This window comes from Nymphaea colorata, chromosome 10 (assembly GCF_008831285.2).
Source record: "Nymphaea colorata isolate Beijing-Zhang1983 chromosome 10, ASM883128v2, whole genome shotgun sequence".
NCBI lineage: Eukaryota > Viridiplantae > Streptophyta > Magnoliopsida > Nymphaeales > Nymphaeaceae > Nymphaea > Nymphaea colorata.
This window is the reverse complement of record NC_045147.1, coordinates 2934920-2997297: the sequence shown is the minus strand read 5'-3', so window position 1 is coordinate 2997297 and position 62378 is coordinate 2934920. Positions and strand designations below refer to the sequence as shown.

The following is a 62378-nucleotide window of genomic DNA, read 5'->3' as shown; positions in this document are numbered from 1 at the left end:
TGGGAATCCTGTAGATTTGAGTAACTTGTACCATACATTTGCGGTTGCCAAGGTCTCCCTTAGCCATTTTTGGGATGTCCAGGAGGTACCTGCGGATTCGATGCCTTGGAAGCTGCAACTCATCTGTGAGAGCTCTCTTCTTTCAAGGTCCTTATCAATTTCTTTAGAAAAAGGCTTCTAGGGGTCCTTTGATTGGGTGCTGCTGCTGGTGCTATTCTTCCAGTTGCTTTTTCTCTAGAGAAAGATGGGCTGGTTATGCGGTTAGGGGCGGAACTAAGGGGAGTCGTATGGGCGCTGACCCCACCTCATTTTTTTTTTTTTTTACATTACATGTAAGTTTTATCTTATATAAAAATTTTGAAAAATAATATTTCGGCTCGTATCAAAATTTTAAAACTTTAATTTTGCTCCCTCGTAAAATTTTTTTGGCTCTGCTCCTAAGCGAACCCTTTTCTTTTTACCACCACCCGATAGGTCAGCGTCTCTCTCTCTCTCTCCTTATTGCAATAAGTAAACAAGCAGAATAATAGACTCCAATAATATGAGGGTTCTTAGAAGTATTAGAAGCTTAAGAGAAATCAATCCTTATCAATAAAATTGCCTGCATACTGTTAGCAGCTGAAACAGTCGAGCTAGGGACTGCTTAAATTAGTTGGCACAGAAAAAAACGCCAATATTTAATTGAAGATCTTTTCCTTTTCATTGTTTCTGGAGAGTTTCTGATTAAATCATAGCTTTTGGTCAGGAGAAAGTTTAACTTTTTTTTTTTTTTTCAATGTCCATGTGCCTTGGACTGTAATTGCCCTGTCATTGATGGGTAAAAGATTTATTTTGTTTCAAAATTTTACGCTCTTCGACCAGTAAAGGTAAAGGATGTTAACGCTTGAGCGACTATGCCAGTGGCGCTAAAAGTTTTCAAGGGGCAAGAATTCAAGACTTTTCAGGCCGTGCAATTATACCCTGAAATAATTTAGGGGGCAATAAGCAAATGGATAAAGGGGCATCAATATATGAATAATCAAATGATTGGAGGCAACCAATATGCAAATGAATAAATTTTTGGAATAACTGTATGCCTGTATGCACAAGCATACTGCAAACTAGTTTGATAGACACTATTCTCAAGTTGAAGGAGCAATCATAAATTCACCCATGTCTCAAAGCAGCCTTAAACTCTGGGAGATGAGTTTCAGCTCTTTTGAGTATCTCCCCCGGCAGCTCCACAGGACAATTTCTTACTTATAAGTAAATGGCAGAGCCAGAAATTGAAGGTTAAGAACAAAACCAATTACCAAATTGCTTGAGAAAACGATTGGAGCAACAATCAATAGTTTCACTCTTCTTTCTTTGTGGCAACCGACTGCGATCGATGACGTGAATCTCATTAAGTGGTACGATCAAAGCCATGAATGGCCTTAGTGGGCAGTGTGGCGCCTTTGGGAAAAGGAGTCTGATGCACGTCCCCAGGCCATCATATATGAGAATAGTCGCATCATTCTAGTGGGGAACCATAAAGGCATCAGGAGGGAGACGAATCTCCTGCATGTGAAGTCCATCTTCTTTGTGATTTCGTAATATTTCATCGTTTAAAAGCTAGTTTTTATGGTCAATATTCTATTCAGATATCGGCTGATATGGAGCTGAACTGTCCAATAAAGACCGACACGGCTCATGTCAGCTGATATCCGCGTTGCCATTAGCAGTAACATTGCTGTCTAGCTACCTAGCAAGGAAGTGGAGTGCTTTAGAACTTTAGATTAATGAAGAAGGACCAGAGTTGTGAAGCACCTGCTAAAGGAAAAGGGCATTCATAAAAGAATAGTTGTGAAGATCAAATCTGATAATGAAAGACAAGTGGGAACATATGTCTTTCGATCATTTACTTGAAAAGCTTACGGCAATGGCAAGGTGCCCATGAACGTTACCTGAATAGATTTGGCAAATTCATCATCTAGTGTGTAAGTGAAGGAAAGAACAAATGGGTGGCCAGGGAATTAACTGTGCTGGCCTAAGCAAATGTTGATTTGTTGGGTACTAATGTACTAAATAAGGTCATAGCCTTTTACAGCATGCACCAAATCAAATTGAAATTGGCTGTGCCTTTCGTATGATAACTTTGAGGGAGAATCATTTGGGGCTCCCACAGGCTTATCTCTCATTAGGTTTGCTGTTAAGTGTACATGTTCTGGTCTTTTAAAGGCTCCCTCCTAATAAAGAGAAATCGAACTCTCCGCAGAGGTAAGGATGCTATTAGAGAACGTGGATGAAGCTCTGGTGTAGAGGTTCTTTTAGAATAGAGTTTCCTTTTTAGGAAAGCCTATTAAGCAGGGATCAAGCTTCACACTCATACATTTTTTATTGTTAGATTTGGATTCAACATTCATGATTATCAATCCACATTCCCTGAAACAGGAGCATAATGTCATTAACTTGAACATGTATTTTAAGATCATATGTTCTTAAAAAGGACAATGCAACACACTCAAGGGGATTTATCATTGTTCTGACAGGGCTTTATGTGCTGATTTTTCTTTGCTTGTCGAGAAAATGAGAACTTACCAAAATCACTTGTATTGTCCTATTTAATCGATCGGTTGTTTTTAAATGAAAAAAGGGGAAAAGTTGTACACAGTATCAACGATCTCTCAACTCATCATTGTACGTGATAGCTTTTTTTATATTAAAAAGCAAACTTGGTTCTAATGTAAACCATCAGATAAATCAATCCATACCGGATCGAATATAATTGAAAGAATCAGATCGTAAAGAATCCTATCAAAGTGGTTCCTGTAGATTAGAAACACATGTTATTCTTTGATCTTCATAGCTTTGTGAATGCTGGTTAAAAATTAGAGGCCATGCCTTACACAAAAGAGGAATGCATATCAAGAGTTCAAAATTGGTAGTTTCTTGCTGCTGATCAGCAGCAAGAAGATTGAAAATGATCACCCAAAATGCCGAAAAATCCTTGCAAAAAAAAAAAAAAAATCTCAAGAAGCACACGATAGATCTCCGATCAAATTTGAAAAGGAGTGAGCTTTTTATTTTTATATCTTGCTTGTACATTATGCCATATAATAATTATGGCATGTACAGTTTTGGTTGGCCAATGTTAATCTTCATCCAGCTCATGGAAAGGCAGTGGCACAGTCTTAACAGCCCTGAACTTGCCAGCATTATTCAAATGCTCATTTTCCAACCTGCACAATTATATATAAGTTAGACCATAATGGAGAGAGGGAGATACACACACACACACACTATATATATATATATATATATATATATATATATACTCCAAACAGGCCTAAGCCCGAGCCGTCTTCCTCTGCTCTCGAGGTCTAGGGCTGCTCCAGAACTTGGGTAGGGAATGGTACACTCATCAACTAAAGTATCGCACATCCACCATTCACAGTACAGATGAGTGATTCTGATGGGAGTCAAAGTGATGACCGGACTTTGACCATGCACCGACCAGTTCTGTTGCACCGGACAGGGCAGAAAAGAGAAAGAAAGAGATATATGAATTGATAGTTATATATGAAGTACCTGTAAAAGTTCCATTGACCCCTTCGAATCACTTCAAGGGCTGCCAAAAAGAATCCAGTCACCCTATAGTCCACACTGCCAAAGTTGGAATGGAGGGCAGTCTGCAACCAGGCCAACCTAAAAACAAGGTTCACGCCCTGGAAAGGCCAAGGCATTGTCATTGAAACAGTCACAAAAAAACAAGTAAATAAATGAATAGTTTTCTACTCAAATAGATATAAAAGAATGTACCAGACATAGTTCAATATGTCAGATAAGAAAAATTTAATTACCATGGAAAAATAGTATATGACTTTGTGTCTGAGCATCAGCTCATCCCTTAGCCAAGGGTTGCGGGAACGGGGCTGCAGCAAGCCCCAGTCCTTGACAAAGTCCCAGTACAACTGGTAGATTGTGGCGGTGCTGGAGGTTATAATAAGCAAGGCCAGCCAGCCAACGCCCTTGTCTCTTTCATATGCAACCTTTGCCCCCGCTGCAATCATGGCAGACACATACTTGCCAAGATTAACAAGATGGCTGCCCTCCCCTTCATCAAACCATCGCCTCGCACACTGAAATTTATGAACCATATACTCATGTTTAATTTCTAATCAAGTGAACAGTAGTATCAGGTTTGCAACATGAATCATCTCATTCCTTTGGCCTTTCCATGATCACATCTTGTAAGATATTGCATGCAAATGAGGTCACATCATAGTTGGCGAACCCATGAATTGGAGTCAGTTCAGCCAACTATTGGGTCATCGGTCCGCGAGTTGACTCGGGCACTTGTTTAGGTCAACTGATAAATTTTAATAGTGTTTTCACCACAAGTTGGTGAAGGGGCATATCTGTAATTACTTTCAAGCAAAAAGTAGTTCAGAAAAAATAAATACTACTTGAATAACTATAGCTTTATGAATACAACTGCAAAAATAATAACAGTTCTACTAACATGCGTTTGATTAGTTGATTTCTAATAAAAATTACAGCTTGTTAATTCTTATTAATATTGATTAATACTGGTACTAATTGACAGTCTAGAATCTTTCGATCCAAGTTTCTTTCATCGATTCAGCCAAATCATGAGCTGATCTAGCCAGAGTTGAGTCCTCTAAGAATCGGTTGCTTTTGGGATAATACTTGACTCTTGACCCAGTCCCTTAGCTACTTGGGCTATTTGCGCCGAGTCAACCTTCTGGACTTGATATATATATATATATATATACAGGCAACGAGCAATGCCAAAACTTAGTCTACGATTGGTAGCCTAACTTAATTTCAGCAAATTATAGAACCTTCAATTAGGTTTTGGGTATCGTCCAAAAAAGAGTTTACTAGTAATATCTTTTCATAATGCATAATCATGTACCTGCATTGCTCTCCAGTAGTAAGGTAAGAAGGAAACAGCAAAGACAAGATCTCTGTAGTGCTTGGACTGGTGGCAGAAATTGTAGTCATGTATCTTGTAGCTTCCGGTTATGTAGTAGCAGGCCACATACTCTAAGCTCCTTAGCATGGGAACCTGCCAAATTAACGTATTGTAAGTTGCTGATTGGAGAATTAATTTGCAATGTTTTTCTCATAATTGGTAATGCGTTTTTAAGAAAACTTCATCAGGAAATCCAATTTAGTTTGGGATTTGAGAGAGGTTAGACCCTTACATATGCGATCTACCTCTCCGTAGTTAAAGCTCCTGCCCTTGGTAAGGATGCTCATTTTTCGAACTTTCAGCGCATCAATTTCACCCATTAATCTTGTGGGCTTTTATTGTTGCCAATAGCTGTTTTGTCTTTATATCTTCCATAAAGATATATGGGAAGGTAGCTAGGAAATATTCATTAAATTATGCCCTGTACTGAATTTGTCCCAAAAAATATTGGTGTTGTTCTCAATGCCCTTGAATATTTTCAAATATTATTTTGTTCGAACTAGTCTTCTCTCTCTCTCTCTCTCTCTCTCTCTCTCTCTCTCTCTTACACATGATAGGATAGATTGGTCAATTTACATTGCCAAAACTCTTTCTATAGTTGTATTGCCCCCATAAATAAAGTGATCGACCATCACAATCATGATTTTGTAAAGAAATATTCTTTTCTTCAAATAGTGAAGTACGATTTCACACACTTTCTCTCTCCTCATCAGCAGATCATATGATTGGCCAATTTATATTGTTAAAATTCTCCCGTATCTCCCCATCAATAAAGTGATCAAAAGTCACCATCAAAGCGCTTAGCAATTACTTCCATGTAAGTCCCCACTAGTTCCTTTGGGGAATATCCAGATTGGACGAGATCTTAACGTCATTTGAGACTGCTAAATAACGTTCAATACGTAAATTGAAGTTCATAAGTTCCTAAATACGCATTCATAAACTTTTTTTTGTTCATTTTTTCTGCTACAATTCCACATTAATTAATGGCTATTGACGCATGGAGAACTTGTGAATATATACCTGACTGCAAAGCTGATCAGCCATGAAAAAGTCTACCATGACAACCTGCAGGCGAAAATTCAAAAGCAAATTAAATCATACGGCAATCTCACAAGACAATCAGATGCAGAGGGAAACTAAGTGATGAAAGCCTAGATGCCAGAACTTCGTGATTCAATCATCACTTTTCCGGCGCAATTATGTACCTTGTAAAGTGGTGCCAAGACAATATTCCGTAGGATTCTGAGGAAACAGTAACGGGTTGATCTGTAGAGTATGTTAAAGGGACAGACCAGCAGCACTAAAAAGATCTGACAAAAGGCAAATCAAAGGAATCAGCAAGGGAAAAGAGAGAGAGAGAGAGAGAGCAGAAGGAAGCAGCACTAACAGTAAGAATACTAATTAACAGCAGTAATAGATCTAGTAATTAGGAGGAGTAGTGAATATCGTTTACTACCAGGAGGAGGAGACCGGGGATGGCGTCCACTTGTGGGGAGGAGTGGCCCTTTGCGACGATATAGAGATGAGCCAGCATGACGCCGACGACGGCGGTCATGCAGGTGGCGCACGCCAGGAAGACGTCCCTGTACTTCAGCTCCTGTGTGGGCGCGAACTCGAAGATGAAGCAGTAGTTGATGCGAGCTCTCTTCCAGGTGAGGATGTTGCATCCATACAGGAACAGGTGAAGGAACAGCAGGCTCAGCATGCTACCCAATGACATGAGAAACACTTACTATTATTCACCCGGCCCTCATGAAGATGCACACACAGGCACACCCGTAGATTCTTCTTTGGATATCAATCCGTTTAAAACTTGTTTGAATATGCAATGAAAAGTGACCTTTGATCAATATTAGTGTTTTAAGTTATTCTTTCAATGTTTGTTTGTTTTTCAATTGTAAACATTTTGACAGGTTCAAAACTGTTGATGTAAAAAATGGTATAAAATCAATCACGTGCATCATATCTACATAATCTAGTTTACTAAACAAATTACTAAAATGTGAAGAGTTTCGTTGTGTTACCATAAGGGAGTAAGTCACAGCTGGTGTGATTTTAAACCGTTGAACTTTATGGGCATCCTAGAGTTAATTGGCTTTAGATGGGGCTTAAACTTTTGCTAGCTGAATCAGACCACGAACATGCTTACTGATGAGCTTGACTCCATCACCATGATGCAAAATCAGACTTGGTAGATCTTATTCGCTTGGAAACTGTTTTGAGTGCCCCATTTAGGCTATGTCACGGATGTTCTAATTAGACTTGCCTAAGCAACTAGTTATGGTTAATCCCACACCTGAATCCAGTTCCAGGTGTTTGAAGTTTGAGAGAACTGATTTAGCGCCGCCAAAAAAACTATTGTCATCGACGTAAATGAGTACATTTTCGCTCTCTCTCGAAGCACACTGCCTAATGCAATGCATCGTATGTTTAATCACACCCGCTCGACGCATAAGATTCTAGAACACATCATGGCGCATGGGAATGGTGCCTGATTGGACCCATTTGAGCATAAAAGGTTCCAAATTTTTAAAGTTTATGGCCCACCGGCCGGCTTATGAGATTCGATGCTAATATAGTGCGTGGCTAGCACATTGTGTCCCTTTAATTGGGAAGGAACGTACATTGTAAGACCACAATATATGGGACAGGGCAATTCTGGTGTAGGGCACCTACCAAAATACAGGATACACTGTTTCCATGTACACGGGGTTGGTCTGCCTTGTGTAGAGTCCCGCCATGTGGGCCAACCCGATGTAACCAGCAAATAAAGCAGTAAAGCATCCTGCAAAGAGACCTGTTCAAGAAAGTGAACCACTTGAGAAATATTGCAATCTTCTAACTGCGTCACATGCACCATAAGAAAGTGTGGTTTATAGCTAAACTAATCAATTGTCTTAGATGGCCCTAGCATACCACATTATTCTATTTTATCTTATCTTTCATTACGTGCATCTAATCACATCTAATTGAAGGTCATATCCTTCATTTTTCAAATGAAACTGTAAAGAGCCGCGCGCTTTCCGAACTGGGAAGGTTAAATTTGATGTCTTTTTTCTTATCTCCACAAAACAAAAGGAGATTTTCATTTTGTCTTTGGATTTTAATATGTGCATGAAGAACCCACTCTTTGAGTCTGGAGAAGTGGCTAAAGTAGTCTTTGGTTTTTGCTGGTGTACATCTCTATCCTTCTATCCAATCTCTAAAGAGATATTATTCCTCCTTTGCTTTCTAGAAGGCACTCACATGAAAGTGGTTTTGATCGTAATTAAATTTCGAAGAAAAAAGATTACCAGAATAATCTTTCATTATATATGACATATATACCAGGCCCAGCCCCATGAGAAAATTAATAGATCGTGTTTGTATGTCGATTTCTCATGGTAAAGCCACACCTTATAAGTTGCAAGCATGAATGCTATACAAATCAGTCCTTTATTTTTCAATGAGAAAGGATTTGTAAATCAAAAAAACAATTATATAATGACAAGAATACCCCTGGTCAGTAAAAAGGGGAGCCCCTATAAGGACAAGAAAAATATAGTGAAAAAAATTAAAAGTTCAAAAAAGACAATTTTTTTTTTAAAGTTCTCTAACATACCCCAAATTCCTTTTTCTTTTTTTTTCTTTCCTTGTGCATATCTGTTGCATGCACCACCCTGGTGCACGCAACTCCATCTCACTTGGTATACTTGGCTGGTCCTACCTGCTAGCTCCGATGATGTCGATTTCATTCACAGTCAGAAATGCTACTGAATGAGGATACTAGGTATAAAATGAAGCGCAAGCACCTAAGTTCTTCAAGGTTATTTCCAGAATCTTCAATAAATATGTTTAAATCGCTCTTTACGCATGTAAAGCTTCTTATATTTTCTTTTTATGCATTAGACTCCATGGCCGGGTATTGAACTTTAGTTGCTTTGGTAACCTATTATAATTATTCAACTACCTCTATCATAAGTAACTCCAGTTTGCACTGAAAAAGACTATATATAAATCAGAACACTAATATGTGTGTGTGTGTTACAATTTAATTCGGCACTTCAAAATTGGCTACCTTTCACAGGTAAAGTATTTCATTTGTTGGAAGCGTATTGCACCAGGTATCCACTGTGTGGGACGCTTGGTAAAGAGGGAATGCAATAATATTCGCATACATGCTAAACCATCTATATGCACCAACAAAGGAGCAACTTGTTCCCTCTTACTTTGCAAATTTAACTGTCAATAAAATAATTTCCATATCTGACTGCCCCAATATAATATACAGAACGATCTTTGACGCTACACAGATAACAAGCCACTAACCAAGTTCATGAGACACCAAGATGAACTAGGAATGGAGGAAATAAAGGTTAGGTAGCAATGATTGTTGATCTGTCCATTGTTTCAACTAAAGAATAAGGACTGTTTATCATCCCCACTTTTCGAACTTTTCATTTTCTTTTCTTCCCTACTACAAAAAGCGCACGCATGAAATGCTGAAAAATAATATAGCTAAGTGGAAGCAAGATGTGGAACTAAAAGAGAATACCAGTAAAGAAGGTCACTGCATGGGATTCTTTGCGTTGGTGGGGTTTCAGGTACTTCATGGCTTTTCCTTGGTCATTGTCCATGAAGTGCTCAGCAAAGGCCTCCTCAACCTCGTCAGCTTTCTTCAGTGCCTGATAAGCAGAAAAAAGAGAAAGAAAATGGGAGATGTAACTCACTCCATCTTCCTATTACATTATGTGACATTCCAATTAAGTTTGATCAAAATGAACACTTGCCTTGTCTGAGATATTGAAGTATGAGCTCTCAACAACCCTAAGATAAATTGGCAGTATTTGTTGGTTTGTCACCTGCAAAACTTAGCCTTTTCTTTTAACAAAATTATTCAATCACTTCTATATTTACTTAGGCAAAAGTGGAGCAGTGAGCCTCTTTGCTACCTTATCAAACTTCTTCAGGATCTTCATAAAGGCCGACATATTCAGAGTCCTGCATAGAATTCCATCTGTTATCAACTTGATTAAGGATACGACACAGATGACAGAACTTATATATTGGTAGACGTATTATATCATGCTGTCATAAAAGAAATTTGATTACAACAATGCAATTATACCTAAAAGTCCTTAGGTAATCCAGTCCTTTGTAGAGTTCAATAAATGCTCTCTTTATCATCTTCTCTGCATGCTGCAGCGTCGCTTTGTTTACCTTGAGCTTGGTACCATCTGAGCCACATTTCTTATACTGGCTCACCAAGTCTTCCCATGCTAAACTGAGAGCAGAGAGCGCTCTCGAGGGCGTCGTCAGTGGTATCTCCATCCTCAAGTTCCTCCCTTGACAACTGAACGTCCTTGCTGAGAAACTCTTGGAAATTCCCAGCTTCTTCTCATCCCTCTTCACACCGGTGCTCTGATCCAACTGAGTCCATTCACCGAGTGAGGCACCATCAAACTTCTCCAAATCTGATTTGGTGAGACTTAGCGGTTGATCTTGAAGATCTACGGCCTCTGTTCTCGTTGACTCTTCTTCCTCTGTGCTAAATCCTGTTCATTATAAAAGATGAAACAATAAGAACAAAGAACTTGTTAATTGTTATGGTATATTTTGATTAGGGTAATTGTATATACTCGGTACGGTCTCATATTCTGGGAGTACTGCAGAGTAAGGCAGACCAAGGACAGTCCTGGCCTTTCAGCTTTTTTGGAAGAAGTGGGTACCTGACGATTCGAACCCATGACATATACCAGAGCAAAGGACTATAAAAGACGAAGAGAGATGGTGAGAGAGAGCATCAACACTTACCACACTGCAATGACATAGAACTGCTAGAGATGGAAGGATCTTCCTCCTTGGGCACAGAGCCTAGCTTACTGTACTGCTGCTGCTTGAGTGTGGCCTTCAGCTCTGTGAGGATCAGCATCTGTTTCTCTAGACTCTCTCCTCTGTCCAAATACTCTTTCTCTTTGCCCTTATAGAACTGATTAACCTTGTTGAGCTGCGCGTCAAGCATTGAGAAGAAGTCCATTGCTGCCTCCGCATCAAAGAACTGCTCCAACAGTTCGGTCTCGTATACGTCGCCTCTGCTAGCAGAGCTGGTAAGCTTCCTATGCACCTGTTGTATATCAGTTAGCAGCACGTAAAGAAGAAGAATGATTAGCTTCACTGATAATGCACGCTATGAGTGGATGAAGAGGAGGAGTTCTTAATATCATAGTGTTAGGAAAGTGAGTGGGAGTGCCTGTATGGCTCCGTGGTCCTTAGGTGAACGGCCACAGAGTCGACGAACGAGAGGTGACATGCGTGGGAAAGAGGACAAGGAGAAGCAGGAGGTCCTCTTCCTGGCATCTTTAGTGACTGTTAATGCTTCCTTCTCTTGGTTTTGTTTCAACCTTTGTAGTTTCCTTAACTCTTTCTTCAGTTGTCTGTAGTCCACAAAGGCTTCTTTCCACTCGGGAACCAGTTGAGCCTCAAACTGCTTGGAGAACTTCACCATTTCTTTTGGGGATGCAGGGAGGAAGATCAGGAGGGTTGGTGAACTCAATAGAGAGCCTGATTCAGTGGGGATATGGTACTGAAAATGGTGAAGGTCTTTACATGCATTGATGTTGATATTGATGGCCACCAGCACCACCCCGCTGGTTCAATCCCATTATACAAATGCGATGCAATTTATTTATGGTGGAGGAAAGGAAGCAAAAGACTGAAATATTATTTGCATGGGATGCCTGACAGCATATACTACGATATCCTATCAAATAGTTTATGAGGCCATTTTACATCTTAATTATGGAACCCTTGATTCTATGCTTTCTCGAGAGAGATGTATGTTGCTTTATTGCAGATAAGATAGATAAATAGAGAGGAAGAGAGAATAGAGGGAGAGAGATATCTAGTTGGTGCAAGTCCATGCTGTCCGAAAAGAAGCTGTTAGTGGTATGGTGCTGGTCGAGTCACCAGCTCCCGTACACAATGCAGTAGAAATCTTTCTTTCTCTCTCTTGTTTTATCGACTACAATTTGCATCTGATCCCCTTCACCAAGTTTTCCTACTTGTCAAATTGATGCAAATCTGACGGCAAAAGTTGGAATACCAAGTAGTTTGCCTTATATGCATATATGTACATGTGAAAAAATCTGAACCACTAACAGGTGAGGAAGTGAGCATCCATTTCTGTCTGGATTCCCACGACAAACTGTAGCCTTTCTGTGCAGCTCACATGTCCAGCTTCTGTAAAAAGCCAACAAACAGAACTCCTACCAACCAAAGGAAAAGCGAAAAAGAAAAGGAAGAAAAAGTAGTATGTATTGAAGAAGAAGAAGAAGAAGAAGCAGAAGCAGAAGCAGAAGAAGAGATATATAAAAATATCATTCTCTGACTGATCCTACTGACAGACACTAAAATAGCACACTACCACTTACACATTCTGCATATGAATTAATTCTTCTTGTGAAAGCTGGATGGCCTGAAGAGGATCATAATATAAAGCAGGGATCTTTTCATTCTTCTTTAGCTTTTCTGTTTCTTTCCGGCCTCTTCTCGACCAGTTAACTTATTTTTCACCTTTATATTCTCTTCATGGTCAGCATTATCGGAAGGGGCATCCATCAAGAAGCTGCCATCATAATGGAAGGTTGGATTGTATGCAAACGCAGAATCCAATGCCATAGTCCTCGAATATCAATCAAAACGAACCGCATTTCTTTTGGTACTTTTCCTACTGCATGGAAAACCAGTGTTTCTGCATATTCTCCCGACGCCTTTGGGGAAATTCACAAGAGAATGAAAACTTTTAGGCCCATCTCCTAGCATTTGATTCTAATTCTTCGCCAGGTTTAAGCACATGGGCTTGGGACTGATTGTTTTTGTTAATTTTGTGGATTTGACTGGACATGAAGATGATGAGTATATACGGACGAAGAAGATTACAGAAAAAAGCAAGATACTTATCAGGACAGATCTTTGTTAGACAGCGCCATTGCAGCCACGTTTTGGCTTAGAAAGCAAAAGCTAGCTGGTGCCTTCCGCGTTGATGGCATTTAGCTCATGACTGGACCAAGTGCTTTGATGCCTGAAGATAATCGTCTCTCGTATACATATATATATATATATATTCAATGAAAGTACTTAATTTGTGCAGTATGTTGCTGATAATTTGGAAAAAATACATAATACATCTAATGGCTATGAATGTTGGCATGGAATACCAAAGTTCTTGACGATGTGAGGATTGTTATCCACGACAGTTCACGCCTATCGGATTTGAGATCTAGAGCAAGTGGTCTAATTTGAATTGAGAAATAACTCCTCGGAACTCGTCTGAACTTATCATACGGGTTTACTTTGGCCGTCCAATATTTATCGTTGTCCAGTCCCATTTAACTATTGGGTTGCCAAAATCTGGATCTTCTTTTCTTCATATTTAAGTTCCCAAGTTGGACAACCCAAATTTATATATGTGTTTGAAAAAACTGTCCCTAAAATTTGATGCACAAATTAGATTTTATGATCAAAATTCAATGGATCTAAAAAAACGTCGAACCCTTCATAAATTTCATTAATATAACCTTCTTACTTGCACCTTTTTTTTTATGAATTCAATAGTTTTGGGCAGGACTGGCCCTTGTCGAAACCAACGTTATTTTTAGTGAGTTTAGAAACGAAAGACTTACATCAATTGATGATTTTGTATATATATATATATATAGGGGACATCCAACGGTTTTGTAGTTTGTAGCTATGAAATTATAATATGCCTTGGTTAATTAATTAGCTGGTTCTAATTGAAGATCAGAACATCAAAGGTTGTATCCCAGTTGCCAGTGAATCAAATCGAATATTGATCGTCAATTATATTCGAATTGGTCCACTGCAGAAGTTTTTATTCAATCTCTTGTCTTTTATGGTACATGGTCTACTTTCAATGCTTTAAGATGCTGTCTCCGCTACATAATTGACTGGTAGCAATCTGAAACTTCCCCCACTAAAAACAAAAAATTTGATTCCATGCTTGCTCATACACTTGTTCGCCTGCTTCCTTTTGAAGGGACCAGCTACTGGAGTTGTCTACCCAAACAAATATCATCCCTTAGCGCGTTTCTGATGACAAAGAATAAAACGTCATATCTTTTTTATGAATTCTGATTCTATTAAAGAGGTTTGGATTCCGGTTCTTCTACAAGCATATCTTGTAACATTGTAAACGACACGTAGAACGTTGTGTATATATTAATCATTGAAATATTATAATTATCTCTTGCTAATCTTTTTGATAGCTTCTGTGCATTCGTTTTTGTTTATGATCGAAGACTAGCAAAATTTTCCCCTTAACTAAAAAAATCATAATTATTTTTCATAAAAAGATTATATATACTTTTCCACTTGTGACGTGCATGTACTCTTAATTAGCAATTATTTGGATATCAACAAATCAGATTCAGATCGAATATGACACTTAATCATATCCATTTTTTCGGATATTCGTATATTCAGATTCAAATACAAATAAAGACAAGTCATATCTGAATTTAAATCCAAAATCCGATTTTAAAATCTGAATGTGATCTGAATCCGAACTTTGGGCAGAATTGTGCCCATTTTCAAAATGTAAAAATGAATCTGATCCGAATGCAATTAGATATTTATGTATAACTGAATCTGAATCCGAATCCGAATCTGACCGGATGCCATTTACTAAATCTGAATCCAATCTGATTTTTTAATTGGTATTAAAATTTTTTTTTCATATCAAATTTTTTTGAATCAATTTAGTAAGATAATATCTAATTTCACCAGTGCTTCAAATTAAGGTTCGACCTTTTGTGGGGAAGACTTGGTTTGAACGAATAATTGACGTACGACGCGACAGTCCAAATTAGAATTTTTACAAATTAAGAACATCTCGAGGAAGAGGATGGTAGAAGGATTCTCTTTTATGGGATAAAAATATTATTTTAAAGAAAATGCGTTCTTAAGATGTTTATAAAATGTAGTAAGATGGTTAGAATATTTGAGAGAGAGAGAGAGAGCCACCAAGTTGATCTCTAAACGCTGGAATATATTCAGTAATCTCTTTGACGTCGATTGTTCTTATTTTGTCTTGTATGACAACTTCTTCTCTTTGGACTTGACAGTTATTCACTTGTAGTTAGAGAGAGATTGAGATCAGCCTGCCACCTTTGTGTCAGGATGATTCTTTTTTTATTTTGTACCATTAAAAATTGGGGTTGTGGATATATTTCATTGCTAAAAACCATAGCCAAGGTGAACTTTTTGCAATGATTTTTAGGAACACAAAATAAAAAAATTATAACCTTTAGGTTATAAAGATAGTCGATTGATTTCAATTTCTTTATATATATATATATATATATATATATATATATATACATATATATATATATATATATATAAAAGTTGGTGAAAACCACACTTCGGTTAACCATAAAAACCAAAACCAGACCCATTGATTTTTTGTTCAAAAATTATTTTACTAAAAACATCTTAATATATTTATAAAAACAAGGTTTGATTCAAGTTGTTTTAATGAAAAATGTTGATTTTTTTATTATCAAGCCATGGAGCCCATTCAATTTGTTATTATAAAAACATTATTAAATTTTAGCTGAACTTTTTGAAATGATTTTTAGGAACACAAAATAAAAAAAGTATAACCTTTAGGTTATAAAGATAGTCGATTGATTTCAATTTCTTTATATATATATATATAAAAGTTGGTGAAAACGAGACACTTCGGTTAACGATAAAAACCAAAACCAGACCCATTGATTTTTTGTTCAAAAATCATTTACTAAAAACATCTTAATATATTTATAAAAACATGGTTTGATTCAAGTTGTTTTAATGAAAAATGTTGATTTTTTTATTATCAAACCATGGAGCCCATTCAATTTGTTATTATAAAAACATTATTAAATTTTAACAAATGATCAACTTAGTATTTCTTTTGCATCAACTAATTATTAAGATCATATCAATAATGTTAGTTTGCAAAAAGAAAAAACCTTTAAAAATGAAAATCAAGAGGTCGGGTTTTTGTCCCTGACCTAGGCGTCTGTTTTTAGCAACTTCCAACTTCTCTCTCTCTCTCTCATATTTTTTTGAATATATATATATACACAAAAAAAATATGAACAACAATTCAAAGTTTTGGCTAAATATATATAAAAAAAATGGTGTTTGTTTATGCCCAAACGTTTTTTTATCCAGAAAAACCTTTTGGGATCATCAAATTCATATACATGATCTTTTTCTTCTTTGTTCCTTATTAAATGTCTATATTAAAAAACAGGAAAAAGAAATCTTTCAAAGATCGCTGATCTACTTTAAAACATATATATATATATATATATATATATATATATATATATATATATATATATATATATATGTGCCAAGAACATTAACACTGCACGCAATATGCGATGCATGCGACAAAGAATCTGCAACGACAAGCTGTGGAAAACCTGGCAATAAGTTGTGGGATTTAAAATCTTCAAGATGCTCAAAGGGCGGCCAAGAATTCAAGATTCCCGATCAGGTGCATTATAACTGCCGTAAAAATTTTTCCAAATACAGTCTACGAATTGAGAATTTGGAGTCAAGATGATGAATTGGCTTCAAACTAGTACGTTTTCATATCTTGAAAGGACGTTAAAAAAAGTTCAAATCTAAAATTCCTGATTTTTTTTTAAGTTGCAAATTAAATTCTGCAAAAAGAAAAAAGAGAGTCTGATCTAAGGTTGAACTGAAAACAAATTTCAAACAAATTAAATTGCCTTTGCACTCGATCTAGCTATAAAGGTCTCACTATAACCCCAATCCACAATGTGCATATAACCCCAATCCACAATGTGCATGATCAATGCATTTATAACCAGGGCGGAGTCAGAAATTTTTCATGAGGCGAGCCGAATTAAAGTTTCTAAATTTTGACATAGCTAAAATATCATTTTTCAAAACTTTTATATAGAACATATTTTCTTTTTAAATTTACATGTAATTTTTTTTTTTTGAGGTGGGGTCAGGGCCCATGCGGGCCCCTACCTTGGCTCCGCCCCTGTTTACAATCCTCATGGAATGTTAATAGTTGGTATATAATTCCATACTCAACTCAAATATGAATTCAAGTAATTAGATTCAATGAGAGATTTTGATTAGCACTACTTGGATGTGGATATGTTGCGAAGTCCTTCTCAATGAACCTTTGCTTACCATGTCCAACAAACATTCCACATCAAAGTGCATGTAAAATTTTGGATATATACTTTTGTAACCTTTAATATATAAATATGAATCAATCTCCAACTCAAATTAAGTAAACTACGATTGATTGAACATGGTAATAGCTACATCTTACTTGAATATGATTCTAGGGGATGAGTCGGATCCAGATCTGATATTTGATGGAAATACTGAAAAAAAGTTAGATATGAAAAAAAAAAAGTAAGATATTTGAATTCATGACGTTCAGTTCCAAATAAGTGTCTTTTATACACGACCTATCGATTCTTAACATATCATAACACGGTTTAAATCTGACTCTATATCTAGAAGTCAGATTCTGATTTGGATTGTTAAAATAAATTAAACGGGGATTTTGATTTGTGAATTTAGAAACTGGATTTTGATATGGCAAAATTTTCTTCTTTTATATTTGAATCCGCATTCGAATATGAATATGTGAACAACTAATAAAAGTAAAGGGTATAATCCGATTTAAATGTGGTCCATTGATGTCTCTATCCAAGAGCAAGTTGACAACGATCTAGTGATGGTATCGTCTCCAATTTTCTCCTTAATGTTGTGTTTGATAGCGAGTCGAGGGTGCATTAAAATGTGTGTTTTGGTAGATCCTCAATTTAAACAAACTGATTGCCTTTATAACATAGATTTCAAATCCATGCAGATGGGGAAGGGATCCGACCTTGAACCCATGAATCTAAGATCATACGGATCTCAGATCAAATCCACAGTAAAACAAACACAACCTAAGTTATTCTTTAGTGAATAAAAAGACTTAATAAGACATGATGAATCCTTGTATAGACAGAGGCATATTATGGGTGTGTACCATGCATCTTGCTTGGAATATGCTGCTTGCTTGTCGGAATGGGGATTCCTATGACAAGTGGCTGCTTTGTCCTATTGAAAGCAATCAAAATTATGGATTGAAATGCAAACTAACATAGCATTTTGTGTCAAGTGGATTCACTTAAAATTTTCAAGTTAGAAGGATGTTAAGTAATTATATTTGGTAGTTTTAGGTGAGCAAAATGAGTATTTCATTAGAGTTGAAGCCTCTACCTTCCCTTTTTATTAAAGGCACTAGGTTTATCTTTGGTGCTTCAAGGTGACACTTCTGCTATATTTCAACTTGCATATTGGTGCTTCTCTTTTTTGCTATTATGTTTCAACTTGCATATTGATGCTTCACTTTTATAGCATAATAAGTTGAGACTTCATGAGATGCATGGTTAGCATGCCGATTTGATACTATCCCAAGTCAGATTTTAAAGGAGATTTAAATACAGTGCCGTCATTTTCACCATGTACAATTGGCACTTAGTGAACTAATCACGTACTTTTCTCATGGTTTTATGAAGGAGCAGAGTCAAGGGGGGCTGGTAGGGGCCATGGCGGCCTTAGATTTTGAGAAATAAAAATTTACTAATTCACATTTTCAAAAAAATTAATTTGGCAGAGTAAATTTTTTTTAAAATATATTTGGCTCTTGTAAAAAAAAATTGTGAAAATTTTAAGCCCTCCTAAGGATAAAAGCCTATCTTTGTCCCTAGCCCCATGTATGAGTTGGAAATGGTTGGATGAAAAGCCAACTCCTGAGTATGAGATGGCTGGATGAGACCAAGTGGCTGTAGCAATGTCAAACATTTGGTCTGTCAAATCAATATGTGACAGGAGGGGGGCAAGGGAGGCTTAATGCATTGAAGGGTGCATTGAATTCAATAATGTCCTTTTCTGACAGATTTTTGTTCGTATTTTTTAAAAGTTTAAAATTTCATAACTAGTAGTTGAAGCTTCACCCCTGATTTACGATAGTGTGGGGGTGCCGGTGCCGGTGTTGGAACGATAGATACCACAAAATTTAGGTGCGGCGGGGAGGCGAGGGTATTTTATTATTATTATTATTTTTAATTTATTATATATATAACAGAACAAACATATTATTACAATTTAGGTATTAATGTATATAACATATTTGAATAATTGTATTGCATAGAAAAATATCAAAACAACATATATTATATAAGTAATTTAGTAATATGACATTTTAATTGGGCTCGGGTGTGAGTCGAAGCCGCAGTCATGTCCGATGCACACCCGATTCGATGCGGACTCCAGTACGGCAGTAAAATAGAAGAGTCTGGTGACTTAGCCCCTGATGTATCTTTTGACTTTTGAGTACTATTAAATCACCCCCATTCTTATAGGCTTTTAGAAGAAAATAGAGAAATCAGTTTTAATTAAGAGCAAAAGACGAGATGATTTATTTAAATTGTTGTACTTATAGATGTCTGGCCAACAACGTGAAACTGGGCCACTTAATCTCGAAGGGAGTTTAGTAAGAAAAAGATTATGTTCTCAAAACATATTGCCACTATGTTTTGTGTTCAACTACTAAATTAATCAGTAACAAGATTAACACTTAGATCACGATTTTGGAAGCCCAAATTTTAATTTATACCTAAATATCTACAAATTTTAATTATTTTTCATGAACCATGCTTAGGTTTTTTTTTATATCTTTCTTGAAATTGTTTTTTCCTCTGATTTGTGCTTAAAAAATATTCTTTTAAGCAATTCTAATTTTGATTCGATGTGGTGAAGTTCTCAACGTCTGCTCAACGAACTCACTCAAGAAAAAGAAAAAGTGATTCCGGAAAACCTGGCGAAATGTAAATCAGACGTCAAATTCCTCTAGGCCTAAGGAAAAAATGGGAACACTGAATATTAATTTACAAGTTAAGTTCAAGACCAGCCTATCTTGTTACAGTACTGCAAATAAATCAAATTCTGAACATCCATATTGAAAACAATATCGAGTCAAAAATCAAAACTCTTTGAAATTCGTGCATTTGGATCTGGTAAAGAAATTCTAATCAAATTTGCTATATACGCAATTTCGTAATTGAATCTAAACGCGAGTCTAATATCCAATCTAGATCTAATGTAAATCTGATCGACCCAATTACATATAAATGTCGAATCTTACTCTAGTTGAATGAATGTGAACCTGTCTTTTTAGTTGGATGTTAATTTAAAAATTGACCTAAAATATTTTAAATTAATATTTGAAATAAAAAAAATATGTGAACCCAGATCAGCCCCACATCACATCCGCATATGCTTCCTACTTGTGAATGGGCACGTCACAACAACAACGTTACGTGATAGAGAGCGTGTTACAGGATAATCAACAACCCACCCAGATCACGACGTTCATGGACGCAATTCTGTGCATTGTTGGCACTGAGCGTATCGGCTCCCTCCTCTCCCCAAACGAGACCTTTCCTTCGGTTTAGGTCCCCGATTCGTATCGGCCGATAATTCATGAACAAGTCCGATACGGGCTGATGCAGGTGGGCTGAAATCGGACGTTGGGGTGCTGTGAAGCGTATCGGGGTTCGGATTTTATTTATCCAGTCGGGTTGGATTTTTTAAATCAGATATCGGATCGTCGCCGAACCTTTCTTTGGTCGGGTCCCCATCGTGCCGTGTCTCAACGGATCAGAATTTCGTGGTTCCCACGTAATGCGGTGATCATTGAAGCGTGAACCACGGATCCACAGGGAGAACAGAGAAGCGTATGGGCTTTTTTTGTTTCAAGTGGCTCAAAAAAAAAAAAAAAAAAGTTTATCCAAATTCCAGCCGTTGCCCAATAAACTCTGTTGTCACAACTTTTTGTTCTTCTGGTCTTTTCTTAGAACATTTTGAAATTTCTTCGTAGATTCAATTTTTTGTCTTTAATTTAGAAAGTTGAATGGAAGTTTTAGTTAATTTCTTTATAAATTCCAGCAGTTAACCAATTAATTTTTTGTCGGCCGTTTGTATTGATTCAATAGTTTAAATTAATTTTGAATTGATTTAGAAATAAAAAAATGCGGGCCTCTAATTATCGGCCAATGCATATTAGCTCGACGCACTCTCACTTTAATGATACTAGTTATGAGCACGGCGAAAAATGATTTAAGATCAAACAAGATGTTCTTATCGTAGTGTAGGTAGATAAATTTCATATTAAATATTGTCCATCTTAATTTTCATTAAATAAAAAATATAGAATATGATACCACATAAAATGGAATGGTAGCTTGGGCTATTTTCTGATTCATTGTGATAAATGGTTAAGATAAGAAAACAATATAAAAAAAATGACAGACATTTTTATCATCTATTATTAATTCACACTTTGTGTCTTTGTTTTTTTCTATCGCAATGGATCAAACGGCCCTTATAAGTGAGCTCACCATTTAAGATTACAAGAAACTTTACTAACAACATATTTAATCTAATGCACATATTCTTTATTAGGTATTGATTTATATCTTTTTATTGTGTTTGGAAACAAAATTGGTGCTGGATGCTTTGTTGACACCGTACTTTTAAGATGAACATGGAACTAAATCACACAAGTTGTATTATTTATGCCTCCTTTGTAACTTTTATTTATTTGTACATGGGTGTCTCTTAAAGTTTGAAATTTAAATTACTAGGGCCCCTTTAACAAGAAATTTCTGGCCTTGAATATAACCCAAACATAGCAAACGTCTTTATATTGACAGTCGTATTGATGTTTAAATTCTAGTTGATATCCTGATGAAATTATTATACGCTAATTTTTGTAGTTCTAAAACACGCATACAGTATAAAATTTGTGAACCATGTAAAAGTTTAAGAATTACGGGGCACTTTTTTTAAATTAAGGGCAGAAAAGTAGGCAACTGAGAATTTGAAAAATATTCTTTTTTCACGGGCATGTCTTAGGTTATAATCTTTAAGCATGTTCACAATTCTAGAATTTGCCATGCAGCCCACGATTTTAACCGAAACTGTCGATCAAAAAGTCACGGATCATTTGAATCTTTGAACATCGTCTTCTGAAGCTGATAAAAACAACCAAATAGTTGAAAGACAATTATTACGCACACTAGCCACTTGCAGCTCCATTACTTCTTTGGATCAATTTCCTTTTCTATGAATCCATAATTATTTTATGTTTTATTCCTTTCTAGATAAATTCTCGAATTAAATTCGAAATTGATGGGTTGACATGAGCTCACCCATGTGGGCATGTCAAGATCCATCTTCCAACATGAATTGATTTCTTGAGTTGAAAACGGAGCTTAGTTAGATGTCAACACTCAACTTGGCTTGTTCAATGAGTTTTTTGAAATTCCCTTGGTCAATTTAATTGGCTCACAGGATTTTCTTTTCGGAATGTGACGTGGATACATGCAAATTATACCTTCATACAAAAACGTGAGTGTTTTGTACGTGAAATAGGATTTCTCACTACCCAAAAAAAAGCCGAAGCTCTCACCCAACCCTTTATCTCACAAAGTACAGGGTCTGCTTTCGGTGTTCAGGTGTCACCCAGACGTACTTAAGCTTCAGTGTTTCCATTTTGCAACACAGCGAGTTGATACCATAAACATTTGAAACAGGAACCGACCTATTGGCTGCCGTCTCTACAATTGCTCGAACCCCATTGGGATAAGAAACGGAGTTGTTTCATTACAAAATAATAATAATAATAATAATAATAATAAAATATGCATGTTACTTGTAATTGAAACACATTTAGTTTATTACGTTATGATCTCCTACATTGTGGTACCGTGTTGACTTGCATTTTCGTGGAAAACCAACTATCGATGCATTTTTTCCCTCAAAATTAAGATCCAACATCATCTTAAATAGATAAACAATGTGTGTGCAATCTTTTGATGTGACTGGAATGCCCAGTCATGTAAAATGTTTTCTCATGTTTGTCAATTTTCTTTTGAAACGTAAAAATCATAAAAGAACTAAAAGGTATTTTCAAATAATTTTAAGAGTCGTTTGGTAATAACAATACCTTGTTATTATGTCATGAATATGACCCAAAGAAAAGGGCATATTCATGGGGACAATAAAAATATGTTACCTTTCTGTGACAGATTCACAAAGTATAATGTCTTACTTTGCTCAATATCTTATGGATTTGGAATTATTCTTTATTAATACATAGAAATCATGGTTTTAAAAATTGGGTTTGTGGTTTCAGCATGTAAACCTTCTAATGGTCTTTCTATATGGAGCATATGTGTAAAGGGAAGTGTCTAAAGAAAAACTTCAAATTAGGTGAGTTGCCTTGAAACCTTCATTAAGGGGTGGCTTAGAGTCTAACATATGTGCCACAATATAAAAGCTAAGGATGTTATATTGGAGATTCGATTGAACCATTTTAAAAAAGTCAATATAAAAAAAAAATTAACATCTGCTTGGAAAATCAGATCGGATCCAGATTTAAGAAGTGACATTCAATCGTGTCCTATGTTGGTTTTAAATACATATCTAAACAAATTAGTATTCGAATTCGGAGTTCAGGTTGAGTTTTAAATAAATATCATATATCTAATGTTTATACATTTTAATATCATGTCATAACATAGTTTAGATGCGACTCTCTTTAAAAGTTGGAATCATATGTAAAATAAACGTCGAATTCACATAGGATTCAAATTGTGAATTTGAAAATCAGATTCAAATATGATATAAATTCTTTTTGTTCTAATTCAATTTGCCGAGTTTCACAAATAGTTAACAAGTAGTCATAAGCCATAACGCAACATCTTGCTTGCATAAATAATGCAGTCACACAACGTCTGAGATGACGAGAATCATGACACATCTCAGAATAGAAAAACTTGGGAAATACGAGTCTCCATTTGACAGTCTTAGCAAACGTAGGACATAAAATGAATTAGGGAGGAATTTGTGATTCGATCGTGGCCCCACCCACGTTCAAAGGGACGAAGAGTCCTTTACTGGGGTAGCTGTTGCCGTTGGTGGGAGGAAGAAACCAGAAGAAGTCTGGCGATGGCGATGCGGGTGATCGAGAAGATGGTGGGTGGCATCCGCCCGAATTTGGGGAGCCTGGTCGACAGTGATGCGGGGCCACTGCTGCATTCCCCTGCTTCCTTGTCCCCTTCATCCTCCTCGTCCTCCTCCTCGTCCCTCCAGTTGTTCAGGGAGAAAGAGGAGGAGAAATTACCCATCCTAGGCCCTGGTTCGGTCGTTGGGGAAAACGCAGACCATTGCTCTGCCTTGGTCTTCTGCAGTTCGAATACCACCAACACCATCAAGAACCAGAGGAGGCGGAGGGTGAGGAGTGGAGGCAACCTCAGCTTTGGCCCACACCTTCCCGGCGTCAGTCCGAGGAGACAACAGTCGTTCAGGCAGGATATGGGCCATGCTGCTGCTGAGACGTACTTGCTCACCCGCCTCAGCTTCAAGCTGTTGCGCTACTTGGGGTAACTATAGACAATCTCTCTCTCTCTCTCTCTCTCTCTCTCTCTCTCTCTCTCTCTCTCTCTCTCTCTCTCTCTCTCTCGTTCTCTATTCGATTTCAATGTCTGCCTGCACAATTTTTCGTTGATGCATTTCTAGTTAGAGTTTGTTTTGCGAATTTGTTGATTATCCTTTTACATGCTCATCTTGGGAGAAACAAGAACTGGTTTTGTGCATTTCCTTTCCCGCTCAGTTTTTGGTTGATGTATTTTTAGTTAGCAGATTGGTGTTTCGAATTTGATGCTTATCCCTTGAAATGATCTTTTTGCGAAAAAAAACCTGGTTTTATTCATTTCCTTTTTTTGGGGGTGAAGTATCTGTGGAGGCAGGGCCAGGGGTACACCACTAACGTATGATCATGACCCTTCAACTAACGTATTATCATGACCCTTCAACTAACGTATTATCATGACCCTTGAACCTTTTGTGCTTCATTAGATTGTGTCATGCAGTTACCATGGATTGCTTCCTTAGTGGGGTCTTTCTTTTTCTGGTTTCCTGTTGCAGTTTCTGCGATGGATCTGCCGAGAATTGAGGACCAATAGTATGTTTATGTTCCTAAACCTACTATTCAAGTTCTCCATTTCACAGGCTCATTTAAACATTCTAGTCCTGCTATTTGAACTACCTTGTGAACAAGGTTGAGTTTCGCATAAGGACAGGCAACCGATGCCATTCTATCAGCTTTTAAAATTGATTGACCTCTGGTAGTCCCCAATATTTGCTTTGGAGTTGTTTGGATTAATTCAGCAATGTTGCCAAATTGTTGCTTATCAATTCTGATTATTGAAATAGACGGAAAACCTCTGATGCTATGTTTGGTATCCAAACCAGGTTCAAGCCCATACGTACTCTTTTCATGTGCTTACACTTGGAAAAAGAAAGCAGAAAACCTACTACTTCATTGACATAAACTAGATATTCATAGACTATCATGGTGCACTAAGACGCTAATAGGATTTCCAACTAGCTGTTAGTTTCTTAACCTTTAGAACAATAGCCAAGGTTTGTTCAGAAATCCAATCGAGGGCTTCATGTGCTGTTATTTACTAGAGTGAACTGGGGGAGTTTTATAAGATTATGCTTTTTGAAGTGACTTTGATCACCATTCTGATTCATACAGTAGAAACTAGTCCAGCAGACATGCAATGATGGATTTTATTTACACCAATGCATAGTTTTTTGATAATTTGAAGATATTTTTTTTTATTTTAAGTTGCAGTACATTCTTTCTGGCTAGAATGGTCGACAGATGTTTGTGGCTAGAAGACTGTGGAGTGTGGACTTCTCAACTTTATTCTAAGTTGCATTTGTTGGTAGAATTAGCTGCAGACTGCGTTGATTTTTAAGTTGTTTTTGCCTCCTTCTTTGGTGTCTGTGCAGTTAAAAGAACTAAATATTTGAAGGGTTCTTTAGAAACTCAATTGCATAAAGTGCTGTCCCACCTAAATCTTGATTATGTTATTCAGTACTACACACCCTTGTTTGTTCTCTTCTACACATCACTTTTTATTGTCCTAGTCATACTGAAATCATAACTATTCCTTTCTAATCACATCAATTCATGCAGGATAGGTTACAGGTGGATTACCAAGTTTGTTGCTCTTGGTTGTTATGCTTTGCTACTTATGCCAGGCTTTTTGCAGGGTAGGTAGTTGGTTTCAGCATGTGAAGGTTTCTTGCTTTATATATCTTGTGAATGTTTATTTTGTTGAATGATTTCTGAATTTTAGCTAACTGCTGTATGTAGGAAACTTATTTTCGATGTTCTTACTTTGTGTTCATTGACAAACATGAACTCCATATAACTTTAACTGATACCAGTTTCTTGCAGTTGGATATTTATATTATTTCTCAAGGCAAATTCGTCGAAGTATAGTTTATGGAGATGAACCGAGAAACCGGTATGCTAGGCAGTACAATCCATGAAATTTCAGGCTTTACTTTGTAGAAAAACATGCGGATCTCAAAGCTTTTTAGTCTATGTGTTTAAATATAGAGATTTAATTTGGGAATGCTGTGGGTGCTATTTTGCAGGTTGGATTTATACTTACCCCTGAATATTGACGAGCCAAAACCAGTAGTTGTATTTGTAACTGGTGGAGCATGGATCATAGGGTTGGTTCTTGATATTTCTTTATACAGTTTCCAGTTTCCAGTTTCCTTTTCATCAAGATCATTCAGTATATCTAGTGGTTTAAACTTTAAAGTTTAAAATTTGAACCTACATCTTTTTGACCTTATGTTATTTGTTGGGTTAAACATCCTTCTAGGTTTGTCTCTCTGTAGGTACAAGGCTTGGGGTGCTCTTTTGGGGCAACAACTAGCAGAAAGAGGTGTTATGGTAGCATGCATTGATTACAGGTTTATGTCTTCTCCAGTTTCTGTTTCTGTCCTAGTGGGAGAAGCAGGCTTGTGTTTTACATCTACTTATTCAGTTTTACATGTCTTATCAATTCTTCACAGGAATTTTCCTCAAGGGACCATTAGTGACATGGTTGAAGACGCTTCTCAAGCGATTTCATTTGTATGCAATAATATTGCTGCATATGGCGGTGACCCTAGCAGGTAATTTATTGTCATTCATTCAGGCATATCAATAAGTGGAGCAGTAGTTGACTGATTATTTGCACATCTGAACTAGCAACTCTTGTTTCTTCTGCATTGGTATATAGAATATATGTGATGGGACAATCAGCTGGTGCACATATTGCTGCCTGTACTCTTGTTAAGCAGGCAATGAAGGAATGTGGAGAAGGAGAGCATTCTGCATGGAGTATCTCCCAGATCAAAGCATATTTTGGCCTTTCTGGAGGGTAATCTCTTTCCATTCTGTACAAAGAGAAAAACCAGCACTTGCTTACTTTTGTCAAATGCTTGTGTCTAACTGTCTATGTTCACCATTTGCTTTTTGTACATCTGTCCTTGTAAACATATGCATGCGCCTGGTGACCTTGTGCTTGTAAAGTTACACAGCTGCACATATGCATGTTGGGCCATTGGCATGTGCATGAAATGGTGTATGCTACATGTGTGCATATCTTCCATCTGCTTGAAATTGCAAAAGACCTGGTTTGCATGCATGCACATGTGGACTTGCATTTACATGAATACAAAGAGTACATCCATGAACGTTCTTGCATGGTTGCACCTATGCATGTGTTGCCTTTTATTTGAAGCTACTGAATGAACCAAATTTGTCACAAGTAAATAAGCATAACTGTGCAATAGTGATAGATTTTGATGATGGTGCTATTTCCCCTTCTCTGTTCCTCATAAGTTTATTTCTTCTACAGGTATAACATGTTGAACTTAGTTGATCACTTCCACAATCGAGGTCTATATCGGTCTATTTTTCTTAGGTAGGTTCTGAATCATCTTTCTGGCTGCAGGCATTTGTATGTTTTCCCATTGCTTACCACTATTGAGATTATATTTTGTGTCATTACTTGCAGTATTATGGAGGGAGAGCATTCCCTACAGCATTTCTCTCCTGAAGTAATGGTTCAAGATCCAAGTAACAGCTCAGCAGTTTCACTCCTACCTCCATTCATTCTTTTCCATGGAACCAAAGATTACTCAATACCATCAGATGCTAGGTATTATGTTTTGAAATGCATTATCAAGAATGGGTGTTGATATTCATGCCAGAACCTTAAAATCGATGTTACCAGTTGGTGCTTTATTTATAGACCTTTGTATTTTTTAATTTGCTGGGAGGGAAAATCTGAGTATCAAACTCCGAATTGAAGATGATGTTGATATGCATGGAACTAATGGCCAGGTAAACGCTACACAGAGATGGATGGGAAAGGAAATTGTTTCATTGGAAACGCTACTCTCTTGTTGTAGGAAAAAAAAGATTGTTCAATCTACCGTAGCTAAAAGCAGACCCATTGCTACTATAATAGCTTAGCCTTATTTGATGTCTCTTCATGACCTTTGGGCAACCAATAATGTGAACTACCATGTTTTCAAAGACAAGAGCCATGGTGCCCATTCATACAATTCATCAGAGCAGAAGCAGATACATACGGCTAGAATCTATTCATGCAAAAATTACAAAAAATTATCTACATTTCCATTAGTATCAACTCATTTTTTATTCAGTAAAGGTCTTCAATGCAGCTGCATTGGAAATTCAAGAACTGTTCGTGGTGTTCCTTCATATACAACATTTGGAGTCCATTTAATTTGTCATAATACATTTATCTTACCCAACATACCGTAATGCTCTTTTAAGTGCAGCAAAGCTGTGACAAGATTGTCATTTCAAAATGACAATCTTAAAATGACAATCTTGTCAAAGCTTTGCTGCACTTAAAAGAGTGCTTGGGCATGTGTAATGGCAGGGTAACATGCGGTTCCTCTTTTATTTAGGCCCTTAGAATAACACAGTGTGTACACATTTGATTCATTGAAAATTCTTAAATATTTACAGTATTTTTTCTAGTCTATTTTGGAGGATTTCTAATATGTGCACGGGTCATTTTGAATATTTTCTTTTGTAGCAAATCCTTTGCTGATACTCTTGAGAGAGCTGGAGCACGTGCTAAACTAATTCTTTATGAAGGAAAGACACACACCGACTTGTTCCTTCAGGTAAACTCTGTTGAATTATGATGACAAGTCTGAGACTGTAATATTTTGTCTTTCATGGCAGACTTTGGCAATATATATGCATGCTTATATGCATATTCTTATTTTCCCAGATAATAATTGGACTTATGGTTTGCTTTTGAAGAATGATTCTTTGATCCGGATGTATGAAAGAAATATCACTTAATAACCATATCAATGGTTTTCTCTTTCTATTGGCTAGCAATGGTGAATGAAGAACGTTTATTGGTTAAATTGTTTTAGAATGTAAAGGGCAGTTGGTCTCGCTTTATGGCCTTGTTCTGTGTGTGTGTGTGTGTGTGTGTGTTTAGGGAGAGAGACAGAGAGAGTGGATATTTTGGGTGATAGCAGAGCTGTATGTGTGCGTTGGTTAGAGGCAGATAAGACGGGAAGGAAAGCTTACATAGGCTGTGGGGTTCTATATGGAAATTTTCAATTAGAAAATATTCAAAGCAATTGAAATCAGCGTATACATATTTCAATTCTACAAGAGTCCGCATGAGTCGAGAGATCAAGTCTGGTTATCCTATATCAGATAATGCAATGTGTCCAAATCTGGTTAGACTATGTCGGACAGTGCAATTTGCTTATTCCTGAAATGGTTAACATTCTCATCACCATTGATTGGCAGCAAGCATGCATCCAGTTGTGACTATTAGATGGCTTTTCTCTTCATGATAAAAGTCATTTTGCAGGATCCTTTTCGAGGGGGAACTGATGAGCTTCTTAGAGACATTCTTTCTATGATTCATGAAGATGATCCAAAGGCACGGGTTGACGATGCAGCGGCACCGCCCACACGTCGACTTGTCCCAGAATTCATGTTGAAGCTGGCTCATGAAATTAGCCCATTTTAAGTCATCATTATAATAGTCAGAATCACCGTGTCACTGGTTGGTTAAATTGGATGCTATGAGTTGACCTGAGGACTGCATCGGTAGAAACTCCAAGATGGTGGTGGCAGATCTTGTATCGTAGCATAGTTATGTGATGCTGCATCTTACCTTTGCCATTCTTGTGCGTGGAAGCTAAAAGGTGTAGCAGTTTTTATCTTCAAAATGAAATTGAAATAGATGTAACAATATGTCATGATTCTTGATGTAATTCTTTATATACAGTAATATTTTATTAAAATATAGCTTTTCTAGAGTTTGCATCTAGTTTGGGTGACCCAGGTGCAGTTTGCTTGAATGATGTGTGCATATTGCGATGACTCTGCACGCCTTAAAATTGGGAACGATCTTGTTATTTTCTTTCAGGTTATTTTGTTAAAAATGCCTTATGAATAATAGTCAGCTCACTGTGACAGCTTCGGTATGTCCACATGACCAAATGGATGCCTAAAGTTTGACAAGCATAATAAAAACAGCAAGAAGTTTATAGAAATCAAGGAAAAGATTTGTATACGAGTAATCTTGAAACTTGTGATGTAAAATAATAGATCATTATGTACAGTTTCTTTTTCTTTTTTCAGTTAAGCCAAGACAAAATGTCCACCATCATCATCGGCTGGCTTCAAACTTATTTCTTCATCTTGGTCACGGTGTACAAGTTGCCTCATTAAATGGCTACTGCTGTTGGGAGCTCAAGGAAACTCGTTCTTGTGTTAGGAGGAGGAAAGAAACCTTTTCATTTTTACTGGAAGTTTCTCATAGAACTTTTAAACATATTAATTATTAAAAGGAGGGCACCTTTTACGCTTTAGAAATTTTATTTCTTGACTAGCAAATTTCAGATAAAAATATCATCCAAGTTTCATTTTATTTCTGTGGAAATTAAAACAACGAAAGTGTACCACTGGCTGTAGAAGGAAGCTAAATTATATTGAACTGATAATATCTAGAACATGGAAATCAAAACACCCTTAAATTATTTTATAAGCTGATCAATGTCAGCTACATGGCTAAAGCATGGATCGTAGCCAACCTTGAGCCTATGAGAAGGCACTACTTTCAATTCTTGGATGCTGCTTTTCCACCTCTTGCCTGTGCAGACATAGATAGAGCAAAAATGAGTGCTAATTACCAAATAACAACTAGAGAGAGAGAGAGAGAGAGAGAGATGGGATGAACCTTCCTCTTTGGCTCTCGAGGTTTCTGCTCTGATTTCTTGGCAGCAGGTTTTGAGGACTGAGACTTCGAGCCTTCAGTGGCTTTGGGCTTGGCCTGTCCAGGCGCTGCTTGGGGTGCTGCTGGTTTCTCAGCCTTCAGGGATGCCATTTCACCTTCCCTTCTTTGACTGGACAAGCAGAGAAACAAAGCACTAGCTAGTAGCTCTTGCTTCACTTCTTGCTTCTGCTTCTCATTGTCAGAAGAATTTATAGGACATGCAGCATGCCTTCCCTTCTCTCTCCTCCTCGTTGTTCATTGAGAAAGCAATGAACCCAATTAGCAGAATCAGATTCAATACCACATGCTGGAAGGATAAGAGCGAGAATTTCTTTTCTCTGATATTTCCAGCAGCGAAAAATCATAGTGGGTATGAAACACTACGGTTGTAGCGTATAAAATCCTACCACTTCCTTCCAACCAAATCTCGAAAAAGAAGAACAAGGAAAAGTTGGAATATTGATTAATTAATTAATGACAGGACTTCTGTGGTCATCTATTCCTTCTCATCCTTGGTTACAGCCGCATGCAAGCAATGAGATTGTCTGTAATGGGAATACAAACAGCCACTACAGTGTGGGGATGAGATACCTTCAAGCTGATGAACGTACCATAATGAACGCCTCTTGACGAATTTTGGCCACGCTGAGCATCACGTCGCCGTCACGTTCTTATCCTTTTAATCATATGTGCTGGATGTGATGGGAGAGTCCCACTAATACAAATGACTTGGTGGGCATATGGTTCAACTTCACAGGGACACAAGTACAGTATGTCGGCTTCAATCCTCTGTCAGGAGAAAACAGGTCAACTTAACAATGTTATATATTTTGTTATTGTTCTTATTATTTTGAATAAAACCAGCCAAGGTTTTTGGCCGCCATTGAAGAACTTACAATTTTAAGACGTTTGGTTGATAGTAAACTTTTCGTTTTTTTGGTACAAAAAAGTATTGATTAAGCAAAATTAAACCTTGAAGGAAAAAAGAGTTTTGAGAGAAGAAATTCAGTTGTAATGTTTAGGTCCAAAGGGCATATGTGAACAAAAAATTTATTATTGTTTAGCAACTGGAAAAGGAAAGAAAGAAAGCTCTGAGAAATGGTATTTCATGTCCTAGTCGGAACCCATGTCATTCTCTAGCACGCAGTTGTCAATGGAGGATTGATGCAGCAAAAAAGGTGGCACTTGTCCCGAAAATACTGCCAAGAGATGCGCCTGCGGTGTCCGGGTAAGAAGTTCTAAATTTATTCTCTAGCACACTGCTTCTGCTGCCACCATCAACTCTGCATTTTACTAGGCTCCACCAATACCTCATCTGGAGCTGTTGGTCCCCATGCATGGCACAATCAGAGCCTCTAGCACCAAGTTTTATGAGAACAATTTTGTATATATATATATATATATATATCAACAAGCTAGCTGTATAGTCAAATGATTATATATATATATATATATATATATATATATATATATATATCAACAAGCTAGCTCTATAGTCAAATGATTTTTTATTTTATGTTGTTCAAAAACCATATCGAGCAACTGCTGTTGCTAATGCACCTTTTGTGACAGTTTTTAGTTGCACAAAATAAAAAAAACTCATCCAGACAAAGAGGTAGCCGGTTGATATATATGTAAAGTTGAAATCCTCCGGCCATTTGAGTTCCTCTAATCATGCCACCTGTGCATTACATTAGGTAGTATGCTGTGAGAGGTTGAAGGATTTTTTTTGTTTTTTTGTTTGAATCAGGATGAAGAAATCCACAAATCCTATACATATATACATACATACACACTATGAGAGCTTCATGTACGAAACTTTATGAGAATATCAGATGGTAGAGATTAAGTTGAAAAAAAAAAACCAAATTGTATTATCCCTCTTAAAAGCGACAAATGGAATAAACTGAAGAAACTCATTTATTTCTACAACATTTAAAAAATACAAGTGTTTAACTCAATCTATATCATATAATTTTGCTAAAATCAATGAACCAGACAATTCCATTAAGTTTGATAGATGAGGATCTGATAACTAATTGTTTATATAAATAAATAAATAACCCTCACATATGCATCCTAATGCATTGCATTGGTAAACATAGATGATAATAGATGAGGAGATCTCTATTATATATTGAAACAAATCTAAGACATTAAGCGAAGTATCTATGAAAGTGGTCGATGTTTTCCTCTTAGCTAGATTTTTTAGCCATCTGCACGCCCTGGTTCTTGAACGAAGACCCTTCTTAATTATTATGTAAAGCTCTCATTAGTTATTACTGCTGACATAGCAAGTTGAATGTTTATTTCTTGGTAAATCGAGAAGAAGTTCAGGACCTTTAGCTTGTCCGTTTCAGGGTAGAAAGCAATTCCTCAAAACTACATAATGCATGTCTTAAATCTAGATAAAATTTTCATGATTTTTGTAATATTGTTTTATTGATTCTCATGTGACCAGACTGCTCATCTTTACATTCAAGTTATCCTTGCAATCAAACTTGTGCTGTCATCCGAGACAGAGTTATTGTGGATTTTATGATTTATCATACTTATTTTTCTCAATATATTATGTGCCAAATGTTTGATGAAATACATGATCCTTGAAAACATAGAATGATGGCAGACCTGTTACTTGTAGAGTGAACTCCAAAAAGGGGAAGATCTGGAATTTCAATAAATATTCAAATAGGAAAAAAGTACTCAAAACCCATATAGTGTTATAGTTATTCAACATTTTTCAAAACAATACATTTTCTAGAGTATTGAGACGGAGCTTTTAGTTATTTGGGAAGAACAAACATCAAAAGTCAAATTTCTAGTTTGCAAGCGAAGAAACCCTTATCAATGTCAAGCATGATCGATTCAGTGCATGTATAACATATTTATCAATGACATTAGTATGCTTCCGTGAACTTCTGGAATGTCAAGCATGATCGATTCTTAAAATTATTTTGGCATGCATAACAGATTTATTTGTATAACATATTTATTTGTTTATGCCTTGATGTCGTATGAGAGTTCGTCCATTTCTATGCTTTTTTCGTTGAATCTGATTTTCTTGCTTTGTTTGGCATCTTTTTCCCTTGTTACTTTTGTGGTTGCGGATGTCATCTGGAATGGCCTCCAAAATATTTTTGCCAGCCGTACAGTTGCGGGAGGAGACGCTCGTCTCCAGCGTTCTTTCTCCTTCTCGTGAACTCTCTCTTTCCCCGCTCTCTGGGCAGGCACCAAACGGTGCCGGATTGCCGGCGACATCGCCGCAGCATTCAGCAGGCACCCTCGAGTGCCTCTACGATTGTGTGTGTGTGTGTGTGTGTGTTTTCCCAATAAGGCGCTGGTGGCGGAGGGAGGACCGACGCCCTCCCTGCCGGAAACCGACGGAAGGGAGCGCGGCCAGCCCTTCCCTTTCGACCCTTTTGCCTGAACACGATGGAGAGAGGGCAGTGCACCCCTCCCTTTCCCTCAAATCTAAGAAAGAGAGAGGCCCAACAGCCTCTCTGCCGGTTGCCGGTTGCAGCACCAGAGGAAGGCCCTTGGCCTTCCCCATCGTGTGAAGAGAATAGAGGGAGGGACCCTCGTCTTTCCCCAGGCAGCAGAAACGAAGGGCCCTATGGGCCTATGGCCCTTCCCCGTTTCAGCGACGGCTGCCATTGCCGCCGACTACCTAGAGAGGGGAGGGAAGCGTCTGGGTTCGTCGCTCCCGTTCAGGCGAGAGGGTGAGGACCAACCAGCGGTTTGCGACGGTAGAAGGAGGGCCGGCGGGCCCTCCCTGGCTGTTGAAACAGAGGCAGGAGGGTAACCACGACACCACCCTTCTGGTGGCGACCGCCTGCCGCCATCGCCGTAAAGAAAAGAGGGAGAGAGGGACCCATCTGTCCTTCGTTCTTTAGGGGGAGTTTGTCTGGAGCAGACAAAGATTCATAGATTAACATTTAGTGGATGCTTGTCATGAACGTTTAACCATGGATAAGATTTTTTCAGCCGTCACAGACATTTGTCCAGTTCCTCTCCCTTTAAACTCAACATAGGAAAAAAAAATAATGCAGATAAAAAGATGACCATTACCCTTCACAAATTGGCAATGTCTAACAAGCAATTCACTTAACAACTGGTGAGGGAACGACCCCAACTCCGACCAGACCTGCTACAAGAAGCAGACCTGCTGCGAGCAAGAAGAAGGCTTCTGCGTGCCTTCACCGCTAACCGGCAGATTTTCTGTCCGTACTCTCGCCCTTGAGAGCGCAGACAGACTTTCTGCGTTTGAATCGCACAAACACAAACTGTACAGAGCGGATTTATGTCCATCTGTGCTAAACAGACGCCCCCTTACAGGCGATGGAGAGGGAAGGGCCCGATCTGTAGCAGCAGCGCCCGCTGCTATTGTAGGTGACGGGCAATAATGAGAGACAGGGACCCGGTTGGGTCCCCCTTCAGGCGACCGCCACCGGAACCGTAGCCGCCATGCGGTTACCGTGGGCGGAACCGCGGAAGGGGAAGGCCGTTGGCCTTCGCCCCTCCCGCCGTTTTGGCAGTTAATTTTTATTAAAAAAAGAAATTCAATTGTTTAAAACGAATTTCATTACGGGGTTTTATAATGGGACCTTGAAGTTCCGTTTTATGCGATTAATGCCACTAAATCTGTTCATTTATAGATTATTGATATTGATTATTCTCATTTTTATGTTTGCTTGAATCTAGATGTATTTTGATTTCATGTTCATATCATATCTAGATTTTGATTCTTATTGTTGGATTTATTTTCTACCACAATATGATTTAGATCCAAATAAATTGAATCTAGATTTTGTTCTTGTTTTGGGTCCATGTTAAATTCATATCTGAATCTTGATATTTGAAATGCTTATATCCATATTTATTTTTGGGTCCAGATTTATGTACTGATCCATTTAATTAGGTTCGACCTTTGATTTAGATCCATACATTTTTTATGCAAGTTCACAACTTGGATCCATTTGTTTTTGAATCCAAGGTTATGATCTGGATCTATTTGGTCTAGAACCAGATCTATCATATGGATCCATTGGGATTGGATCCGAACTCATGATTTGGATCTAGTACCATGATCCGAATCTCTTGAGGTTTGGATATGAAATCATGATCTAGCTCTGTTTGGATCTGGATCTGAAGTCATGATAAGGATCCATTTGGCTTTGGAACAAAGGTTATGACCTTATATAGATCCATTTGTTTTGGATATCGAATAGTTTGTGCATGGTTAAAATGGGATTCAAATTCAAATTGTGGATGCGTCTAATATTTTAAAGCTAGATAGACTAAAACAACATACTACCAAAGTTGCATCTTCGTTGAAGTTAGTTCATTTGAGAATACTAAAATATTTGGTTGTTTGTCCTTCATGTAGACAGTGACTAGCCCAAAGCAAGGGTACTGTGTGGCAGAAGTTCAAACATGTTTGTTGGTAATAAATATATGATTATATATGAGGTTTTCATGTGAACAATTTGTTGTTTGACATGGTTAATTGTCAATCTTTGTCATTGAATATGGAATACCACTTACAACTTGATGTTGTTGTCCAAAGATAGGATATCAATGTTGTGAAAGGTGTTCTGTGATGAGTTACATCATTATGTGTAAAAACTCGTTTAGTATGAATAATATGAGTAAAAACCAAGGTGGATTCATATCCGGTTTATGATGGTGATTACGCTTTTAATATCAACGTTGAGAGGGCATTGGCTAGAGTGCTGGTCCTTTAAGAGAACTGCTGATTTTGGGCCTCTCAGCAATATTAGATGAACATGTAGTTTATGGATCTTCGTTAGAAATCTTACTTTTCTCGTTTACAAATCTACCTTATCCTTAATTTAGAGTTCGTAAACTCAATTAAACTACATAATATATATATATATGTATATAAAATTCATAAAGTCCAAACTAACTTGAGCATGCTTGTGTACAAAAACTAGATAAGACAATCGTTCACGCTGCCCACTTCCGCTGCAAACAAGCAGGGCCAAGAGCGAACAACAAATCTAATAGAAGGAAAAAATGACAGGAAAGCATATCAGCCAGTAACTATAAAGCCATCCAATTGAAGAGGTTGCCCCCATGTCTCTTCTATAATTTGCACTGATGAAATTCTTTTATTTTTCATGGGTAACATTAAAAACATCCAGTAACTTGCTAATTTGTGAAGAAACCCCTCCTTGGTGGGTTTACTGCAGGATTAAAATGATGGCATGGGAGAACATTTAAAAATAAGATTCTTTTGAGATGTTGAAGAGACTGTTTCTATGCTATAAAGACTGTTTCGATGCTATAATTTGGTTTGTCTCGAGCCCGTACAACTTCAAATACAAAAGGCATGAATTAGCACCAAGTCCTGCCCTCCACGCCTGGAAATACTGTAAGGAGCACATATTGCTGCTGAAGTGGAAAATGGAGGCGAAAGAAGCAGTTTTGATTTGGGTTGACGTTGGTATTCCCTGGAGTGTGTGGGATTGTGGGGATGGAGTTCTTTTTAATATTCTGTTTGTTACCTATCACAAACACAAATCTTTCTAGTATCGCTGCTCTAATTTCTACAGTACTCAGGCCCATGGTGCATCTAAATGGAGCCAGATTGCTGAGTATCAATTTGGTGTTTACACGAGCAATGTGGCATGAGCTGTGTGTCGCTGCATTAAACTGTTGGCTGGCCGAAGTCCAATTCATTCTTCCTGCAAAATTTTGGTTCAATGCAGCAATTGACGGGTGTGGAAAGTAGTATTATGAATATTTGCTTTTGCTTAGCTTTCCACACCCGTCAATTGCGGCACTTGGCATGAAACGGAAAGTGGGCGAGAGGGAGAAGGAGCGAGGGTTTTCTTGGAATGAAAGGGAAAGTGGTCGAGAGGGAGAAGGAGCGAGGGTTTCTGAAGGCGGTATGGATTGCTGCGTGTGTGCCTTAGAAATGAAGCTAAGTTCTCCAGGGATTTTCCTTGGAGGGTAGGAGATCTCGCTGGATCGGTGGAGGGATTTTCCTTGGAGGGTAGGAGATCTCGCTGGATCGGTGGAGGGATTTTCCTTGGAGGGTAGGAGATCTCGCTGGATCGGTGGAGATAGGTTTGTGTTTTCCTGGCGAGCTCGTCTGAAAATTGACGCCGTGATTATGCTGGAGTGAGGGTTAAAGTTTACAGGGTTGTCGAAAAATGTTTTACACCCGTTCATCTTGGCGAAGAAGGGTCCTCTGAGGACGATCTGGATTGCTGCTCATTCGGAGGGTAAGCTGAGGAAGAATCAGGTCGCGGATACGGACGTCGGCCTCTCTATATGTTGGTCGTTTTCTTTCCTTCTGTTGGTTCATTTTTTTTTTTTCCGAATTAGGTTTCCATTCCTTGCTCCTTTTTTTTCTTTTTGGGTCATCACAACCATTAGTCAGTCACACATTTGACCCTAAAGTGGCGGGTCCCATATTTTGATGTTTCATATTGCTGTGAATTGCTGAGACGTCGATGACACGCCCTTGTCTTATTATGTTATAGATCATGGCCCAAGTCATGCTGCTTTACCGTTGTATATTCTTCGGCTTTCTTGCTGATTTCAATTATCTTGAATATAGTATTTGTAATCTAAGACTGTTTTCTTGGTGCCTTGGAAACATAATAGTTTTGTTGGCCGTGAGATATTAAAGTTACACTGCGTTAATTATTATTTCAGTTTCTTGTCCATCTTGTTCTCAGGGAGTTGAATATGCTAGTCGTGCACATAAGAACAAAGAGGTGGTGTAGTGTATCCGTCACTGTTGCTGTGCAATCTGCACTTTTAGGATTGAAGCTTCTTATCCGTAGTACAATTACCTTAGTTCTAGGAGCACATTCACAGATTCGTGTAATGTTGCATGGCACACACTTCCACGCCCACACTTATTCATGTGACGTAGAATTTGGTCGATGTTGTGTAATTAGCTTTATCTATTTTTGGTGGTTTGATTGTTTATTTCAAGTTCGTTTGCTTTATTTTGTTTCAAGGGTCAGCATAGTTATTCACGTTCCAATTTCAGCTTCACTCTTTCTTTTCCTACTTATCGTATTCAAGTTCTTGTTAAGTTAAGAAGTTTGTGCATTCACACAAACTTTCAGATATGCAGGCATGCCATTATCACCATCAACAGATCCTTGGAGAAGTTATTATTGGAATTCATTTTCCAGAAATATCTTTTTTTGGGAGAATCATGTAAAAGATATTGGAAAGTACTAAAAATAACAAGATGGAACTGTTTGAAAAATATGGGATAATACGTCTGTTGGGGCTTTTGCTGCCAAAACCGCAAAAGGATAATTTATGTTTTAACTTGTAAAATGCTATTGTAAAAATAAATTCACATATATATCATGTGTGTATTATAATTCACAATATATAATATCTTTCATGATAATTTTTAATCTGGCAAGAGTTTTTTTGTGATTTTTTAAGAAGCCAAAAATTTGGAATATCATCACAATATTTGTCAAAATATCATATCACTGTGATATGCAGAACATGGATGGGGTGTTTTCAGAATGCCATATTGATTTTATGGTACATATACGCACAGAAACACATAATGGTGCATATTGCATATATCTTCATGTACTTTACACAGCTGGTGCTAGTTATACACCTTTTTTGTTGTTGTTAACTGCTAAATTTTTACCTCCATCCTATATGATGTCATTATTCTTTCCTTTCTTCCTTATGTATTTGAGCACTACACAAGCAACCTGCAAAGTAGAACAAGGGTTATCATTGTAGCCGTCTTGGTGGTCCGTTAAAAATAAAATCCTTCATTGGTTCCTCTACAAATACTTCTATATAATTAATTATATATCTTAATTTGGTCACGACCACATCATCATACTACGTTTCTAGCTCCTGTTCTTCTCAGTTACATAAGCTCCATCTACTGCGGTAAGTTAATGTGAAGAATACGAAATCTTACATGGAGCTTCTCAATAGTATATGAAGATATAACATTAACACTTCCCAACCCAAGTGATTTCATACAACCATTATTGCAGCAGTTATACGACACCATATCAGAAGTTTCTGAAATTCAGATTGGAATTATGTTCTCTAGATTTGTAGCATGATTGTGATGGCATGTGAATGCCTGCTTGTTTTAAGTTTACTGCTTTATGTCACTTATTTCATTTCTAAAGAGATTGCTGCTTCCTTAGTTGTAAGATACACACACTTACAAGATAATGGCTCGTTCTGTTTGAGATGTATCTTCTTACCAGGATTTTATTCAAATTGACAGTTCAAGGACCTTGTTGAGATTGACATAGATGCTGCACGTGGACCATCCGACTGTGAAATGGCAGACTACTTTATACTTCTTATGCCTCTGAAATTTAAACAGAATATCGACATGACATCCTTTAACAGGTATCTTTTCTTCTTATTTTGTCCCCAAAAATTAATATAAGGATGTCAACATTGACTTTAGAGTGCAATTTATGCTGCCTAGATTTTTCATGCTTATTTCAAGAGCTAGTTGTATTTGCTGGCACGACACAAATGTTTAATTATAAAATTTGTTATTTCACATAAAAGCTTCTCATGATTAAAAATTTTTACCCATTTTGAAGCCTTTGCTTTAGTTATTCTGATACTTGCAGCTCCATCAACATATAACAGTTAGAGATGTATTGTCTGCATAAAGATTTGTTTCATGCAGTGATAATCTTAGATTTTATATATATATATATATATATATATATATATATATATATATATATATATATATATATATATATATATATTTGATTCTCCATGGTACAGCTGCTTTCCTTGTTATTGAAAGTATTTGTTTAATCTTGTGTATTTGACGTGTATGTGTAATGTTTAGTTAATTTACTTTTTGTTTTCTTGTTTTAAACTATTGACACAAGCTAAACTTTAGGTATAAATTCTATAGAGAAATAAGTTAAATTGTTATGTAAATTTCTATTGAAGGAGAGAAATATACTCCAAGTCACAACATAAAACTTGGTAAATGGTTGCAAGAGGTAAATGCTCATTAGGGAGATAAATATTAGAACCGATGCTGGAAAATGAATAATTGAAAGTATAAAAGAAAGTTTTCAAGAGGGGATCAATCTCTTACATGTATATAAGAGACCTTAAGTGGTAGCTGTTGGAGGTTATCCAACAGCTACTTGATTTTGGTAAAAAAAAAAAAGAAAAAGAAAAGAAAATAAATTCAAAAAGTAGAAGTAGAAAATACAAAAAATATTTACACTTAAACCAGATCAGGTTAGATCTCTGATCCAAATTCTAGTTTTTTAAAGTCAAGTTCAACATCCTATTTATGTCAGGTTCATTGTTCAAAAGCAACATATTAATGAAATCAGATTAGATCTTCGATCCATTTCATGGGTTCATAATTCAAATTCAACTTGAAAAGGGGATTAGATTAGATCTCTGAATCAAATCATAGGTCCTAAATAGAAATCCGAGACCTATATCGGAACAAATTAGTCCTTTGATCCAAATTTGATATTTTTGGTTCAGCATCCTATTTTAGTTCTGAAGAAACATAAGGTCAACATCTAAACTGGATCAGATTAGTCCTCTGATCTTGACCCTATATCCAAAACCCAAACTCAACACCTTAAGCTGATCAGATTAGACCTCGGATCCAACCATAGTTCTAAAATCCAAATCAAATGCCCATGTATATGTGCTTTATATTTGTTACTGCTATTTGTGATTGGTTTACTTAGATTTTGTGATGTAGCTCCATTGACAATAGTAGTCTCATTGTCATTGTCATGCTTCCTTTGTGTCACATTAATCTTTTGACATTTGTGGCTTGTGCAGGTTTATCCAGTCCAGCAAGTGAATGAACACGAGAACAAAACAAGCAAGCTGTGCACTGTACAAACATCTACCTTTCATGTTTATATTCCATGGAAGACATTATAAATTCATCTAGCGATCTGTCATACAACCTTGAAATCAGAATTTCCAAGGACCAACTTGATAAAATGCTTGCAAATGTAGAGGCCCAAAACAGCCCAAAATGAAGGATTCTAATACAAAGAATCAAGGCAAACTAAACAAGCACCCACTCAAAACATATAAATTGATGATGTTCCCCAAGTATGCTTACAAAAAACATGAAATGTATGAGGAATTCATCCCTCAAAACATACAACAAAGCAGCCCTGAACTAGCTGTTGAACTACTTTCAATGTGTCTAAACTCTAAACGGAGCCGTTGGAGCTGGTCAAAGCTCTGATGAAAATCCAATTTTGACAAAACCAATGGAAGTACAGAAACGAATAATAACAAATTATAAAACATGAAGATACACTGACCAAAACTACATACAAAATACACTTACACACACACATGTATGATGCACACACACAATTATACATGAACCAAGAAACACGTGACACTTAGCATGTGTGTGTGTGTGTGTGTGAGCCCATATTTGTAGCAGCCATGAACGAGGTTACTAACAACGCCCCTTGGAGAACTAAAAAAACTAATTGATGCTGTGCACATATTTTTAACACAAATAGCCATAAAGCAGGTTACTAATGAAGCCCTGGAAAACTGAAAAAAGAAAACAGTGATGATTTGCATACCATAGCTCGAAAAATTGAAAATGTAGGCTAAAGAATGAAGATAATTATGAAAAAGAAGATGCTGCACAGGTATACATATGTATACCTGCGAGTGAAAATTTATGGAGACTAGGAAGCCAAAAGTGAGATCCCAAGTTCAGTGTAAGCATTCTTTGTTACTGGAATTGACTTCAGTGACTCAAATATCTCAAATAAGCAGGCTATAGGTATCATACTTTTATTCCTTTGTCAGAAATGCTCTTGATTTTTTAACTTCATACAAGGAAGAAACCAGAGTTGGGAAAGGTCAGCCTTCCTACTGTTCTCAGGAAGAAAAAAAAATGATGGATTCTTTTTGTTGTATCAAACATGAGATGCAAAATAGAAAGCAGCATTTAGATGTTAGAGATAAAAAGTAGACCCTATCAGCATTATTTCTTTTATACAGTTCTTTAATGTCAATCAGAAGTGCCAGTGTTAAGCAGATGCCATTGACTTTGATCTAACTGGATCCAGTCTAAATTCATAGCCACATGCCATCCAGATCCACACATCCTTATGTACTGCATTTCAACATATTTTCTGTTAGCTGAACATATTTGAATGAGAATTATGGCACGACTTATTTCTGACAGAAGTGACCTTGCAGCATCCCTCTTGTGTTCTCTCTTATTTTCTTCTCCTCTGTATTGTGAAACTACAGCAATAACAAAATCTTTCATGGTATCAGAGGCAGGTTAACAAGCTGTAGATTTTTGTAAAGGTATGTCCAAGGAGATATGCAACCAAAAATGCAGTCAAGGGTTCCTTCTTTAATCTTCTTCCTTACTCAAAGGTTCTTTTCTCCTTTCAAACATGTTTCCTTCTCTGTTTCCATTCTTCAGAAAATCCGCAGTAGGAATATTGTTGGTCCTCAACCCTAACGTGCCTGATTTTTTTATTTTTCCTTTTCCTGAACGTCATGATATTACCCTTTTCCACTGTTTCCCTCTGATATTTCTGACCCGCAGCTGTCATTGGATCTACAGGTTTTTTGCCTTCATTTCAATTTTGCAGATTTTATTTCCAGTGCCAGGCATGGAAATATTAAGCCAGATGCCAGGTTTAATATTCCTGTATATCTGCAAATGTAAGTCTGTCTACAGATCTGAAATTATTCCTCCATCTAACATCAGATCTAGAGTTTTATTTTTCATGATTCTATGGATCCTTTGTGTCTTCTTTTTTCAATGTGTTGCTTGTGATTGTTCTAGGTTATGAAGATGCAGCCTTGAGATTGCCCTGAAATAACCTTAAGGGATGTCATCAGCTATGTCACCAGGGTGCGGCAGCCTTGCTGGTGCGACCCAGATTCACACCCAACCTGCTCCCTATTATTAATAGGTGGAGCCGTGGGAAGCGGTTAGCGGCGGCGGCGGAGAAGGAAGGGAGGGGGCAGGGGGAGGCGGCGTCGGCAGAGATGGTGGGGGAGTAAGGCGCGGTGAAGGCGAAAACGAGGTCGCCGGAACGAAGGGCGGTGGAGGCAAAGAATGGGTTGCCGGTGGAGAGGTCGGAGCGGGCGATAGGGCCCTTTGCAAGTATACATCTGCAATTTTGTTATCATCATAACCATCTTGTGTTCCTTCTATTTCTGTAATATTATCATAGGAACTTGTTTGCCCCTCCACTATTTCAGGTAAATCCTCTGAATCACCACTTTGAAGAATTCGCACAGCCTTGCACCAAGATAAAATGCAAATTTAGCATAAATAACTGATAAAATTATAGAAAAAAAGGACCATAACTAGAAGAACATTAAGAGATTCACAAATTTTTTCAGTATAAACCAAAAAATCTGCCCTTCATAAATTACAATCTTCAAACAAATACACTTGGAAGACAGACGTGTAGATATTCTTGGACAGCGGACCACATCTCCATTGCCATTTTTCAATCTCAATTCTCCATTGAACTGTAAAATCTGAAATAGCTATATGCAGAAAATTCAACTAATCCCAAACTAAACATTTTGTGAATAACTATGATATAGAAATAAGATATATCAAGTCACAAGGAAAACTTTCAGTTAAACAAATAGTCATAAGAAGAAACTGTCAATGAAACAAAGTATACTAAGGCAAAAAAATATATAAAAATGCCTAGAAAAGCTTCAAAAGAAGCATAGAATGACAAGGGCCAAAGAGACCCTTACATAGACATCATTAATGAGCTATTAGGATATCCAACGACTAGAATTATAGGCACTGGAGAGCCAAGCAGCTCTTTCAGCTGGAGAATTCAGCTGCAAAAAGGACATAAAAAACTGAAACAAAGCGAAGATTACAAAACAAAAAGGAAGAGAAAATAAATAAAAAATACAAAAATTACAAAAGAAACCTAAAAACTGAACAAAAATCCTGTGCCCAAGATATATATATATATATATATATATATATATATATATATATATATATATATATATAAACTTTAACACGCTCATGCTATTCTCAAAAGAAAACATTCTGATCCCTTCACTGTTTGCATGTGACATCATGAAAAAGTGCTACCTTGCAGTCTATTTTGTCACTACATGCATTTGCATACATGTGAATGCTCACACAAATACATACTATTTTCCTATATCCCCCTTGCGCCCTCTCAATTCTGTTATTTAAAGTCATTTTTCTGGGTCAGCCCAGTAAACCCAATCCAGACCTGATTCTAGAACTGAAACCTGGATACTTGCATTACTCCCCCTTTCGAAAAAAACCTTGTCCTCAAGGTGTGATGAACCAAATCAAATGTTGACAAACTAAAGTCTTTCCATGACTGCAGCCAACTAGGGCTATAGCTAATAGTAAAAACATGGCTTGACAATAGCCATGATAGTGTAAGGATACATTTGAAAGTCAGCTTCTCCTGCTCAAAAACTTCCTCCAAGTTGGCATGAAAGTTGGCATGAGACAGTATTCCCAACAATGGCAAACCAGCTATTGGGTAATTGGGATATGCGTTCTGTTGCGTGAGCGCTGTCATGAGAGATCAAAGGAGAAGAGACAAGAGAGAGAGAGAGAGAGAGAGAGAGAGAGAGAAAACTGCACTCTGTTTTTATTATTATGCCCTAATCTCATATTAAATGAGAATTAGGGTAACACTAGCAAATTACATAGAAAGTCCAAGAATAAAACAACTATTAATAAAGAGCTGTTCCTATAACTATTAAATATTCACAAAACCACCTAACATAAATGTTATTCAACATGTTCCTTAGCTTTCTTGTTCCATATTTGAAAAGTTGCAGTTGAGGTCTGCATTTGGATTTGATGCAAAAGTCGCCAGCTCTAGAAGATGAGGAAACAACTAGTGGGTAGTACTCTGAAGCAGTCGGTCTTGGAACTTCTCAATTATTTAGTCTAGTGAAATGATTTGAGCAACCATGGTACCAATTTACGTCGGTTCCATCTGGTAGCTTCTTCCCGGAAGCTACGTCACACGGGTACTCCTCTTAAGGAGGAGTACCCGCATGGTACGTGTACGGCCCTGGTGCGGTCAACGTAGCATCAGGTACGGTCAACGTACTCAAGATCATTTTTATCCATTTTCGGGCTCGGTCAACTTTGATCGAGTCCAAAGTTGTCCAGTTTTTGAGTTGAAAATTAAAAATCCCCCTCTTTTCCTGTTTCCTTTTTCACTCTAAACCTTTCTTGCACATAGTTCCTCACAACTTTTCATTTAAAATCTTCCATACAATGTTTTGAAAATCCATCCCTTCTTTATACTGTGTTTTGGATCATGATTTATGAATATGTTATTCATTTTGAAATTTTTTGACATATATGTCTGTGTGTGTACGGCCGTGCACCCGCACTCAAATTTTTTGAAAATGCTTCATACCCGTACTCGCATCGGTACCCGTACCCATACCTATGTAACATAGCCTGGAAGGTATCCTTCTGCTGCAAACTTTTTTCTTTTCTTGAGATATCTCAAATTCCTCAATAGACAGTGCATAAAGTTTGTCGTCAAACATTTTCAAAAAATACCTCTTTGGTCTCGATTTCTAAGGCAGCTCTCTTCGAGAGCTGACAGCTGCATCCTTCCAGTCCACCATGCTTAACTGTCGTGCACACTGTGAACCCTCTCTCATTCCATCTCAAGAGTCCCAGTCTGGTTGAAGGCGATAGAACCTGAGCAAGTATGAGGAAGGGAAAATAGACATGCCTCAGATGGCCAATGTCATCTGCTGCTGGGCTCTTACTTTCACCAATTTTTGGATCATCGATAGTTATTCTGCTGCCTACAGCTGAGTCTCCTAATTCTTGTTCTTTGTATCGAGAATCCTTGTTTGCTCCTTTCATTGGAAGGATGGGCATCGTCAAAGAATCGACAAGCACTTTCGTTTCTCCCCCATTGCGCATCTCCTTGATTGCTCCATCTGCTACTGCCAATCTCTCCACGACTATGGATTTGGGTGCAGAAAGTTTCTTCTTGTATAGTAGACAGCGAACCTTATCAAGGAGATTTTCATTTTCTTCTTGTAACATATCAAACTGCCATTTAAAAAATGACCATGTTACAACATGGAAAGATATTTTAACAGCAATTAGATTACATCATGCTGCTGAGTTGAAGAGAAGCTAGTTCTGGTCATCTGAAAGAGACCTCATCCTGGATAGCAGACGAATCAAGCTGGCTTCCTAGTACTCGTACACTGGGATTCGTTAAATTTGTTGGATGCCTGTAATTATGACGTGCTTAGTGAAAAGCATAATGTTATTTCAAGAACACTCATTGTTTTAAAGCAGTTGTTTGTTATGGTCTTTCCCATGCGATAATTGAAGGCCTCAGCTACTAGACAACATGCATTCATCTATGGGTGTTTAGATGACAATTCAAAATCAGGCTTTCAAAGTGTTTAGGTGTTATCAAAGCCGGATTCGAAGAAAACCGAGTTTTAACAAAACTTGGTTTTGTAAATAGAAGCAAAGAACCTGGCCTCCATTAGGTCATTTAAAAATAAGGTTTTGGATGTGTCATCCAAACAAAAGAACAAGGTGTTTGAAACTCATTAAACTTGGTTTTCATAAAACTATGTTTTGGAAAACTAGATTAGATATGGGTATTATCCAAACACGCCCTAAAATTTCGAAACCCTAAAATTTCGGAACCACTGCTGCAACTAGGCTCACTTTTCAAATGTTTCTTCTCCACTGTTAAAAAGAAATCAATTAAAGATAAATTGGATTTAAAAAGTATATACAAAGTGGTCACCTAAAGTTGAGCAAATAACAAATCACTATTTAAAATTAACAAATAGGGTAAGAGAGCCTACTCCCTCCAGCTTTGCACAGTTTCTTCCAAATTTTAGAATTGGGTACATCTCATTGGTATCCAAAATTTACATTCCATTGGTATCCAAATTTCTTGGGCAGAAAAATTCTTAGGAGAAACTACTAGAGCCTCTTGAGAAGCATACAAAAGAGAACATCCCCAAGACCTACAAAAGGAACTCTTATTTGGAAAGAATATTTATAACTTTACAAATAAAATACAGGTACTCTTATTGGGATATCAACCAAATATAGGATCTGATAAACAACAGGAAGACTCTATTAGAAAATTAGAACAACTCCAAATTAAAGAATTGCCATATATAAAACCATTTTTACAATATTTCTTTTATTATAGTTCCTTAGCATGTTGTTTTTATAATAAAGATATAGAAGAAAACTTCTTCCTCAAATTACCTGATCCATTAGGTTCTGAAATTCACAAGAAGTATAAAGAAAAGGAAGTAATACCCCAATTATATAGCATTATTATGAGGACTCAATTCATTATTGAAAAATTAGTAAAGAAGTGTATCGAAATTACCATCTCAAAATAATTAAAAGGAGAGTATAGCTTTTATAAGCAAATATGCACACCACAAAAGTATACCCCAATTATATAACATTAGTATGAGGACCCAATTTATTATTGAAAAATTAGTAAAGAAGTGTATTGAAATTACCATCACAAAACAATCAAAAGGAGATTTTAGCTTTTATAAGCAAATATACACACCACAAAAGTATGATAAAGGGCCTAGACATGTAAAAACATATAAGAATAAAACAAGAGACAAAAGGAAAGAAATACTACCTTCAAACATCTAATGGCAGACATAGACATGTTAGAAAATTTAATACTCAGAGAGATTATAAAAACAAATTAACATGCTTCACTTGTGGTACCCCTGAAATCCCCTAAGTTAAAAAATAGGATTTGTGTTGTAGATTATCGCCCTAAAATCTACCCTGAAAAAATCCTCCAAGATATGTATGAGTTTTACGTTTAGGTAAAACATCACGACCTTGCTCAACAAATGAAATGAGAACAGGAACGAGAAGTTTGTCCTCTGAAAGAGACATGAGGTGAATACCCATATTAGAGAACATGTGGCTTCCTAGCATCGCCATGTTTAGAAGATTGATATTGATTTGCTGCTCTCGAGGATTTTCTTTAGCAAGGCCAGATGTAATATTCTTGAAGGATAACTTATCTAGGACTGACTGAATACTTGGAGGACTGAAGCGAACTAGACGTACCAGACAAGATCCAGTAGTTAATTGAATACTCTCCTACTTTCCTACTGCCTTAAATATGTAACAGAGGTTTACTATCACTTCCTGACTAGTAAAACGGGCAGCCCAATCAGACCCTTGACTGCAAACATTTTCAATTGTTCTCAAAGCATAAAGCTCGGTGGTGTCATCTTCTCCTTTTTCGCAGTATAGAGGAAATTAGTGCAAAAACTAGACCAGATACCTGTATAAGGAATGGAAAAAAGAGTGACAAACAAAAAGTGAATAAATAGTCATAGACCTGAAACCATGAAAAACATATGCATAAAATACAAAAGGAAAAAAAATGTCAATTAAAGGTAATAGTTCAGCTATATAACCTGCCAACTAGGCATAGATCAACCATCCTTTGTTGGAGAAGCAAGACCAGCACAATCCCTTGAACAATTTTCATTTTGTGTAGCAACATAGAACACCAGTTCACCTAGAGCAGCCATGGCATATCTTCTCACCTTGTCCTGTTTATCTCCAAGACTATCTGCCAGTGCTCTAATGATTTCAGAAGATGCCAAATCAACTTCTATTGATGTCAAGTGTTGGATCAACAAGCCGATCAATGAAAGTAAATGAACACGAAGACCATAAGCTTTTGAAAGCCTTAGCATCTTTACAAGCATTATTGAGCTATTTGCTAAGATGTTAGCAGCATCTGGATGTGCACTCAAAATTTCAAAATACTTAATTGTGTTCTGTTTTTCTGCATGAGAAGCACTTCCAGTTAAATAGGTTGCAATGCGAGACAGAGGTTCATCCAACTTCCCTGGAGATAATTTCAAAAGTTCAATGATAGGCATAACAATGAAAGGAAGGGGAGGCATTGCTTCTTGAGCCTTTTCAGTTTTCTTGCTAGGCATTATTGGCCTGACAGAAAGGTCAGAAGGATGCCACAGCACTTGGGAGAGATTATTAATTGATCTCGATGAATCTGAACCTTCAGTGGCTCTTGCCTCCATTTGCATGTCCACAACATTTCGAGTAGCTCTCTTCTGACCTATGGCTGGTGTAGTGGTAGCAACTTCAGCAGGAAATGGGCATGACTCCTCTTCGTGGTTTTTACCATTATCGGGTGGAAAGCCTGTCTTGTTAGGAGTTTTACTTAGTTCATCATCTTTTTCATTATCTCAAGGCGGCAAAGGCATTAGAGCATTAGGAAGAGGAGAATTAACTACATATATCTCACTTTCATTAGAATCATCATGTGCTCATCGTTGTGCTCACCAAAATCAAGCTCCATATCATTGTTTTCTATTTTCACATCATTATCACATTCAGAGGCCTTAGGCAAAGGGCGTCTATAGTTTTCATTATCATTTTCTCTCTGTAAATTTTTCTTTGCAATCCTTGAAACCTTGAGAATATTAGTTCCCTTCGCTGTAGTTGAGGCATCTCTGCGCTTCTCACCAACTCCACTGGAGCCTTTTGTCTTCAACTTTTTTGGAGTTCGGTGGATATTTAGGTGAAACTTCAAATGTCTTTGTAGCAGATACTGAGTTTTCATCATGTCTAATAGCTCCATCACGATGCTTTGGTCCATGATATTGAGATGCCTTCTGAGAAGGTGGTCAATCAACATTCCTTTCAGATAGACAGGATTGCCTAGACTGGTCCACCATAGTGTTGAAAGCAGGCTGAGGAGGAAGAGACAAAGGTCTGAGCTTTGTTCTCCAAAAGCCATGGCGGCCACATAGTTCAGACCACTGAATACGTTCAGCTGGATCCTTTACCAGGAGATGGTTCACTAAATTGCAAAAAGGTTTAGATGGATTATCAGGCAATATTGGCACTGGGTCTGAGATAATAGATTCAACCAATGCAGTTAATTCATATGCCACAAAGGGAGGTCTTCCAGCGTAGCATTCATACAAAACACAACCAAACGCCCAAAGATCTGAAGCATAAGAATGGACTCCACCTTCCTGAAACAATTCAGGTGCCATATAACAAGAAGTACCACACTTTGCTTGGGGCAACTGACAGAAGCATAAGTGGAAATACTGTCAAAGATTTTCAAATTAACTAGCGTTGGGAACAAAACAATCTCATTATGGTGAATGGAAGATAATGTGAAAGGAGACAGTTAGGATACTAACTTGTGAAAGAGAACATTTTGATATATCAGTAATTCTTCTTGCCAGTCCAAAGTCGCACAATTGTAAACAGCCCATCTGTTGAATACTAATCAAGTCTGCGGAGGAATTCACGGTCACATTAAACACTGACTTTGATGAATAATAACTAAGATGAAGGCAAGGTAAATTGTGAACTTAACAAAATATGGATCACCTTGACATGCCCATTCTCATCCAGTAGGATATTTGATGGTTTTAGGTCACAGTAAATTATACCTTCTTAGTGCAAGAACCTGAAAAGAAATCCATTAATTAAACATGTACCTAATCCAAGAAATTTCAGAGTGAATGGACATTACTGCAGTGCGTAGACAAGGTCACGACCAAGATCATGTATAGATTCTTCTGGAAGCCGGCGATCCTACATTCCACAAAGCAAATTGGATCAGATATCTATAGTCAGCAAGCAAAGAGATTAAATCCTACCTTGGCAGCTGAATAAAACGTGAAGGAAAGTTGCCATTAGGGGAGAAATCCTACCTAGCAAGTTATTTGGAAAGAGATTACAAGCTTATATAGTTCAATGAACTTAAGTGCATGATTTTTTTCATTGTGAGCTCCAAAACTTCTCCACTCAGTTAAACAGACGTGGGTAAGTGTTCTTAGTACTACTGCAGGTCTAGAAGAACTCATAAAAATGACTTTTTCCTCATAATATTAATAATTTTGTAGAGCAGATTCAACAGATTTGTTCCGCAGGCATGGAACTGTTTAATGGAAATCATTTTTAGATTTTAAGGACATGAAAAGAAAAAGTTGATGAAGAGTGCTTAAAATCAACTGAACTTTATGATATTTTTCTTAGTAGTGGATTTTCTCTTTTCCTATAGTCGTGTGCCTTTTGATGTTGATATGTTTATCTAAGAAGCTAGTTTCTGGCAGGCTAGGCATTTCATAATTAATCTACAAGGTAGAAACTAAGCTGTTTTATGGAAATTCATTTGCCACTGTGTGTGAGTGTGTGAGACCTAGTCGTCATCTTATCCTATCATCATTCATCAACAGCTGGGCACTCCTAGGAAAGTCATCTATCTAGCCAAGCCCCAAATAACCTGTTGCTTGATGATGTCAGCAACCTAGTTGCTGATGGCAATCAATAAACTCATATTGGAACTGAGGCGAGTGAAATCACTTGGTTTTAGTAAATCTTGTCCTGTAGGATCTACATATGATGCCTTTCTGTAGTTGGTGGATGGATTGAAAAGTTTTCATGCATAAATTCGTCTCCTACGTTCAATTCAAAATCAAAATGCCAATTTATGATTTACTTTAGTTGTTTAGGTTTGTTTCGCTGCTTCTGTTACTGTCACACCCCGACCTTTTAACCCTCAAACCCCCTTTTTTTTTTCTAAACATAAAGCATCGAGGAGTGACTACTCAACAATTCAAAAAGACGATGAGCCAAGCAATTCAAAACAATGGGGCGGACTTTCATTTATATAACCATTTTGTTTCATACAAATTCACATCTATGTACATGACCAAAATGCCCCAAAATCATAACATTGATGCCTAACAAAAAGAAGACATCAATAAAACCAAAACATGACGCGCCGGCACTACAAACGACAATCCCAAAACCTCCCCAATAGGACGTGAGTGAAGCCATCTACTCAACCTGTTGCCCCGGGTCCGCCAAAACCTGAAAAAGAAAACAACTGAAGGCTCAGCCTTCGCAGTATGGCAACAAGCCAGGAAAATGCCAAACCCTCTCAAGTAAGACTCAAATAAAAGAACAAATATCAACCCATCTATCGTCATATCGTGTCAGAGTACGACACGTAAAAGCCACTTGATGGTCACACTAACACAACATCGGTCACATGCGAAGCATGCTTAAACATAACACTTGCGTTCATATCAATCACATATACGTCAGTCACCTACATTCTATCAAACACATTACATTTTCATTAACTTTAGTGCATTAACAGTTCCTGTAGGTGCAACACAGGCACGTGCACACCGCGGGCGGCCTACAGCCGAGAGACAATCCCCGTGGTGGCCCATAACAGTATGGATCCATTTCACCCGCTGCAGCGGTAGAACACTCATCTCAGGATGTGTGAAGTCCAAGATGAGATACTCAGCCTTCCCTAGGATACGCAGGTTGGGAAGGCGGGAACCCAACGCTCCAAACACAACACACAACAGAACCCTAGGGCCTTGCACCGCCTGCGCTCTGACAGGCGAGACCAGTGGCAAACAAGGGGGACGTCTCCCAACCACATAGCCACATCCCACTGGCCTCACATCTCTTAGTTATTCATTCTTATCATTATAGTTACACATTCACAAGATGACTGGCTAGCACATGAGGCTAGTACACTTCACGAGTGCATCCACACCTCCGATTACCTCCACATGAGGTCTATACATACAGTAACAGTCATTGCTAGCCGTCATACCATATGGGTACAACTACCCTCCAAAACATCCATTCGCATCATTGCCCATGACAATGGATATGCAACAACATACACATTCATATCAATCATCACATCAATCCTCACATCGATCACGTCAATTACCTCTTTGAAAAATTTAGCCAATCCACAGAGAGTAGTCTCAATCTGCGGTTGGCTCGTAGCTGTCCTATGCAATTATCATTCTATGATTCTTTCTAATGCACAATTGGGATCGAGGAGACACTCAACTCGATACCCCGCCTCATCTGTCCTAAACAGATATCAATTCTAGCATGCACATACCAATACGTAACAATTTCAAAACGATGACTAATAATCTTTCTAACTCATTCATATCATGTAAGCAACATACATATACTCATTCACAAAACAGTCAATCAATTAACATCACAATTCTAGGATCCCTTGATCCTAGGAGCACCCAATCACACATTTGCCCCAGACATAAATTTGCCTGGAAAGTTGCCATACCTATGGCGCGCTCACCAAATTCTTCAAAATGCCTCAAGCTTCGAAATCAAGGTCGACGGGATGTGCCCGGTGCACCTGCAAACATAAACAAGAATAAGGTTTCTATTAGATACCTACACCATTCAAACAGAAACAAACAGATACAAAAATAAAATCCTTGAGGCACGTGTCGTCGCCTCAAGAGGGTGTCGACAGGTAGTGTCGACTAACAAGCTCTCCAATAGGCCTCCTCCTTTATGTCTTGACGTTGCCTCGAAAAAAATCAAAGCCTTCAACCATCAATCAATCCATCACTAATTCCTTCCTCAATAACGTTCTTTAAGCAAGACATCAACCCCAAGTCACATCCCAATACGTATATTGCCTAATTAACTTCATGATACACCCGTTCACTGAAGTCTGCGCTACACTCCTTAAGACGGTTCCAAAACTTTCCCACAACCTCACAATCTCTACCATGTTTCTTTAAAGCTTCGAAAATTAATCCATCATGCTTAAACGATCATTAAATACATGAATCACTACTTCCCAACGAAAATCCTAAGTTTCCCTCAAAAACAAAATCACTAACATGCGTCCCAAAATCATCAATTCTAAGCTCTAGCATGCTCGAAAAATAATTATACATGCTTTAGAAGATAATATTCATTACTTTGAGCTTGATTAGGTCTCGCTCACCCCAAAACAAGCGTCCAAACTGCTACAACCCTGCTAGCAACCACTTAACACGTCCGATCAAGTGCCAATGCTTGAGATTGCTTCCTGTCGCTGCTCACTACACGCCCTACTAGCTGGTGAGAAGGGAAAAACGTCCCTAAACCGCAATCCAACCTCAAAACGCCATGGAAAGAGTCAACACACGTCCAATAAAGTTCAACACAAAATCTGTTGCTAGGAGAGACCCACAGTAGTAGTGGGAAAAGCTGAAATGAACAAGAGAAAAGGGACGCTGACAGAGAGGAGAGACAGAGAGAGGAGGGGTTCGGTCAAGGGGGAAAACGGCAGTGGGGTGAGAAAAGAGAGAAAGAGTAGGTGGGGGAGTGCGGGTGAGTGAGAAGAGGGATCGGGTGGGAGAGAGTTAGCAGAAAGGGCAAAGAGGGTGGCGAGGGGGAGGAAGAGAGGACGTGCGGCAGAGAGGGCAGGAGCAAGAGAGAGGTAGAGAGGGGTAAATCGCACAAAAGAGAGAGTGAGTGTTTACCCAAGGCGTCGCCGCCGCCGCCACCTCCGTCGCCGCCGCCGTCGCCGTTCCAGCCACCACCACACCGACCGCCACTCTCCTCCCTCTGCGCTGCCACGGGAGACCACCAGGAGACGACGAAGAAGGAAGGGAAAGGCGAGGGAGAAGGGCCTCGCGTCGGGCCCTTACGCGAGTGGGGGTCAAGTCCGGGTCTGGACCCTAACTCGACCCGACCCGCCGAACCAACGAGCGTTACATCCTACCCTCCTAAAAGAAAATTTCGTCCTCGAAATTTAGCTCATACCTCAATGCAAGAACAAGTGTGGATATCTCTTCCGCATGTCCTCCTCAGGTTCCCATGTGCACTCCTTCAATCCATGATACTGCCATTCTACCTTCACTAAAGGAATTCTCTTCGTGCGAAGCACTTGTTCTCGATGATCCACAATTCTAATGGGCTGTTCTTCCATTGTCAAATCATCTTGTACTAGAATACCTTGAAAATCAATCACATGTGTCGGATCGAGTACGTATTTTCAAAGCATGGAAACATGGAAGACGTCATGAACGTGACTCAAATCTGGTGGTAACGCCAATTTGTATGCCACCTCTCCAATCTTCTCTAATATCTCAAAAGGTCCTACGAACTTTGGGCTCAATTTTCCCTTCGCACCAAAGCGAAAAACACCTTTTGTAGGAGAAATCTTTAAAAACACATGATCACCCACCTCAAAAGCCAATTCTCTACGACGAATGTCAGCATAACTTTTCTGTCTATTCTGAGCAGTCAATAATTTTTTCCGTATCACTTTCACTTGATCGGTGTAATGTTGCAATACCAAAGGGTTTTCGATCTTACCATCACCCAATTCGGTCCAACAAGCTGGCGATCTGCACGGTCTTCCATACAAAGCCTCAAAAGGTGCCATCCCAATACTAAAGTGGTAATTGTTATTGTAAGCAAATTCTGCTAGTTTCACATGTTTGTCACATTCTCCTTTCCACTCTAAGACACATGCACACAACATGTCTTCTAAAGTCTGAATAGTCCTCTCTGATTGCCCATCAGTTTGGGGATGAAATGCTGTGCTCATCTTAAGCTTGGTACCCAAAGCCCTTTGTAATTGCCCCCAAAACTTAGATGTAAAACGCGGATCTCGATCCGAAATGATAGACTTTGGCACTCCATGCAACCTCACTATCTCGCCAATATACAACTCTGCGAGACTTTCCAAAGATTGACTGATTCTGATAGGCAGAAAGTGAGCGGACTTCGTAAGTCGATCAACAATCACCCATATAGCATTTTGTTGTCTTTTGGTACGAGGCAACCCAACCACAAAATCAATCGTAATGTCTTCCCATTTCCACACTGGAATATCGATTTTTTGCAACAAGCCTCCTGGCCGCTGATGCTCTGCTTTTACCTGTTGGCAAACTAAGCACTTTCCCACATATTCTGCAATTTCACGCTTCATTCCAGGCCACCAAAAATTTCTTCTCATATCTTGAAACATCTTTGTACTGCCAGGGTGAATAGAAAACTTAGATTTGTGAGCTTCATCAAGCAACAGATGCTTCACCCCTTCATCTCTAGGAACCCATAACCTGCCGAAACCGCAGTGACCCATCTTCATCTTGATGCCAAAGAGAATCTGTCTTCTTGCTTTCTTCCATGTTCTTAGCAAATTCTGGATCTTCCTTTTGTTTCATTACAAGTTCTTCCATCAAAGGATGCCGAATCAAGGCCGTCATCATTGCCTTGTTCTCATCACAAATGTAAGGCTGCCAAGCTATCACATCTTGCAATAATGTCCAAGAACGAGTCAACATACTGCACAATGTCGCCTTGGCATGCCTGCTCAACGCATCTGCCACCACATTCGCCTTGCCTGAATGATACGATATGGTGAAATCATAATCCTTTAAATATTCGATCCATCTTCTTTGCCTCAAGTTGATCCCTTTGCGAGGATATATACTTCAACGACTTGTGATCTGTAAACACTTCAAATGTTGCACCATAGAGATAGTGTCTCCACATCTTCAATGCGAACACAACTGCCCCCAACTCCAAATCATGAGTAGGATAGTGTTGCTCATGGGCCTTCAACTGCCTTGATGCATAAGCCACTACACGGCCATGCTGCATCAACACACAACCATATCCGATCCCCGAAGCATCAGTGTACACCACAAAACCAGAATGACCTGATGGAAGCGTCAAAATAGAGGCAGTAGTAAGCTTGACCTTTAGAGTTTGAAAACTCTTCTCACACTCTTCATTCCACACAAACTTCACTCATTTTCTCAATAGCTTAGTCATGGGCGTAGCTATTTTCGAAAAGTCTTGTATGAACCTGCGATAGTATCCTGTCAATCCCAAAAAGCTTCTAACCTCAGTTACACTGCAGGGTGTCCTTCAGTCCTGAACAGCTGACACCTTAGCTGGATCGACGGATACTCCATCCTTCGAGATCACATGACCCAAAAAGTTTACCTTCTCTAGCCAAAATTCACATTTTGAGTATTTGGCATAAAGCTTATGCTTGCGCAAAAGACCCAACACACTTCTCAAATGGTCTCTGTGCTCTGCTTCACTCTCTGAGTACACCAAAATATCATCAACAAACACAATAACAAAACGATCCAAGAACTCTTGAAAAACCCGATTCATGAGGTCCATGAACGCTGCGGGAGCATTAGTCAACCCAAAAGGCATGACCCTAAATTCATAATGTCCATACCTGGTTCGAAAAGCAGTCTTAGAAACATCTTCCTCCTGTATCAATAGTTGATGGTAGCTTGTCCTCAGATCGATCTTAGAGAAAACCTTCGCATTCTTAAGCTGATCAAACAAGTCTTCAATTCTTGGAAGCGGATACTTATTCTTGATGGTGACTTGATTCAACATACGATAATCTATACATAAGCGCATAGTCCCATCTTTCTTTTTCACAAACAATACATGTGCTCCCCAAGGAGACACACTAGGTCGAATGAAGCCCTTATCTAAGAGCTCATGCAGTTGGTTCTTCAACTCTTCTAACTCTGCTGGTGCCATACGGTAGGATGCCTTAGAAATAGGAGTTGTCCCTGGTAACAACTCTATCTTGAACTCCACTTCTCGAGTTGGAGGCAAACTCGACAATTCCTCAGGAAACACATCAGGATACTCACTCACCACGGCAACATCCTGCAATTTCATCTGCTCAGCCTCATTGATCAACACATTGACCAAGAAGGCAACGCTTCCACTCTCTATCCATCGCTTAGCCTTCAATGCAGACACCAATATCTTATCAGTTCGACTGGCCCTACGAGCATGAAATTCCACAGGTTGCATCTCATTAGTCAACATCTGTATCTGCTTCTTCCTGCAATCTATAATGGCATAGTGTGCATACAACCAATCCATACCCAAAATCACATCAAACTCACTGAGACCTAGGATCACCAACTGTGCGGGTAGGTGAAGTTGATGGATTTCCACGTCCACATCAGGAAGATACTCACGACACGACTCTTGAGCATGCATCGGGCTAACAACTTTTAAAACATACGGCATTCTTCTAGCCGACACTTCTAGTGAGGTAGCAAATTGACTAGATATAAAAGAATGTGTCGCTCCTGCATCAAATAACACTATAGCAATATGAGAATTGACAAGTAAAGTACCTTCAACGAGGTCGTGTGCCTGAAGCTCCTCCACAGTAGTAGCGTAGACACGTCCAGACGTCTGTCGTGCGCTATCTTCAATTCTCTTTCTTTCTTCAACGGGCAATCCTTGATAAAGTGTCCCATACCTCCGCAGTGTAAACAAGCCCCAGTCACCCGATAGCACGGCTTCCCGGGGTGGACACGGGAACAAGTGGGGCACTTCTGAGAAGTCAGAGTGGCTACAGACCCCTGTGTGGCCTCACTACGGGTAGGCAGGTTCCGTCTGAAAGTTCGGTCATCCCGCCTCTCATAAGGCCTTGTCCTGCCCGCAAAGTGTTGGCGCTTCACCTGTGTCCGTCCACCTTGTGAAAGCTGGCCTGCTTTCTTCTGATGATCCTTCTGTGTCCTCACCCAATCTTCTTCTATGCATCGTGCCATTGTAACCGCCTCATCCAAGTCACGAGGTCTACTTGTCAACACTTTACTTCGTAGTCCATCTCGCAGCCCACGCACAAACTTGCCCGCTCTGGCCTCATCTGTAGTGTAAAGGTGTGGGCAATACACCTCCAAGTGCCGATATCTCGTAATGTACTATTCTAAGCTCGACTGATTCTGCTGCAAATCTAGAAATTCTTGCATTTTCTTGTCTCTGGCATACACTGGAAAATATGTGCTAAAGAAGGAATCTCTAAACTGCTTCCATGAGATTGACCCTTGGCCAGCGAACCGAATCTCACTAGTTGATTGCCACCAATTCTTGGCATCACCCTTCAACAAATAGGAGCCATAGTTCACTCTATCTTCTTCTGGCACCTTCAGAAGCCCAAAAATACGTTCAACCTCTTCAATCCAGTCTTTTGCCTTGTCATGACTGCCCCCTCCTGAAAAGATAGGCGGCTGCATCGCCATAAACTGCTGATAAGACACTGTCGTTGCCTTCTCCCGAACTGGAGCACTGGTGTCCCCCGAAGGAGATGCATTACTCCTCTGATTACCGACCATTGACTGCATTAACGTGGTCAGCGTCTGCAACGTGGTCAGCAATACAGTCTGCTGATCCATTGGCGGAGTCTGTCTCGGTGGGGTTTGGGCACCCCCACCTAGCTGGGCATACTGGGGCTCTGACGCACTGTCACCCCGCGGAGTATGCACATCTGAATGGGTTGGGCTGGGCTCTCTATGTGCCTCTGAAGACGGCCCAACTCGCTTCTTACCCCTACGATGATATTCCATCTGTACAAACAAGATCCTTTATTCTCACATCACGGCCAATACCAAACTCACAAGTCAAATCACAACGTGCATTAGCACGAAGTTCAAAACAAAGATCACATTACATACTTATACTTGAAAAATCAAAACTACAATAACCAACTAATCAAACAAATGCGTACCTGGGCAACACGGCTTCACAGATAGGCTTTAACTCACATCCATAATGGGGTTTGCCATGGCTCTGATACCAAAACTGTCACACCCCGACCTTTTAACCCTCAAACCTTTTTTTTTTTTTCTAAACATAAAGCATGGAGGAGTGACTACCCAACAATTCAAAAAGACGATGAGCCAAGCAATTCAAAACAATGGGGCGGACTTTCATTTATATAACCATTTTGTTTCATACAAATTCACATATATGTACATGACCAAAATGCCCCAAAATCATAACATTGATGCCTGAAAAAAAGAGGACATCAATAAAACCAAAACATGACGCGCCGACACTACAAACGACAATCCCAAAACCTCCCCAATAGGACGTGAGTGAAGCCATCTACTCAACCTGTTGCCCCGGGTCCGCCAAAACTTGAAAAAGAAAACAACTAAAGGCTCAGCCTTCGCAGTATAGCAACAAGCCAGGAAAATGCCAAACCCTCTCAAGTAAGGCTCAAATAAAAGAACAAATATCAACCCATCTATCGTCATATCGAGTCAGAGTACAACACGTAAAAGCCACTTGATGGTCACACTAACACAACTTCGGTCACATGCGAAACATGCTTAAACATAACACTTGCGTTCATATCAATCACATATACGTCAGTCACATGCATTCTATCAAACACATTACATTTTCATTAACTTTAGTGCATTAACAGTTTTTGTGGGTGCAACACAGGCACGTGCACACCGCGGGCGGCCTACAGCCGAGAGACAATCCCCGTGGTGGCCCATAACAGTATGGATCCATTTCACCCGCTGCAGCGGTAGAGCACTCATCCCTGGATGTGTGAAGTTCAAGATGAGATACTCAGCCTTCCCTAGGACACCCAGGTTGGGAAGGCGGGAACCCAACGCTCCAAACACAACACACAACAGAACCCTAGGGCCTTGCACCGCCTGCGCTCTGACAGGCGAGACCAGTGGCAAACAAGGGGGACGTCTCCCAACCACATAGCCACATCCCACTGGCCTCACATCTCTTAGTTATTCATTCTTATCATTATAGTTACACATTCACAAGATGACTGGCTAGCACATGAGGCTAGTACACTTCACGAGTGCACCCACACCTCCGATTACCTCCACATGAGGTCTATACATACAGTAACAGTCCTTGCTAGCCGTCATACCATACGGGTACAACTACCCTCCAAAACATCCATTCGCATCATTGCCCTTGGCAATGGATATGCAACAACATACATATTCATATCAATCATCACATCAATCCTCACATCAATTACGTCAATTACCTCTTTGAAAAACTTAGCCAATCCACAGAGAGTAGTCTCAATCTGCGGTTGGCTCGTAGCTGTCCTATGCAATTATCATTCTATGATTCTTTCTAATGCACAATTGGGGTCGAGGAGACACTCAACTCGATACTCCGCCTCATCTGTCCTAAACAGATATCAATTCTAGCATGCACATGTCAATGCGTAACAATTTCAAAACGAATGACTAATAATCTTTTTAACTCATTCATATCATGTAAGCAACATACATATACTCATTCACAAAACAGTCAATCAATTAACATCACAATTCTAGGATCCCTTGATCCTAGGAGCACCCAATCACACATTTGCCCCAGACATGAATTT

At 38.4% G+C, this 62378-nt stretch overlaps 2 protein-coding genes, 1 long non-coding RNA gene and 1 pseudogene across 4 annotated transcripts; 1 reads left to right on the top strand and 3 right to left on the bottom strand.

Moving 5' to 3' along the window:
- Nucleotides 1-3005: 3005 nt before the first annotated feature.
- Nucleotides 3006-11447, bottom strand: LOC116263062 (phosphate transporter PHO1 homolog 1-like). Its single transcript, XM_031642643.2, has 14 exons — nt 11193-11447; nt 10757-11066; nt 10071-10497; nt 9895-9943; nt 9733-9804; nt 9498-9627; nt 7640-7760; nt 6420-6669; nt 6169-6273; nt 5984-6028; nt 4901-5053; nt 3822-4100; nt 3550-3686; nt 3006-3200 (listed from the first exon to the last, which is right to left on the bottom strand). Exons 1-14 carry the CDS (start codon nt 11445-11447, stop codon nt 3113-3115), a joined length of 2421 nt encoding a protein of 806 aa, XP_031498503.1. The 3' UTR covers nt 3006-3112.
- Nucleotides 11448-23986: 12539 nt separating this feature from the next.
- Nucleotides 23987-30313, top strand: LOC116263063 (probable isoprenylcysteine alpha-carbonyl methylesterase ICMEL1). Of its 2 annotated transcripts, none has more exons than XM_031642645.2 (11): nt 23987-24507; nt 26115-26191; nt 26379-26448; nt 26582-26662; nt 26834-26908; nt 27011-27112; nt 27220-27360; nt 27841-27906; nt 28000-28143; nt 29056-29146; nt 29860-30313. In XM_031642645.2, the coding sequence occupies exons 1-11, from the start codon at nt 24074-24076 to the stop codon at nt 30019-30021; spliced, it is 1443 nt and encodes a 480-aa protein (XP_031498505.1). In that variant the 5' UTR covers nt 23987-24073; the 3' UTR covers nt 30022-30313. The 2 variants fall into 2 exon arrangements, with proteins under 2 accessions (XP_031498505.1, XP_031498506.1); XM_031642646.2 differs by having other exon boundaries at nt 24296-24507; nt 26120-26191.
- Nucleotides 30314-30966: 653 nt separating this feature from the next.
- Nucleotides 30967-31674, bottom strand: LOC116263064 (uncharacterized). The gene is made up of 2 exons (XR_004174557.2): nt 31237-31674; nt 30967-31149 (listed from the first exon to the last, which is right to left on the bottom strand). It is a non-coding gene; the product is annotated as an uncharacterized LOC116263064 (long non-coding RNA).
- Nucleotides 31675-45399: 13725 nt separating this feature from the next.
- LOC116262179 (serine/threonine-protein kinase RUNKEL-like) lies at nt 45400-52573 on the bottom strand (annotated as a pseudogene).
- Nucleotides 52574-62378: the final 9805 nt, after the last annotated feature.

Excerpts from the sequence above, each read along its gene's own strand:
- LOC116263062 (XM_031642643.2), bottom strand. The coding sequence starts at position 11,447 with ATGGTGAAGTTCTCCAAGCAGTTTGAGGCTCAACTGGTTCCCGAGTGG. Across the intron at positions 11,067-11,192 it reads AGGACCACGGAGCCATACAG|GTGCATAGGAAGCTTACCAG; the intron begins GCACTCCCACTC and ends GATATACAACAG. Across the intron at positions 10,498-10,756 it reads TTCTATGTCATTGCAGTGTG|GATTTAGCACAGAGGAAGAA; the intron begins GTAAGTGTTGAT and ends TATAATGAACAG.
- LOC116263063 (XM_031642645.2), top strand. The coding sequence starts at position 24,074 with ATGGCGATGCGGGTGATCGAGAAGATGGTGGGTGGCATCCGCCCGAAT. Across the intron at positions 26,192-26,378 it reads TATGCCAGGCTTTTTGCAGG|TTGGATATTTATATTATTTC; the intron begins GTAGGTAGTTGG and ends AGTTTCTTGCAG. Across the intron at positions 27,361-27,840 it reads TATTTTGGCCTTTCTGGAGG|GTATAACATGTTGAACTTAG; the intron begins GTAATCTCTTTC and ends TTTCTTCTACAG.